General features: G+C 33.1%; 5 protein-coding genes across 7 annotated transcripts; 3 read left to right on the top strand and 2 right to left on the bottom strand.

The window, feature by feature from the left end:
- Positions 1-13,544: 13,544 nt before the first annotated feature.
- Positions 13,545-18,627, top strand: LOC131596191 (26S proteasome non-ATPase regulatory subunit 11 homolog). Its single transcript, XM_058868776.1, has 2 exons — positions 13,545-13,701; positions 17,107-18,627. Exon 2 carries the CDS (start codon positions 17,128-17,130, stop codon positions 18,391-18,393), a length of 1,266 nt encoding a protein of 421 aa, XP_058724759.1. The 5' UTR covers positions 13,545-13,701; positions 17,107-17,127; the 3' UTR covers positions 18,394-18,627.
- Positions 18,628-30,011: 11,384 nt separating this feature from the next.
- LOC131596190 (bZIP transcription factor RISBZ4) lies at positions 30,012-34,570 on the top strand. Its single transcript, XM_058868775.1, has 6 exons — positions 30,012-30,291; positions 32,926-33,055; positions 33,456-33,615; positions 33,693-33,768; positions 33,851-33,976; positions 34,092-34,570. Exons 1-6 carry the CDS (start codon positions 30,055-30,057, stop codon positions 34,380-34,382), a joined length of 1,020 nt encoding a protein of 339 aa, XP_058724758.1. The 5' UTR covers positions 30,012-30,054; the 3' UTR covers positions 34,383-34,570.
- Positions 34,571-35,256: 686 nt separating this feature from the next.
- On the bottom strand, positions 35,257-47,702 carry LOC131596189 (uncharacterized). The gene is made up of 19 exons (XM_058868774.1): positions 47,551-47,702; positions 45,868-45,955; positions 45,561-45,788; positions 45,123-45,209; positions 44,894-44,983; positions 44,681-44,807; positions 44,248-44,348; positions 43,545-43,713; positions 43,242-43,363; positions 41,753-41,881; positions 41,562-41,660; positions 41,407-41,464; positions 41,244-41,319; positions 41,032-41,161; positions 38,743-38,900; positions 37,693-37,765; positions 37,422-37,616; positions 36,609-36,702; positions 35,257-36,460 (listed from the first exon to the last, which is right to left on the bottom strand). Exons 2-19 carry the CDS (start codon positions 45,940-45,942, stop codon positions 35,589-35,591), a joined length of 2,883 nt encoding a protein of 960 aa, XP_058724757.1. The 5' UTR covers positions 45,943-45,955; positions 47,551-47,702; the 3' UTR covers positions 35,257-35,588.
- Positions 47,703-62,200: 14,498 nt separating this feature from the next.
- Positions 62,201-66,355, top strand: LOC131598413 (uncharacterized). Its single transcript, XM_058871018.1, has 8 exons — positions 62,201-62,597; positions 62,680-62,873; positions 62,931-63,177; positions 63,247-63,882; positions 64,490-64,708; positions 64,796-64,885; positions 64,987-65,655; positions 65,778-66,355. Exons 1-8 carry the CDS (start codon positions 62,201-62,203, stop codon positions 66,353-66,355), a joined length of 3,030 nt encoding a protein of 1,009 aa, XP_058727001.1.
- A 770-nt stretch (positions 66,356-67,125) lies between these two features.
- On the bottom strand, positions 67,126-68,206 carry LOC131600431 (elicitor-responsive protein 3-like). Of its 3 annotated transcripts, none has more exons than XM_058872592.1 (5): positions 68,075-68,206; positions 67,909-67,974; positions 67,692-67,818; positions 67,485-67,599; positions 67,126-67,367 (listed from the first exon to the last, which is right to left on the bottom strand). In XM_058872592.1, exons 1-5 carry the CDS (start codon positions 68,139-68,141, stop codon positions 67,353-67,355), a joined length of 390 nt encoding a protein of 129 aa, XP_058728575.1. In that variant the 5' UTR covers positions 68,142-68,206; the 3' UTR covers positions 67,126-67,352. The 3 variants fall into 3 exon arrangements, with proteins under 3 accessions (XP_058728575.1, XP_058728574.1, XP_058728573.1); XM_058872591.1 differs by having other exon boundaries at positions 67,909-67,977; positions 68,075-68,204; XM_058872590.1 differs by having other exon boundaries at positions 68,063-68,175.
- Between the last annotated feature and the right edge of the window lie 3,883 nt (positions 68,207-72,089).

The following is a 72,089-nucleotide window of genomic DNA, read 5'->3' as shown; positions in this document are numbered from 1 at the left end:
TGAGCAGGCCAACTGTGCGCTGATGGCGACAGAAGATGACGGATCAGAATCTACATCAGAATCAGATTCTGAAGAGGTATTTTCTGAACTTACTAGAGATGAGTTAGTTTCCGGTCTAACTGAACTACTGGAACTCAAGTCTCAGATTAGTCTCAAATACAAAAAGCTGAAAAAGCAATTTGAATTTGAAACAAAGAAGCTTGAGTTGAAAAATTCTGAATAAAAAGAAAAACTTTTAAAATTATCCAATAATGTTGGATCTCCTTCTGATTCAGAAAAATCCACTCCTAGTCTAAACCATATTCTGAAAGAATATGATTTAAGTTTCAGGAAGTTCTTATCTAGAAGTATTGGCAGAAGTCAGCTAGCTTCTATGATATATGCTGTGTCTGGAAACAAAAGAGTAGGCATTGGTTTTGAGGGTGAAACCCCATACAAACTTGAACCTGTTGATGAAATGAAAATCACATACAAGCCATTGTATGATCAGTTCAAGTATGGCCACTCCCATGATATTAGGCACACTTCACATGCTCAAAGCTTTCACATAACACACACCAAAAAGCATGTGACACAACCTAGGAAATATCATGAAACTCACATTAAGAATTATCATGCTGTTCCTCCTATTGCTTACAATGCTAAACCCAAGTTCAATCAGAACTTGAGAAAATCTAACAAGAAAGGACCCAAGAAAATGTGGGTACCTAAGGATAAGATTATTCCTATTGCAGATATCCTTGACTGCAAAAAGGACAAAGCACAACATGTCATGGTACCTGGACTCTGGATGCTCGCGACACATGACAGGAAGAAGGTCTATGTTCCAAGACCTGGTGCTTAAGTCTGGAGGAGAAGTCAAGTTCGGAGGAGATCAGAAGGGCAAGATAATTGGCTCTGGAACTATAAAGTCTGGTAACTCTCCTTCCATTTCTAATGTACTTCTTGTAGAAGGATTAACACATAACCTCTTATCTATCAGTCAATTAAGTGACAATGGTTATGATATAATCTTTAATCAAGAGTCTTGCAAGGCTGTAAATCAGAAGGATGGCTCAATCCTATTTACAGGCAAGAGGAAGAACAACATTTATAAGACAGATCTGCAAGATCTTATGAGTCAGAAGGTGACTTGTCTTATGTCTGTTTCTGAAGAGCAGTGGGTCTGGCACAGAAGATTAGGTCATGCTAGTTTGAGAAAGATTTCTCAGATTAACAAACTGAATCTGGTCAGAGGACTCCCTAATCTGAAATTCAAATCAGACGCTCTTTGTGAAGCATGTCAGAAGGGCAAGTTCTCCAAACCTGCATTCAAGTCCAAGAATGTTGTTTCTACCTCAAGGCCATTAGAACTCTTGCACATTGATCTGTTTGGCCCAGTCAAAACAGCATCTGTCAGAGGGAAGAAATATGGATTAGTCATCGTAGATGATTATAGCCGCTGGACATGAGTAAAATTCTTGAAACACAAGGATGAGACTCATTCAGTGTTCTTTGATTTCTGCATTCAGATTCAATCTGAAAAAGAGTGTAAAATCATAAAGGTCAGAAGTGATCATGGTGGTGAATTTGAGAACAGATCCTTTGAAGAGTTCTTCAAAGAAAATGGTATTGCCCATGATTTCTCTTGTCCTAGAACTCCACAGCAAAATGGGGTTGTAGAACGAAAGAATAGGACTCTGCAAGAAATGGCCAGAACCATGATCAATGAAACCAATATGGCTAAGCATTTCTGGGCAGAAGCAATAAACACTGCATGCTATATTCAGAATAGAATCTCTATCAGACCTATTCTAAATAAGACTCCCTATGAATTGTGGAAGAATAGAAAGCCCAACATTTCATATTTCCATCCTTTTGGATGTGTATGCTTTATTCTGAACACTAAAGATCATCTTGGTAAGTTTGATTCCAAAGCACAAAAATGTTTCCTTCTTGGATATTCTGAACTCTCAAAAGGCTACAGAGTATACAATACTGAAACATTGATTGTAGAAGAATCAATCAATATCAGGTTTGATGATAAGCTTGGTTCTGAAAAACCAAAGCAGTTTGATAATTTTGCAGATTGTGATATTGATATATCAGAAGTTGTTGAGCCAAGAAGTAACGCATCAGAAGCAGAGCTTCTCAGAAGCAAAGAATCTGAAGATCAAGTATCAGCTTCTCTGGAGGATCTAAGCATTTCTGAAGAACCATCTGTCAGAAGATCATCCAGACTCATCTCTGGTCATTCAGAAGATGTCATTCTTGGAAAGAAGGATGATCCAATCAGAACAAGAGCATTCCTTAAGAACAATGCAGACTGTCAATTAGGTCTTGTATCTTTGATCGAGCCAACTTCTGTTGATCATGCTCTAGAAGATCCAGACTGGATAATTGCTATGCAAGAAGAACTGAATCAGTTTACAAGGAATGATGTTTGGGATCTTGTTCCTAGACCAGATGGATTCAATATAATCGGCACAAATTGGATCTTCAGAAACAAGCTCAGAATGAGAAGATGAGAAATTATTACGTATGAGTATCCTTTGATATGAAATTTTTTTTAAGAAGTTCTGATAGAAATCAATTAGAAATTGTGATTCAGTTATTACTAACGTTTCAGTGTCTAAGTTGATTCAGAATCTCTATAAAAGCAAAACAGCTGTAACTGGCTATCCAGATGGTAAACACGTGTTCACTATTCCTGGACAAGCGTGCGTGCAGTTGAGGGGACGTCTACTTAGGTAACTGTGCAAATCACGTCTTTTGTCATTATTATCTCTCCTCATGTCACGTAACATTAAATGCTTTTCATCATTTACTCTCTTTCAGTTTTCTTTTTATACTCTTCAAACGTTTCTTTTCCCTCTCATATTTCTCTCTCTCTGCATTCGGTTTCTTTTTCGTCTCTCTCTCTCTTCATATCATAAACCCTAGCAGTTTCCAATATCTGAAAATTCATCATGAATCCATCGTCAAGCTCTGGGAATCAAGACAATGATAGGAAACAAAAGAGAAAGGCATCTGCTGAACCAGAAACCAAACCTAAAAGAGTTAGGATCTCCTATGACCCTCTCAAAGTGTATCAACCCCTTGACGGTTCCCCTCAATCACCCCCCTCTTCAAAGACCTCCACCACCTCTTCCTCCTCATTCATCCTCTCGGAACCACCTTCTTCACCATCTGATATCTCCTCTCCTTCAACCCTTCCATCAGATATCTCTTCATCTCTCTCATACCCTTTTCCCACCAGAACACCTAATCCCTATAGTGTTGTTCTTCCCGACTCAAGGTTCACTGTCAACCCTCCAACCCATACCACTCAAACATATCTGGAGCTTTTACATGCTGATGTAAATGGCTGGTTGGAGATTCTAGGTGCTGCTCACCTTAATCATCTGGATGAGTATGCTACAAACAACCTTTGGAATACCTTTCGTCAGGATTTTCTGGATAAGGCTACAGACGCTCAGAGAAGGATTATGTCTGAAGCTCCTGGTGTTCGTGGTCTCCGGTTGGAAGTTGGTGAGAGCAGCCATCACCATCTCATCAGGAACAGAAATGTTCTTGAAAGAAAGATACCAGCAGATGAGTTGGAAGAAGAAAATCTCTGCAGAGACATCGTGGTGTGGAGACCATGGTTTCCTGTGCTGACTGGAGATTTTCAGTGGCTGTTCAACTGGTTCAGAATGAACCCTTCTGAAAAAGCACCTCACATGGTCTTTCCAGTAGTGGTTTATCGTGCTGAAGTTGCTGGTCCTACTCCTCCAACAAACCTAGCAGCTATTCTTCAAGCATTGGAAGATGGAACTTCTGAGCTGCCTGAACCAGAATATGCTAAGGCTCCTTCTGAGTCAGACTCAGATGAGGAAATGGAAGATGCACAAGCTGAAGATCTTCCAGAAGATCACCCTGCTGAGATTGTTGTCCCTCTGGGCAGAAATACTGGTGCTTCTTCTTCTGGTGAAACCTCAGCTCTGATGGAGACCTTGGAAACTCTTCATCAGAATCAAGCTATGCTGGCTTCTCGTTTGGACGCGCAAGAAGCAGCCAATGCTGAGTTTCGTTCCTTCATGACAAGGCAAGCTACAAGCACTGACGGGATTCATGATGTTCTGGCGCGGATTTTGCGTAGGCTAGGATCTTAGTCTTTTGGTCTTTGTAGTTTCCTTTCCTTGTTGCATCTGTTTTCCTGCATTCCTTTCTTGTAATCCTTTTTAGTTATCAATGAAAAAGTTTCTTTGCTTTTACATTGCAGTGACTCTATTTGTCGTTTTATGCATCTAAATCTTTTGAAATTTTCTTTTTGATGTTATGACAAAAAGGGGGAGAAAGATAAATGATAAATGATTTGATTAATCTATCAGTTGCTGGGTAAAGCTCCCACACATTCACTAACAAGAACTGCAAGTTCTACATGGTTTAAGTGTTTTGCAGGTATAGTGAAGAGAATCTTCAAAGCAAAAAGCAAACACAAGAAGCAAAACCATGGAAACTGAAGCAAGCTGAGTGCTGTCAAGCTTCAAAAATCAGAAGCAAGAAAGAAGAATGAATCAGAAGCACTGGAAATAGAATTTGATCCATATTTGTCTATTTGCTCTAACAAAATTCTATTTGCTCTGATACATATAATGTTATGGCTCTGATACATTATTTGCTCTGATACATTATTTTAGCCTATATGGCTCTGATACATATAATGTGTTCAAACATATATTTTATGTTCTAACTCGTTCATGCTGACTTTTGTCGTTTAGTTTTTGTTCTGTAACATTTCAGGATGTAGAGATGCTCAGATGATGCTCTGGTACATTCAACAATGTTCTGATACAAATCTAGCATGAAGTGATGTTGGTAGAAATTCAAAGCTCTGAAGCTATCCGTGGGAAGCAGAAATCAGAAGCTGCGAATGTTCTAAAGATCCAGAAAACTCAAGTTCTGAAGCTGTCCTGAATGGAAGCAGAAATCAGAAGCTGTGAATGTTCAGAAGATCAAAGAAATTCAAGTTCTGAAGCTGTCCTAGATGGAAGCAGAAATCAGAAGCTGTGAATGTTCAGAAGATCAAAGAAATTCAAGTTCTGAAGCTGTCCTAGATGGAAGCAGGAATCAGAAGCTGTGAGTGTTCTAAGGATCTAAGGAAATTCTAGTTCTGAAGCTGTCCTATGGAAGCAGAAGTCAGAAGCTATGAATTCTCTGAAGACAAGAAGCTTATATGATCGTCTCTACCGAAATAATCAGGGAAGTCTTTTATTAAAAGTTCTTCGAGTATTTATTTCAGGGGGAGATTATTTATCTCAGGGGGAGATTGTTAATCTCAGGGGGAGACATATTCATATGCTTATGCTATAGCTGTGTAATTTGTCTTTTGCCTTCTATTCTTTCTGATCGCAAATTCATATCATTTATATATGTTTTTGTCATCATCAAAAAGGGGGAGATTGTTAGAACAAGATTTGTTCTGATCAATTATCTTTGTTTTGATGATAACAATAATATGAATTTTGCTTAAGATAATATGGTACTCTAATCCAATGCAATTTCCCTTTCAGGAAATATATAAAGAGTACGCATAATTCAGCGCTCAGAAGCTTTGTCTCAAGGGTTCAGCATGCAACATCAGAACATGGTCTGGCAAGACATCAGAAGATGGTCGAAGCAGAATCAGAACATGGGTCTATGGAAGCATCAGAAGAACATGAGATCAGAAGCACTGAAGCTCAGAAGATGGTATCACGCTCAGAAGCACTTCAAGGTCAGAAGATCAGAAGATGCTATGCACCAAGCTGTTTGACTCTGATGATATTCAAACGTTGTATTCACAAACATCAGATCAGAAGGAAGTACAAGTGGCAAGCTACGCTGACTGACAAAAGGAACGTTAAAAGCTATTAAAGGCTACGTCAGTAGACACAGCGTGAACAAGGCTCGAGGTAGTTGACAAAAGCGTATAACATTAAATGCGATGCTGTACGGAACACGCAAAGCATTAAATGCACTCAACGGTCATCTTCTCAACGCCTATAAATATGAAGTTCTGATGAGAAGCAAGGTTAACGATTATGCACCAAAACAACTTATATCAAACTTGCTGAAACGCTGTTCAAATCTAAACTCAGAATCTTCATCTTCATCAAAGCTCACTACATTGCTGTTGTAATATTTTAGTGAGATTAAGCTTAAACGTTAAGAGAAATATCACAGTTGTGATTATAGCTTTTAAGAAGCATTTGTAAACTCTTAGAATTGATTACATTAAGTTGTAAGGAACTAGAGTGATCGTGTTGATCAGAATACTCTAGGAAGTCTTAGGAGTGAACTAAGCAGATTGTAACTAGAGTGATCGTGTTGATCAGTAGACTCTAGAAAAGTCTTAGAGGGTATCTAAGCAGTTGTTCCTGGAGTGATCAGTGTGTGATCAGAAGACTCTGGAAGACTTAGTTGCGGACTAAGTGGAAAACCATTGTAATCCGTGCGATTAGTGGATTAAATCCTCAGTTGAGGTAAATCATCTCTGCGGGGGTGGACTGGAGTAGTTTAGTTAACAACGAACCAGGATAAAAATAACTGTGCAATTTATTTTTATCTGTCAAGTTTTTAAAGCTACAGTTATTCAAACCCCCCCTTTCTAAGTGTTTTTCTATCCTTCAATTCTCAGGTTAGTTTTTCTTCTGACTTTTTCTCTTGTATCCAGTTGCAAAGTTGGTTATTGGATCTGTTATATTCTGTTAAAGGTTAGTTAAAAGATGGTTATAGGTGGTTACAATTCTGTTATAACTGTTGTAGGTTAGTGATTGGTAGTTATGAATTCTGTTTTGGTTGTTATGACAGTTAGGTTTCTGTTGGAATGTTAGTTATGTGGATCTATTAGAGTTTTGTTGGTTAGGAGAAGTTAATTGTGACTCTGCTTTAGGTTAAAGGGTGAGGTTAAAAAGAATTATAAGGTTAGGATAGGTTATAATTCAATTAGAGATGGTCACCTGTTGGAGCTAATGTTAGAGGTTAAGAAAAGCTTCAAAATCTGTTATTGGTTATACACAAGAGTCAAGTATTGTTCTGTCAAACTCAGAAGAAGAATGTGAAGAGATGATCTTGAAAACAAAAGCATCAGCAAGCACTGTGTTAGATTATGAATAGAGATCAATAAATTAAACAATTAATTTCTCCTTTTTGTAGAGTATGTGTTATGCATCCCTGTTTGTATTGAGTCTTTGCTGCCTGAGACCGTTTTCGTTTTGCAGGTCACAAATGAACCATTTCAGAACAAGATCGCAATTGTGTAGCGCGTTGGATGCACGGACACGATTAGGCTTGCTGCAAGTCAGAATTATCACTTGAAGCAGCTGACTGGTTTTGTACAAGTATGGTGCAGGGGCTGGAGGTATATGGTGTTGTGACTAAAATAACATGTTGATGTGTGACTGAAATGGCTGTAAGATGATGGGCAATCTGAACAATAGCAGGGACTTGGAGCTGTTTCATGACATATTTTATGGACAATGGTTTTGATGAGTATGTCTAGAAGACTTGTGAACTTTGGTCTAAATGTGAACATCCTCCTTTTTTAAGTTCTTTTTGATGTAATGTATTGAAATATGTACCCATGAAGCGAACCATATAATTGTATTATATCTGAAAGATTGGTGATGGACTTTGTATGAGAAAGCTTTGATTTACTCTAAAGCAAATTTGGGATTCTTCTCCCTCCATTTTGTATTCTTCAATGTAACTTCATTTCTTGTAATTTGTAGTGGATTCTTGAACTATGCCACGAGCCCTTCTTGGAACTTGAATTCGAAGTGAATTTCCTTTTCACTTGTAACATCTCAAAATTTGCTTTCCTTCTAAGTTTTAGATTTAAATTTCAAACTTTTTCCTTAACTCTTGAAACTTGCATGAGAACCAAAGAGTTAATTTGCAACATAACTAATTGGAGGAATTTTTAGGAATCAGTGAGCGACACCCTAATTGCTTTTAGATTCAAGCAACTTAAGCAAACTCCTTTTGACAAATGAAGGAAGCTCAAGTGAAATCCTTTTGGTGTAGAATAGCTTTGCATGATGATGATAAGAAATCCACAGTGATAATAAAATAAACAATAATCCCCTCGATCCATGCTCATAGATAATTTTAGGGAATCCGACGTGAGTGAAGTAAAAACCTCAATTTCCAAGATTTTTGATCCTAAACCAAAATTTTGAATGGTGAATGCATGAGTTATGTTAATGTCCTAATAGAAAAATGCATATGAATGGGAAGCTCAAGTTAATTAGAAGTGAAATTATATGGGCAAATTTTGGGGTGCAACACCCTTGCCTAAGTCCCCGTTTGGCAGCCAAAACTTCTGAATACTCACCATTAATCTTAAATCTGTAAGTGACAGTTGTAGTGCTTAACATAATCCAATCAATGAATCTTCTAGGCATACCTATTTCATGGAGAATATTCTCAAGAGCATGCCAGTCCACCATATCATAGGCCTTCTGAAGGTCAAGCTGCATCATACAGTTAGGAGCTCCATTCTTCCTTCCATAACCTTTCAACAACTCAGTAGCCAGAAGAATATGATGATGAATCTGTTGCCCTGGAATAAATGCTGCTTGGCTAGTATGGATAACATCTTTCAGCACCTTACCCAATCTGTTAATCAGAATTTTTGATATAATCTTATAAAAGGTAGTGCATCCTGCAATAGGCCTAAATTCTCTAACAGTTTTGGCACTAGCATGTTTAGGTATTAAGGTAACAATAGTGTTGTTAAAAGCTCTAAACAGTTTACCTTGAGTAAAGTATTCCTGGACAGCCTCCACCACATCTCTTTTGACAATGCCCCAGCAATCCTTGAAGAATCTTGCCCCATACCCATCAATGCCTGGAGCCTTCATGTCACCAATACCTCTAAGAGCAACCTCTATTTCATGTTCAGTAACAGGCGCCACCAGTTGTTCCCTTTGGTTATTATTGACTTGCTTGCCTTTCCTTATAGCTTCTATGTCCACACCCTTTAACTCCTTGGCTTTACTACCCATAAGGCTTCTATAGAAACTTATAACTTCTTTGTGTATATCATTCTGCTCAGTGAGGACAGTCCCATCCTCCTTATGCAAAACATCCATACTGCTTTGTTGATACTTGGCCTTAATAGTAGCATAGAAATAAGCAGTGTTGCTATCACCTTTTGCCATCCAATCAACTTTGGATCTTTGCTTCAACATACTTTCCTCCAAATTATTCAGATGAACAACCTGATCAGTGAACTCCTTAACTCTGTTAATGCAAGCACCATCCATTTTATGCTGGCTGAGGTCCAATTGAGCCTTCTCAAGGTTAGCTCTGGCATCCCTCAACTGAGTACTCAGATTAGTGACATTTTTGCTGAATTGAGATAACACAGGCTTTAGTCTTTGCAACTTATTCCATAGAGTAAACATGGCATTACCAGTAATGGGTTGGTTCCAACTTTGCCTAACAATATCCTGAAAGCCAGGCAGATCAATAATGCAATCATAGAATTTAAACCTTCTCACTTTGCTCTGCCTACACTTCTTCAGTTCAAAGCACAGCAATGCATGATCCGACACATTTGGAGGCAGACATTTCAAGATTTTATCATCACTTCTTCAGTTCAACTTATTAGTTAGATATATTATTTTATTATTATTAATAGTGATGGTTTAATATTAATATATTATTATTATTAATAGTGATGGTTTAATATTATTATATTATTATTAATATTATTATTATTTATTTTAATATTATTATTAATTGTGGTATTGAATTGGAGTTGTTGTGAAGAATTAAAATAAAAGTGATAAAAATTCTAAATTTTAATAGGATGCCACATAAGCATTGGGATTCTAATATGATGCCATGTAAGAATTAGGGTTATGGTTGTGTCCTAGGTTGTCATCACGACAACCTTGGATTTATATTAAGTAAATATAACTATAAACTAATTTTTATAATTTCTTTACAATTAATATAATTTAATGGAAAATTACTATTATAACTTTTTTCATTAATTTCTCCTTTAAATAATCATTTAATTCACCGTTTATAAAATTATTCAGTTTCTAAAATTTAATTCTTACATAACTATAAATTAATTTTAATAATTCTGTTACATTTTTATTGGATTTAATGTATATAAACTTCTTTAATTCTTTAACTTTAATTCTTACATTTTATAATTATATTTTCACTCAATATTAATATTATTAACCCAAAAATAATTTAATTTAATGAGTTTTGTGTTATTAACCACTGAAATATATTAGATTAGATGGTATAAAAGATAAGATAGTATACGTAAAAATTTTGACTAACTAAATTTAATGTCTAATGATACAATTCCTAAAAATTATTCTATATAAGAATTCTCCTAAATTATTAAATTATTTAAAGTTTTTTAATTTATGAATAAATAACTAAATCTTAGATTTATAAATAATTTTTATAGAACAAAATCATTAATTAAGTAATTGTGTAATAATTTCAATATGATCTAATTCTAATAATTTATTTGCCCATTAAAAAAAATGAATGATTTTATTAAAATATTATGAATAAATAAGGAATAAATTAATGAAAATAATTGAATTGTATGTGATAATTATTAATGATACAATTAGTGAATTGAATAATGGCAATTTTAAAAATTACTATTGTCATTTTATATTTTTAAAAACAATTGTATTGAACTTCTAACCTAATAATTGTATTAATATCAAATTTTTATAATAATTTTTCTGTTATAATTTTATTAATTTCTCGATGTGAGTATAAATATGTGACTATAGTTTCATATCTTCATTTTTTTTGCTACTCTTCAAATTTGTTTGTTAGTTTTTTATTTTCTATTTCTTACTTTATTCACGTGTATTGATTATTAATTTAATTTTCGTCACAGGCTAAAAGATTATTCATTTGTCAATGGCACCTCATGTAAGTATTTTGATGTTTTTAACTCTAATATTTATATTCATCCAAAAATTTAACATATCAATATTTTGAGGTTTCAAGATTATATTTTGATGTTATACTCAAATATCTATCTTCCAACCTCCATCCACAAATTTAATCTATCATTATTTTTTATATAGATTTATAAATGCAATTTCATATGCACATTCAAGAAACTATCTTTCATTGCACCCAACAAAAGTATGGTTTTTTTCTTGTTATTATATCTCTGGTGTCTAAAATTATATTTTATAATAATTTTTTCTAGAGGCTTCATGCCTTATAGCTATCTTAATAAATTAATATTATTATAATGATAATTTCAGGTCGGTCATATATGTAAGCAAACCTCATAACTATCTTAATAAATTACTACTGTTATAAATATAATTACAGGTCGGTCATATATGAAAGCTGAAGGTATCGACAATATGATTCAATTTCTAATATTGTCGTAAGATTATTCATATAAAATATATTATCTTACACTGCACAGTCATTACATTTTCTCAAAGATTGTATTATATTACCATTAGTATTTAACTTTCAATATTTTTTAGCATATTATATTTATATTATAATTATGTTTCACGTGGAAATTTATATCACTTACTAATAATATCAATTATATTAATTTTAATTTCACATTTAAATATAATTTATTTATTTTATTATAATTTCATACATATTTATCATTTCTATAGTTTTTAATTCTATGTGTAAGAATTTGCATATAAATACCATGTTTTTTTTTTCTTTTGCAGCTTTTACTTTTGAAAATTCATACTATAATTTAAATATAATTCTTAATGTGTTTATTATAATCTACAATACATCTCTATTTTTTATTTTATATATATATATATATATATATATATATATATATATATATAGAATAACCTTAATTATATTATTTATTAAATTGGTATTATATTAATAATTAAAATAACATTAATAATTATATTAATAATAATAATAATATTAAATCACTGCTATAAAAATAATAATATTAAAGTTTAACAATCATAATCATAAAATCTTTATTATTTTTATACTTATATTTTTCAATTAACATGTGTTCTCATAATTTATTTATTTTCAGGAAAATTTTTTTATACATGTTCTAGAACTATAGGTCAACTTAGAGAAAGTTTGTTTAAAAAATAGAGTGCCTACTCACCCATTATGTTTTTTTTTTGGGTAGGAGAACAAAATATACATGTTTTAGAATTAAATTTATAGAAGATTTGTTTAAAAAACATGTGCTTAATCATCCATTTCTACATGTACTTTGACATATAAATATATAAATTAACTGTTATTATTGAATTTGTCATATTTATCATTCGATACTAAATGTTTTTAATGACAATAACATCTCACTAGCTCGAAATTTGTATAATTACGTATACCATTAATAATAGGTGAATTCTAATTTACCCACCTCAAAAAGGTGGGTAAGGTTACCCACAGTGTAAAATGCATTGAAAACATCAAACAATTGTTCTATATATAAATAATTAAATAGATAAAAATTAAATGGTGTCATCTGATTAGTGGAATGTACACTACCCATCTTTTTGTGATGGGTAGAGAAATTGTCCCCTTAATAATATATTTCAGTTTATTTAAATTATTTATTTAACCAATAACTGCGTCGAATATTTTAAGAGCCACTGAAAACATATGAGAATGTTTTATTTTTATGTAACAATTTTATTTTGTAATCAATATTTTAATAATAATAATAAGTCACCAAAACAAAACTATTAAAATAAAATAAATAAATTTGATGCAAAGAATAACATAGTGATACCAAACAACAAAATCATTGAAATAAGGAATTAACGTTGACTTCAATGAGAATTCAATTCAATTCAATTTTTTAATTTATAGTAAATATTTTAATAATAATTATGAAAACTAAAATTAAATAAAAAATAATAATAGAAAATATCTTGATATAGTGATGTAATTGTTATAAATTAACATTAATAATAATAATAATAATAATAATAATAATAATAATAATAATAAAAAAATATTAACTTTTAATAAATATTTTAGTTTTTAATCCTAAAGCCTGGGCATCGCACGGGTCAACGTTCTAGTTGGATTAAAAATTTGGATGACAGTAGAATATTGATTCAGACTAAAAAAAAATTGATAGTCATATAATTACAATCATACATTAAAAGACAGTGAAAAATAATAAAATGTGCTCATTTTAGTGATAGAATTAATACCAAGTGAGTATCAAATATAAAATAGCATTGTGTATATATACATTTTAAAAGATAATGACATTTTGACTTGTTTAAATGGTGATGCCTCATTAAACTATAAATTAAAAATATAATAAAATATATATTAATATCAAGATAAAGTAGATTTAATTAAAGCATGTAATATTATTATAAAATAAAAATATAATCTTAAAATTCGTATAGTTGAAAAGAGAAAAAAAGAATAGCGGAGAGGGTGCTATAAATAACAAAGTGGGTGCAAATATTAAACTTTAAACATAAAGTAAGTTCTTGTCAAAAGAAGGCCTAGGCCCAAAATGATAGATAAGCCCAAAGTAATCGTTCAGTTTCGCACTCCAATATTCTTCTTGTATTGAGCAACAAGTAAACCCAATATTCTTTCTTTCACCTTCTTCTTCTGCATCTTAACACTAAAACCCTTTGGCTCTTCCTCCGTTACGATCGTCCCAAAGCATTCTGGTTCTTCTTCCTCCTCCATTTCATCCAAGTATGTCCTTCTTTATTTTTCAATTTCTCTGTTCCTTGGGGTTTTCTTTTGTTCTATTTTATTTTTATTTTCATCCATCATGAATCTAGGTTTCTTAATTTTGGTGCATATTGCTAGAAATTGTTGTATCTTGATTTTTTAGTTAGCTTATGTGAGTGGTAATTTCAATTTTAAGTTGATTTTGCTTGTAACTGTGATATATGATTAAGTGGAAGTTTTCTGGGATTTGTTTGGTACTTGTATTATGTGGTAAGGAGAGTAGATCAGATAGAAAGAGGTTAAACAACTAGAGGTAGAGGAAAACCTAGAAAGACTATTAGGCTATGTTTGGGAGTTTGGAGGGAAGGGGAGGGTTTTAAAAAATAAGAAGAATTGGGTGAAAAGAATAAAAGGATTTTGAGTAGGAGGGTTTTGGAGGGTTTGGTTTTATTCATAACACCAAAAACCCCATAAAATGGGGGAACTCAAAAATTGTATTGAAGGAGGGTTTTGGAGGGTTTTGAAGGGCTTATATAAATTTTCCAAATATCTTTTAGGTTGTTATACTATTTTGAAAATTAAAAATTTTGTAATGATTATGACTCTTTTATCACTCTAAACAAAATCATTTTTTCAAAAAATGTCAAATATTTCTCTATATTTTTTTAAAAATTCGTTTTCGGAAGCCTTCCCCTCCCCTCCCCTCCAAACTCCCAAACATAGCCTAAGAGAAGTTATTAAGAAAGACCTCGAGATTAACGATTTGAATAGAAGTATGGTCTTTGAAAGAACATTATGCGAAAGTTGATTTATATTGATGACCCCACTTAGTGGGATAAGGCTTGGTTGTTGTTGTTGTAGTAGTAGTAGTTTTTCAACGTCACTAGAGTGCTTGTGGTGGGATTCATATTTCAAATCACCAATTGGTGTGTGCATTGATATTCCAGCTAAGGGCAAGCTGTCCCAGTAGCCCGTTACCTTTATTGTGTGGGCTGGGTTACTCCCCTTAGTCATTCTGGTATAGCTTTTGATTTTTTTCCAGATTTGATTTTACTGTCTCGAATAGATGTATGAAGTATCTCGAATAGATGTATGAGGTGTCTCGAATAGATATATGAAGAGGAATGCTACAGAGTAGGAAGGACTTGTTAATGCTTATATTGTTTGTGTTTTTGTGGTCAAATTTCTCTATGTAAGGAAGGAGAAAACAAAACAATGTTGTGGAAGCTTTCTAGAAACCTAACCAAGTAATGCGGTGATAAGTGGTATGGATGCACACAGTAGGATAAGGGGTTTCCATTGTCTCTTCTGTAATATCTTGTTATCCTAAAGTTTCCCATTCTCTGGTATTCCCTCTGGTTGAAAATTATTGTGTATTGCCTTTTAGAGCTAAGTGATACTTGTGTATTGCCTCACATCAATGCTCTTTGTGTTATCTTTTAGCGAGTCTAATTAACGTTCTTATAATTATGACTATTTTATAACATGATATTGTGTTATATGTAGGTTTCTTTCTAAACATTAACGTGTTTGCTCGGAATAAAAAAGTTTATTTCCTTTTGTTTAAGTTATGTTCCATATTCTATATGTTTGCATCAAATAAATAAACAATATTTAATTATTTGTCCATTTAGAGTAGTAGAACATTCAACATTCTATTTCTTGAAATTTATTGTTGAAGATAATTTTATTTTGGTCAACGATTCATGGCCAGTCACCTTTCTAGTCAAGGATAATCTGTTCTGTCTATGATGTCTGTTCCTTTAGTGTGAACATAAGAGGATATGATTCTTTTAAAAATGTAAGTCCTTCTCATGGCATTGGTGATACACAGATATAGATGAGAGTTTGTATGGTAAAACTTGTGAGGGTGTGTACTTGAACTTAGGTCACCCTATGCTGTGTCTTGTGCCGTTCTCTTTTCTCTCTTGTCAAACTCAAATGAGAAGAACCAAATCTGAATAGTCAACCAGTTATTGACTTTGATGAGTCAGTTTAACCGTTTGAAATCGTATTTTCATTATGTACCACGTATTGATTTGTGACTGTGTCCTAGGTCTCTCTATTTGCATGGTTTAGTATTATTATACATGTAGAATGATGTGAAAACCCCTTTGCGATTTCTATTTCAAATTTATATTAGCGTTCTTTTTATACTTTTATCTCTTGCATAATTAAACCGAAGTAAAATTTGATGGATCTTATGGCTGATAGTTGACTTGACGTTACCTTCTTTTCCCTTGTATATATATTTTACTCCTTTAAGTTTATTTATCTTTTTGCTGTTTTTTCTGTTGTACTTTGTGTGCTTTAATTTGTCTGGTGAAGGTAGTTGAGTTTTAAGATGGACCAGGAAACAAACATTGCTAGTTTAAGTTAGAAGTCAGGGAGGAGGTGAAATCATGTTATTTGGTAGTTGGTAGATTATGTCGATATGTACTAGGCCAAGGTTTTCCAGATATTTTGGGCAATGTTGTCAATGATTACAATTAGTACTTATCTGCTTTAAATTGCTGCAATTGTGAAATTTACATTGTATAAAAAGTTTAGACTTTTCTCAACGTACCCTTCTTACTTCCCAAACCATCCGGTGGGCTGGGGTGGCAGCCTCTTGCACTGTTCCACTCTTTCTAAACTGATATCTGCAGTTATTATCTGCCTTTTGACACTAATATATGCCTTGCTGTGCCGGCATTGTCTGCTTTATGACAGGCCACAATTGGCTTCCTTATGCCACTGACATTTGAAAACATATTTAGTAGTGCTACCATTGGAATAAGGTGGATATTTTAACATGACAGAACCTTACTCATGATGTCTGTGTTAACCTGCCAAATTTTCAATACCTGTATAATTAGAAAGATTATTAAAATCCCTTCAATCCATCAACCTTTTTTTTTTTTCATGCAATCCATTATTTTTCTCTTCGGCAGTAATTCTTTTTACCCTTAAAAAAAATCTAGATTCTAGACCAACACTGGTCCACCATCACATGCACTCTGTTTTCATCTCTCTGCCATTTGTCTGTGTTTTGAGTTCATTGTTTTGTGTCATGACTCATTAGTCGTTAGTACTAGTAGTGTTAGATGTTTTGCATTGACCGTAAGGTTTTGTTTTGGGATCTTATTCTTTCCTCTTTAACTAGTTTTGAAATGTAGTGCAACTTGATATGTTTCTATCCATGTTTCCTATGATCATCTAATGACATTTGACCTGCTTCAGCTCCCCTTACATTATATCTCGTAGATTTTGAAATTCAACATATAACTGTTTAAATAGGTCAAAACATTAGATATATTTTGGGAGACTGGTGGAACAGTTCTAGCAGTGAGATAATATTTTCATTCAACAATCGACAGTAATAATACACAATTTGTTGGCTTTCAGCTTTCTCTCTATTGACAAAATGTTTTTTTTTTTTTGCAGAACTTTGTCTTAGTCGCAGCCATGTCTTCATTTCTTCCTGCCACAACAGACTCCATTGCTCTGGCATTGGAGGCTAAAGACCCATCTGAGGGCATCTCCATTCTTTATCGTGTACTCGGGGATCCTTCTTCTTCACCAGAAGCTCTGCGCATGAAAGAGCAGGCCATAACAAACCTCACCGACCTTCTAAGGCAAGAGAATAGGGCAGAAGATCTGCGCAGCCTTCTCACTCAGTTGAGGCCATTCTTTTCCTTGATTCCCAAGGCAAAGACTGCAAAGATTGTGAGAGGAATAATTGATTCTGTTGCTAAAATACCAGGAACATCTGAGTTACAAATTTTACTCTGCAAAGAAATGGTGCAATGGACTCGCGATGAAAAGCGTACCTTTCTGAGGCAGCGGGTTGAGGCAAGGCTTGCTACTCTTCTGATGGAAACTAAGGAATACTCACAAGCTTTGACTCTCCTTAATGGCTTGGTCAAAGAGGTTAGGAGACTAGATGACAAACTCCTTCTTGTAGACATAGACTTGCTCGAAAGCAAGCTGCACTTTTCCTTAAGAAATCTTCCCAAAGCAAAAGCTGCTCTCACAGCCGCAAGAACTGCTGCAAATGCTATTTATGTTCCACCAGCTCAACAAGGTGCCATAGATTTGCAGAGTGGAATTCTTCATGCTGAAGAGAAGGATTACAAAACTGCATATAGTTATTTCTTTGAAGCTTTTGAGTCTTTCAATGCTCTTGAAGATCCCAAAGCTGTCTTTAGCCTAAAATACATGTTGCTGTGTAAGATCATGGTTAGTCAAGCTGATGATGTGGCTGGAATCATATCTTCTAAAGCAGGCCTGCAATATGTTGGACCTGACTTGGACGCAATGAAAGCTGTTGCAGATGCTCATTCCAAAAGATCCCTGAAATTATTTGAAACTGCTTTACGAGACTTCAAGGCGCAGTTGGAGGAAGATCCAATTGTTCATAGGCACTTGTCATCCTTGTATGACACCCTTTTGGAGCAGAATCTTTGCAGGTTGATTGAACCATTCTCAAGGGTTGAGATTGCACATATTGCTGAACTTATCGAGCTTCCCATTGATCACGTGGAGCGGAAGATGTCGCAGATGATTTTGGACAAGAAGTTCGCCGGGACATTGGATCAGGGTGCTGGATGCCTTGTTATCTTTGATGACCCTAAAACTGATGCTATATACCCTGCAACTTTAGAAACCATTTCTAATGTTGGGAAAGTTGTGGACAGTCTCTTTGCTAGGTCTGCCAAGATTATGACATGAGATCTTTCCTTCGGGTTGTCTCATTTGACATTTGAACTACTGATACTTTTGTTGCTCTTCTCTTAATGATATGAGTAGGAAAGCATTTGCTTAGTTTCTGAATTTGTCAAATTCAAAGATATTTTTAGCTTTTGAATCAGTTGACAGTGATCACTAAACTATTTCATAATGTGTTTTGATATTAGTTCTTGAAATTTACATGTATGCAAGAGTTTGTATCGAGGATGTTTTACAGAGCCTTTTTCTTTCCTAATATGCTCTTTTTTGGAAAATTTATTTTGGAATTCAGTTATGATTGATTTTTAGAATTGGTTTTTTGATAAAAAGAGAGTATAACATTTTTACCAAAATACTTTTATCGTACATTGGTTTATTTATTTTTATTTAAGTATAAAATATAAGATATTAAATTGCAAGTTATGATATGTATTTATTTTTATTTAAGTATAAAATATAAGATATTAAATTGCAAGTAATGAAAGCAATATTAATATTAATTATATCGATAAGTGGAAGGGAAAAAATTATATTGAAAATTGAATGGGCAATATATTTTAAAACAAACTTTTAAAAATAAATAAGTCATTTTAAGACATACTAATAAATATAATTTTAAAGTCGATAAAGATTAATATATTGTATTAAAAGGAATTTAAATTCTATGCACCAATGGTGTAAAATTTTTTAGGGCAACACAATCATCCATGTGTTATTTTAGATGTAGTTTGACGAATACATTTACTCTCTGTCCCAAATTATAAGAGAAATTCACTTTTTAGATTAATTGAATATTTAATGTATCTAGTCTATATATAGATCAGATACATTAATTATTCAATAAATCTAAAAATGAAATTTCTCTTATAATTTGGGACGGAGGGAGTATATACTATTAGTGTACATGAAGTTATATTTTCAGTAAATCAATGACCAAACATTTGCACAATCAAATAAGATTAGAGAATTTTTTACTTCACTCCTTTGGGTTCTTAGGCACCATGTGTGCATTCAAAATTACCTTTGTTTTTGGAGGTGTATTTCCAGACGCATATTTTTTTATTTACCGTTGGTTTGTTCCGTAGGTGCATTACGGAAGCATTTCAGTTACGTATCTTCGAAACCAATTTTGATAAACTCGTGCCAGACTACTCCTTCCTCATTCTTAACTTTTCATCTTCCAACTCTCGAAACTCTCTCGAACCTCAAAAAATAATTTTTCACCAAACTTGCTTTTTTTCACTCGAGTTCGACACCGAGCGAGCATCAACTTCAACGATCAACACTCTCCAAATCATTCAAAGCTCAATATAATTGGTAAGTTTTTGAGTTTACAGAATATTTTCGAGTATTTCTCATAAAAGAGTTAGAATATACTTTTCGGGGTAGAAGTCCTTAGATAGTTTTAGAAACATAGTTTAGAGAAAATATATGTATTATTTGTTGTGTTAAACGGACTATTAGGGCTTAAAAAATTGGTTTTCAAGGGTTCCAAACGCAATTGTCGCGACTGATGAGTTAAGGAAGGTTCCAGAGGTGCATCTACGAAACAAGTTAACGTTAGGATATTTCTGTAGATGCAGCTCCGACGCGTCCCAGATGTTGCGTATGTTGGGTACTTTCGTAGTTGTATCCACGGAAGTGTTCCATATGTACATATCCGGAGTTAAAAAATATTGTTTTTCTTTTGTTTTTATAATTTATTTGTATATAATTCAAATTTATTGGTTATACCTTACATACATTATGGCTGACAGAGAGAACTGATGATACATGGACGGGTTGCACAACATGCATTTATCCGACATGCACAGAGCCAGATAGTGGAAGATGTAGCCAACGCCTCTGTTCCAGCTGTTCTAGTAGAGCCCACAATTGAGGCTACGTCACAACCTAGTGCACAGGCCCCGTCCACTTCCACTTCTTCATCCTGGAGGCGTCGAGATGCTAGTGAGGGTACATCACAGGCCCCGTCCTCCAGCCGACCTCGTCGGGATAGGTCTGTTCCACTTCCTGCAGATGATGTTTCCTGGTGCCACCTACAGAGGGTGATGATCCACTGTAGGAGGATATTGATGAGGATGCGCCTGAGGGTTTCATAGGGGTCCATCTGGTTTGTCATTGCTGACAAGGTACACCGACCATCCTCCTAGACATGTCTAGGATGGAGAGGTAACATTGCTCAGATTAATTCTTTTTTTTAATTGGAAATTTATTATTTGTAACATTGATTGTTACTAACATTGTTTTCATTGGAAATTGATTATTTGTAACATTGTAACATGAGGCATGGTTCCAGAATGTCCTTATTGCCTCTGGTCTGAAGAACGTTTGTGAGATTGGTTACAGCCTGATCCACAACGGGATGTTGATGGCATTTGCGGAGAGATAGCACCCTGAGACGTCATCATTCCATCTCCCACATGGTGAGATCACTATTACACTGGACGACGTCTCATGTCTATTGCATATACCGATCACGGATGCCCTCCTACGTTACGGTAGGATAACGAAGAAAGAAGCGAGAGAGCTTGTGGTTGAGGAGTTTGGGGCCGATCCACAAGAGGCACTTGAGGAGATGGATAAGACCCGCAGTGTTCATGTTAGGTTTTCATTTTTGAAGTAGAGATTTACTGAGGCGCAAGCTGAGGCACGACAGGCAGATGATGATCCAGCTGAGGTTAAAATACACATACAGTGTGTGCTGAGGTGTTTCTTTCTATATTTGATTGATACTCAACTATTTGTGGACACGAGCTCCACGTATACCGATGTCTCTTATCTCACGCACTTTTTGGATCCCACACGGATCTATGAGTACGGCTGGGGGAGGCTACACTGATGTACACCTATTCGAGGCTGCGACAGAGATGCCTATGGAAAACCATGAATGTCGCATGCAGCGGTTCACTATATATGGTAACAATCTTATATCCTTCTACTTTTTTCTCTACTTTTCATTCTATATTCGTGATAATGTTTGATCTGTTGTTTTATTTTCATTTCAGGGGTGGATATTCCAACATTTTTCTATGATATATGGCTGGGGAATGTGGTGGATTACATTGAGGACTGTCCACGTGCTCGTGCCTTCATCCCCCTTAGAGGGAACTAGGCGGCCGACCCTTACAAAGTCTATCTGGATCGCATGGTTGGTGAGGACACCTGTTACCCCGTCTATGCTGCTCACCATGTGACGCGCCCGTGATGACATCTCACTATTCTCTGGATGATTGGTATGCAGTTCGACTGACCCATAGGCAGATAAAAGAGATCTTTGCTGACTATCATAACCACATTGTACTGGAGAAGTCTCGGGAGACCAGAGTGGCGAGAGATTGGAGCTGCGTTGATGGCTATATCATGTGGTTCTTTACTGTCTCACACCCCTTTATGGTGCCCACTACAGAGGGATCACCGCCCATACTAACTCATTAGGAGATATTATAGGATCAGCAGTCTCAGATGGATCACACTCAGAATGTGCTGCCTCATTGTCGTCGAATAGTTAAGATAAGGAAGGTAGACATTGAGACGGGTTTCTTCCCTGAGGGGCCTGGTGTCAGGCGTATGGTGGATGACATGATCGAGGTGGCACATGGGGCACTTGTGTATCTTAAACATCGCGTCAGGACGGGTGAGATAGTAGATGGTAGATGCACGGGAGGAGACAGAGGAAGTGGTAGACGTATAAGAAGCGATAGAGGCAGATGAGAGGATGCAGATATTTTCTGGCACACTCAATAGTGAGTGCGATGATTATTTTGATGATGTTGATGTACTATTTTCTTGAATATGTTTATGACATATGATTATTTGATGATGTATATGTTGATATATTATTTATGTACTATATAAGATTGAGTAAACATATCACTATTTTGATGTACTATAGTTTGAGGCATTATTTTTTTGTACAAAAAAAATTAGAATTAGATAGTGAAATATAGTTGGTTTAAAATATAGCAAAATATTCTGGAGCTACATCTACGGATGTTTCCCTGAACTGAATTAAGTTAAATTTTTCCCAACGTTTACCATGTTTAAGATATTTCCGTAGAAGTAGCTCCGGAGAAAAGAAAATTCTGGACAAAAGAGGTGCTTCCTGATATGTATCTCCGAAAGTAGGGGCATTAATGTGATTGCGTCAGATAACTAATAGTATCAAGGGGTGGATTAAGAAATGGCCTAAAATTAACTTTTTTAATGTCATTTAAAAATTAATACGGTCTAGATCGTATAATTGAAAGATGGATTTGACACATAAAAATTAAGGTCATTGCTTAAGGCACCCTAAAGTTGCTTCCATACCTTCGTAAAAAATAAAAAAATACTTCTAAAATTTGAAAATGTATATTCAGACGTAGAGTTGCTTCCATACCTTCATAGATCGTATAGTGTTCAGTTATGAAATGTTGACCAACATTTATCTCGACAAGAACCGGTTTAACATCATGATTCACCTCATCTGGTTTAACATCAAGCTTCACTTCATATAGTTTAACATTATCCTTCACTACATCCTATTTTACATCGTGTACAACAACTTTAGAAAACATACTAGGGTGCACCATATCTAATAAGAACCAAAATAGGAAAATGCTTAAAAACCAGTAACAAAATATTTCTGATATACACATCCGAAATTATGGTAGGCGAGTTCGGATATGTATATCCGGACAAAGCGCAAATTTTTCCAGCTCAAACACAAGATTAATGCAAGTAATGATGGGTGAAATGAGGAAACTTTATCTTAATTCGCAGCTTATTTTGCTCCCTTTGATGTGATAAAATGTAAAAAAATTGGTTTGGAATCGAAAAGTTGGTTGAAAATATTTTTTTAAGGAAAAATACACTTTTTGGCCCCGTATGTTAACAACGGGGTTCATTTTGGTCCCTTAATTTTAAAAAGTTCCATATTGGTCTCTTAACTCTTCAAAACGTATCATGTTGGTCCTTTTCGTCTATTTGGAGATGAAAAAAATAAAAAATTGATCGCTAAATCAGTCGCTCATATGTTAAAAAGGACTAAAATTGTACCTTTTGAAAATGTAAGGGACCAATATGGAACTTTTTGAAGTTAAGGGACCAAAATGAACCCCGGAGTTAACATGCGGGAGGAAAAGGATATTTTTCCTTTTTTAATGGTTTTTGGCTATGGAAGGAGTTTGGAGTGATAGAGAGATAATCATGCAAGGTGGTCATATATAAAGAATTTTTCGCTGGAGACTTTCGGAGATACATCTTAGAAAAATCATTGAATGGTTAAAAAAATCTTCTGACTGAAACTGTTGCAAATGACTTCGGGGGTATGTTCGGATATGTATTTGCGAATTAACTTTGAGTTTATTAGGAGATACATCTCTGAACTAAATTTTGACAAAAATGGTATTTGGTGCGTTCGGAGATGCATCTCAAAAGACAGAATAAATCCAAGGGTATTTTTGCGTTTTCAGAGATGCGCCCCAATACATAAAGGTGTAATGAGAAATTGTCTAATTATACTAGGAAGCCTTAAAATTATGGGTTGCTCTTTCCACCTTTTCCCCATCAAATTATGAATGTCCCTATAGTCTGAAGATCATCTCCGGACGCACTCTTATAAGTCATTCTCAGACCCTATAAAATCAAAAATTGACGCGGCCGGAGATGCATTTTTAAAGGTACAAAAGGTTTGTGCAAAGATGCATCTTTGTAAACACCATTTATTCAAATGTTAGTGGGTGGTCTGGAGATGCATATCTGAACGCGTTTGTTTCATATCATCGAGCCAGACTTTCCTTTTCCCTCCTTCATTTTCTATAAATGATCAAAACAAAACATTTGAGCTCTCACACATTCAATCATCTCATCCATTCGTCCAAGCTTCTACCATTTGAACCCTTTCTCCTCATTTCTAGCATCTCATACATTCAAATTTCTCCTTCTCATTAATTCGATTTGGTAAGTTTTTCAAAAAAAAAAATCCTTTTATGTTTTGATTTTTAGTTAGTTGTATAAGCCAAATTAGTTGTTTTAGATACATTAGATAATAGTGCAAACGAAATTGGTATCCTACAAGAAATGCATTGAGATATTTTTAGAGGGTTAAGGCTACAATGGCGTTTCTGTCATGGTTGAGAATCACAGATTTGTTCAGAGATACATCTCTGAATTTTTTTGTACTATTTTTGGAAATACATGTCTAAATTATATTCGGGCTAAAATTTGGATGATTTTGTGAATTTTATTTTTACCGAAAAGACACCCCTAAAAATATTAATATTTTGCCAAAATAATAATAAATTAATTATGATATTATTATATATTAAACAAATATCTGTTACAAAAACATATGATTTCATTCAATTAATATAAAATAAAATAATATGAAACAGAATGTGTTTTTATTGATAAGTTTTTTTAAAAAATGAAATAGATTTTTTTAATATATATATATATATATATATATATATATATATATATATATATATATATATATATATATATATATATTATGAAATAAATTTTTTTCACCAATAATAGAACACATGACACATTAGTAAAACTTTAAAAAACACGAGATAAATATTTATTATTAGTAAATATAAAATAATACAAGACATGCATTTATCAATAATACATGTACGCTTATCAAAAAATTAAAAATTAAAAATAATAATACATGTAAAATTAACACAAAATAAACTATTGTCTCTTACATATTTATGGGTGCATCACGATTCAAGATCCTCATTTAACTTTAAAAATTGTAGGAGAGCTAGGTTAATGATAAGCTTAAGCAAGCTATTACTTTAGGTCCAATATATCTCACTCTACAACCTACTAATTTTATGACTTCAATACTAACAAATAGAGTTGGCTTCAATGTTTTTGCTTATGTCAAGCTCAAGCAAACTTTAATCATAGGTGTTAGGCAATTTGGTCATCATCTCCTTTTAGGATACAAAATTTGACTTGTTTTTCTTTGGTTTCTTCACAACTTGTGTTTAACTTTAGGGTCATGCTAACATGTGCTCTAAGGGCACATGTTAAAGATACTATAATTAGAAAAAGTTAAAAGTAATTAAATGCAATAAAGTCATATTTAAAGTTTCGATACATTGAATGCACGCGTTCCAACAAATTATTTCTATAAATATCTCATTAACTTGTGCCCTTAAGGCACATGTTAGCTTTTCCCTTAACTTTATTCATATTTTTGATAAACCTAGCTAATAGAGTTGGTTTCTTCTTAAAATACATGAAGAATGCTCAAAAACAATTATTGTTGCTATCTCTTTCTTGAAATAAATGATTCATTAATGGAGTAAAACACAATAATTTTAAATTTTTTATTATAATATTAAATATTTTTTAAAACTGTTGATTAATAAATATCAATAATTTGTTCATATTAATATAAAAATAAAAATAAATATTACCGTCAAAAATTAAATTATAAATTAATAATTTACATTCATTTAACTCGACTAATATATATAGCATCAATCCTCTAATAAATTTATTATTCAAAAAGGAGAGTAGTAGTTTAAAACGTTTAGTATATTGAGTGATGGTGATAACAAGAAAAAGTTGAAGTTAGAATACACAAATAATAAAAGCTTTCCTCATACTATTGAATTAAAAAAAGCAAAAAAAAAGAAAACATAACCACGTTTGCAACTTTTTACCACTATTTTGTTTTAGGTTTGGTGCTTGTCCCCATCAATCACCATATTATTTTAATAAAAACTTATACATTAAGAAACCAACTTTTAATTGTTGAAACACTAGTTGCCACTCTTTCTTTATGCCATTCATTCCATTGTCTCATAAGCCACATCTAAGATGGAGAGAAAATGCCTTTAATGCTTTTCCAAAAGTAAAGTTTTGAACGGTTTTAAGAGAGTTTGGAATTTGTACTTCCTCTCATTGAGTGGTTCATAAAATAATATTATTTTAGTGTGACAATGCTTTCTTAGAGCATCTCCAATGGTAGGATTTTTCAATGAGTTCTCCAACTAGACATCAATATAATAATTAAATATTGAATCAATTTGCCATGTCATAGTAGAGTTGCATTGCAATGCAACTAGTAAAAAATTGTGGTACCCAATCAAATTACTTTATGAGGTAAAGTTGTGGGACCCATTTGAATTACATCAATAAAATAAATATTAAATAAATTATTTTGAAATGATATGGCTGGTGGGACCCATAAAGAACTCAAAAATGGATTGCACCATTGGAGATGACCTTATATTTGTTGTACCATTCTATGTTGCTTAGCCACTTTGTCACTTTGTTATCAAAACTGTGGTAAATAGGAGTCTTAATGTTGTTGCCACCATTTGTTTTTTTATATAAACAAAACTATTGACATGACATACATATTTTTAAAGTAAACCATAGACAAAAGATGTGCTGTCTTTTTCTTTTTTTTTTTTCTCTTTCTAATGTGACCCAACTTTTGAAATTTTTTATTTACAATTCAAAAAATTTAGTGTACTTGCTTTAGAATTAACCTCAATTTTGATTTTGATTTAAGACTTTTCACAAGGAGAATTTGGATGTGTTACCGAGGTTGTAACTTTTGTGTAGAGCATAACTCCAATTACTATATTGTTTTTATAGTACTTATACAAGGGGGATATGTATGTGTAGCAACCTTAATATTTATATTAAGAATGTATGTTAGAAAATTATTAAGCTTCTCTAGTTGCACCACTTGATTGTTGAAGGTCACATGATTTTAGCTTTTTTTTTCCTCACTATTTATATTTGATCTATTATACCATATTTTTAAAATCAAATTTACGACGGTCAAATATTGTTGGGAGGAAATTGATAAACGCAACAGAATAATTTAACTATACAATATCTCACAAATATTAAATGCAACGATAATCAATAAACTACACAAAATAATATAATATGATTTTAGTGTAGAAAAACCTCTGTTAACTAGGAGTAAAAAATCACGGGATCCGTAGGTGGGATCCGTAGGCCACTTAATATCTCCATTATAATCAACATTAAGTACAAACTAGATTCTCTCTAACACTAGTTAGAGACATACATAAACATCATCAAGATCTACAATCAATCTTGGAATACAACAAGAATCAAGAGAAACAAAACAATCCAAAAACATCAAGAAATTCTCACCTCAAAGATAGACTCGACAGACAGACTAAGAAAGCTGAGAATCCAATTCCCTCCATTCAAAATATACTCTTATGAGTCATGAACACTGTGACAAAATTTCAGGACGACCCGACCGTTGGAATGGAGTTGCGGGATTTTCACTCTTCTTTCTACTTTTTCTTATTGTCTCCCGCATCTAAACCATATTCCTCTTTATTGGATAATAACAAAAGCTTACACACACATGGTGACATGGACCACTAACCCACGTTCATTTGGGTCACTCCAGATAGGAGGGATAGCCCAACAAACTCCCTCGGCCCACTAGTTGGAAGGCAACACCAATCTGGCTTCCGCACGACAAAACTCAAACTTTCCCCTAGGCAACACCTTCATCAACATATTCGAACCATTGTCATCGGTGTGAATCTTCTCAAGCTCCATCAACTAAGAATCTAATGCATCACGAATCCAATGGTAACAAACATTAATATGCTTCGACCTCGAGTGAAAGGAGGAATTCTTTGATAACTGAATGACGCTTTGATTATCACATAATAAGACATACTTACACCAAATTCCATTGCAAATTTCCTCAACTATAGAAACTCTTTTGACGCTTCCACGACGGCTATAAACTTCACTTTAGTATTAGAGTGTGTAATACACTTTTGCAATTTTGATTGCTAAGCCACGACTCCCCCGACGAAAGTCACCATATATCCTGAAGTGGATTTTTGATTATCTAAGATTTCGGCTAGATCTGAATCTGTATACTCAACAACCATAGGCTTCTTGCATCTCAAGGTTAACTTCAAATTTGACGAGCCACGCAAATATCTCATCACCACTCCACGGTCTTCCAATGATATTTTCCCGAATTTGATAGATAACGACTCACCATTCCCCAACAAGAGCAATATCCAGTCTTGTACAAAATATAGCATATATCAAACTACCAACAACTGACGCTTACATAATAATCTTCATACTCAACTTTTCTTCATTCGTAGATGGACATAGTTTATGACTTTTGAACATCGTCTTCTATAGCACCTACATCAATAATATCATTAGAATTTAAAACATTATCAACATTCAAATTCTCATTAGTTAAAGGCTCTATCTTTGAACGAAGAGATAGAGAAGGAAAGGTCGCAAAGCGGCATACTAAGATAAAAATAATCTAACAGGTCGATTTGAAATGGGAATGAAGTTTGAGGGCAGTGGAGCATCTCATAGCATATGTTACTTCTCTTACTTATTATATATGGGATCCTCTTTTTTCCTTTGGGCTAAAATAGTCGTACACACTCTAGTGGTAGAGTCCGAAAATCTTACTTTTTTTAGTGAAAATAGGAATGGAGTAACGAGTCAAGCTTACTGCAAAAACTAAAAACCATCTATAATATTGATATAATATTTTAATTTCTCTTTTTAATTAAAAATATAATAAATATATTTTAGAGATGTTAACAATTTATTTATAATTAATAAATATTCTATTTGTCTTTTCACTCTTATTATCACACAAAAAATGTTCATAATATATTTACAAAAAAAAATTATTAAAAAAGATTTTAATTTAATATTTATTATTATTTTTTTAGGTATATTAGATAATTAATATTAAATATGTTAATACTTCATAAAAATACGAATAAGTAAAAAAGAAATTCTATATATTTTATTAAATAATATTAGATAAATATTAACTTTAAATTCAGATCTCAAGTTATAAGTTATTACATACATCTATTAACTAAGGGCGTGTTTGGTTCAAAGATTCAAAAGAGATTTACAGGAATAAGTTATCTGGAAATAAAAATAAGGAAACTTGATTCTTGGGTATTTTAAAAAATATATATTTGACATATTATTTGAAATTTCTAGAAAAGTTAATAGTTATATTTTTTAATAAAAAATTTGGTCATGCTAACATGTGCCCTTAGGACACATGTTAAGGATACTATAATTATAAAATGTTAAATGTAATTAAATGCAATAAAGTCATATTTAAAGTTTCGATATATTGAATACACGCATTCCGAGAAAATATTTCTATAAATATTCCATTATCTTGTGCCCTTGGGGCACATGTTAGTTTTTCCCTAAAAAATTATATAAAATTTCATGGGAATGAACATTCTCACCTTCTTACGTAAGAATAAAGGCATTGGAATGGTAGAAGTGATTAGAAGTTATTTTATTCCTTGAAATTTTTATTTCTAGAAATAAATTTTTTTTAAACTCTTACCAAACATAGGTATAACCATTTTCAAAAATTATTCGTGGGAATTTAATTGTTAAACTTGAAACAAATATGCCCTAAATTACTTTTTTTTAAAAATATTATATTTAAAAAATGTTTATTTTATTTATAAAAAAAGAAAGAATGTATTTTAATTCAAAAAAAAGTTTTATGTGAAGCCACTGTAAAACGCCACGTATCAAATGATTCGAAACTTTTCCTATTTATACGCACGAAGCACCTTCTCTTAGTCCCTTTTCTTCTTCTTTTCTCTCTCCGGCGCAATGGAACCAAAGTGGGGAACCATCCTAACGCCGTCATCCATTTTCTCCGGCTTCGAAGATCTCAAATGGATCACGGAGTTCGATCACGAACCTTTCACAAAGCGTCCAGTTACAGTCGAAACGGAAACCGATTCAGCGAACGACATCGACGTGAAACCGTTTAAAGTGGATCCGTTCACCGGCGTCGGCGATGTTTGCTCCGGCATCATCGCTGATGCCGCCGATTTTCAAAATCTGGTCAGTGCTCTCTCACTCTCACACACTGTGCACTTATGAATTTGATTAACAGCTTTCTCAGAAAAGCACGTTTGAACGCTTATTGATTGATTTCTTAACGTGATTTTGTTGATTAACCAAACACTTTCAAGCTTGCTAAGAACGCTACTAATGATAAAATTAAAAATAAATTAAAAAATAATTATCATATTAATATTCTTATCATGGTAATAGTTTTAGTTTTGAGTTTTCACTTTGTTATGTGTAATTTTTGTGGTTGTTATTATTAGTTAGTTGTTTTAAAAATGTTACCGCCATATTTAAACTAAACTAACTGTGTAACTGAATAACTAACTGAATAACTGATCTAGTTCATGCAATAGTCAATTTAATTGTGAGATTGAATTATTAAACTAATTCGTGATAAAAGTTAAAGTTATTGAAGATTAATCATCTGAATTCGATCTATGTCGAATATGAAAAAGAAGATAGAAAAATCTTGATCTAATAGTTAATTCGAACATTGATAGTTTCATGATAAAGAATTCATTAACAAAATTTGAAAGTATGAAATTTTGGTTTGTGATGAATGTTTGATTTCAATATGAATGAATAAGTAATGTTGAATAAGATGGAGAACTTTTTTTATGTGAATGGAATTTGGTGTATTTAAAGGGTGAAGGAAAGGAACTTGTGAAGGCCACGTCAGCAGGAATTTTGTTTAGTGATGAAGAAAGTATTGTTAATGTGCATTATATATTCTTTTTGTTATATTTTATATTGTTATTATTGATAAATTATTATGTTGTCTTTTGAACTCGTGGGAACGCACTACTTTATGAGGATCTTCACTTACTTTAATTTTATTTTGTCTTTTACTTTGGGACACAACAATGGACATGTTACTTAATTTGAGAATCTAATTAAGTTTCACTTCTACATGTTCATGACGTGATATTTGGTACTCTTTAGTTTTAAAAAGAAGATTTATATACAAAGTATAAAGTTTGTTATTGGCTTGCAAACTATATATACAATGATTATGTGATTAAAATTATACACATGTCCTTCCAATTCATCAGAGTTATCTTGAAAATCTCTCAAATTAAGCAATAATTGACTACTAAGCTTTGGACACTTCTCTCAAATGAGGAATTCAATAGTAGTAAATTTAGTGGGTGTTTGGATATGTTAGGATAATTAGACATGTGTTTCAAAGAAGCTAAAAATGGGTAGTTTTATAAGTTGTTTTCAAAATGAGATTTCTATTTAGTTGAGGGGATGAAAAGAAAAATAACTTTCTTTTTATGGTTTGGTTAATAGAGTGAAAGTATTAATTTATATTTTACATAATATGTTATTTCCTCTTCAAATCTCTACAATATCATATATGTGAGCTAGAATTAACTAATTGCATTTATTTGTTTACCCTCTTCAATAAAATGAACCCAAAAGGAAAAGAATTAAATAATTCAACCCTTTTATTCAAAAAATATATAACAATAATCTCATTTCTTCATATTTAAAAAAGAAAATCTTCATTCTCTTATTTGCTCAATCAAACACTAAATTTGAAAAATAAAGTGCTTATGCTTCAAATAGAAAAGGAATAAAACAAAGCAACATGGGTCCTTCCTTTTCCCTTTTATAAACAAAACAACTTCTCAAGCATTTTTTTAAAATTCCAATTCATTAAATAAAACACACAAGTCTACTTTATAGTAATTTTTTTCTATCCCATGCATGGTATCTATTAGGTGGTTTGCCAATAGACTCTAAAACTTATGTATCATCTATTTCTACTTTTTACGTGGTGGTCCTAGTATTATTGCCCACAATCTTAGTGGGTCATTGTGAAAGACAAAAGTGGATTGTTTTGTTACTTTCTTATATAGTTTATCTTTTCTATGTTGTTTTTTTTTAGTGGATCTTTTCTATGTTTTGATTTATACCTTTTGCATGAAAAAAAAAGTGTGTAAGTGAAAGAAGTATCATTAAAGAGGCTAACTAAGTGTGCTACATAACTAATTAATGTGTTTGGCTAAGAATGAGATCAATAGAATTATGACTAAATGGGATTTTGATAAAAAGAAAATATACATTTTTAAACTTCACAAATTCAATGGTCTTATGATTTTATTGAACTCACCATCGAAATTCAAACTTATACTCATGGTTACAACTTACTTCTTTCTCTCTAATGATTTACAAGTAAGAGTCAACATTTCACAATAAATAGTTGTTTGTAGTTTAAATTAGTTATCAAGTATTGTTGGCGCAATTTAGGCTAAAGGGAATAGCATTTTCTATCTTGGACTTTCTTTTTTTAAGGTACGCACATTTATGTGAGACACATCATATATTCACTCAAAAATTTAAAGTGATAGCACATTCCTAACCAATGTGAGACTTCCCCATATTACTCACGCTTGTAATTCTTTTTCAACGTCTATAATGTCTAATTTCCATCTCAATAGAAACATAATTATATGAAAATTTGTTTTAATTAATATAATTAATTTAATAAAATTAAAAATATATTTAATATAATATTATTAAATATAGTATCAAAAGTTAATTTTGATTATATTTTATATAGTTAAATTTGCTTATATTTTATTATAAAAAATATTAATTTAGCATTCATAATTGCAGGATACGGTAACTTCATTTTCAACATGTGGTGAACCTACAAATAATACTTTTGTATCCTCCCAAAACCTCACTCCCAAGCATTCTACCATCACTGCAACAATTGATTCTCAATCATCCATTTCTGCTACCGGTAAATACTCTTTGTTAGTGTGTATATATATATATATATATATATATATATATATATATATATATATATATATATATATATATATATATATATATATATATATATATATATATATATATATATATATATATATATATATATATATATATATATATATATAAAGCATGCTGAATATCCTGTTCCTTATGTGTTATGATGCAATGGTTGGGATCTTGTGGATAATGGTAGAACAGTAGTATCAACTTTTTTTCAAATATAAGATAAGATCACCTTCCCCACACGTCCCTACCATTACAAGATATATACGATAACTAACTTACCATTTATAGATTTATAGATAACTTCATTGTATGTCCATATAATTTTCACATAATTCATTTTTGGATTGTATAATGGATAGTTACGAGCCCAGTCTCAGCTAATAAACCAAGCAATAGAGAAAATCAAACCAAAGGAGTAACTACAACAAGTGGTTCCTCACGTGATCCGTCTGATGTAGATGATGAAGCTGGTCCTTGTGAACAAAGCACAAACCCTATTGATATGAAGCGCCTTAGAAGGTACCTCAAACATTCATTTATTTTCTACTCATAGATGGATATTTTCATGCAACTTAACATGATTTTCATGGTTTCAGGCAGGTGTCGAATCGTGATTCTGCGAGAAGGTCTAGAAGAAGAAAACAAGCACATTTGGCGGATCTTGAGGTTCAGGTAATTTAATTAATTGAATTATCCTCTTCATAGTTCTTTTATAACAATTTCCTTTATGAGATTTTGATATATTGTTTCTCAGGTTGAACAACTGAGGCTGGAAAATGCAGGCCTATTTAAACAGCTTACTGATGCCAGTCAACAATTTCGTGATGCTAACACAAATAACCGAGTTTTAAAATCAGATGTTGAAGCTTTGAGGGCTAAGGTATAATTGAATAGAGTGAAAAATTTTCAACCACTAAAGAACAACAATCTTAATACAATTATAAATCATGTATGATGTATTGAGTTACTAATAAAGAATTTTCTGTTCAATTTAGGTGAAGTTAGCAGAGGATATGGTCTCTAGGGGCACTCTCCCCACTTTTAACAACCAGCTTCTCCAAAATCATAATCAATTGAGCACTACTCCACCACAAATCAACACTAATAGTCTCCGCTGCATGGCGCATGTTTCGCCCACCATCACCATCCATGGAAATGATGCTTCATATGGTGTTACTGGACAGAATTCGACTATTGGACTTGGAGACTTTGATATATCTTGCAGTGATTTCAACAATGGAGTCAATAATGATGCTGTGAGCTCTTTGACTAGCATATGGCAGTAACTATTTTTTACTACCACATGTTATTAATTATAGTGTCCAGTTAGAGTATCTAAGTTTGTGTATGTGCTGTTTTATATTATTAGACATGCTTGTTATGTTATAGAAAATAGTCCTATTTTGGATGAAAGACTCTATATATGTATACTTGGTGGTGTATGTATCAAATGGTGTGATTTTCTTTTTGTTTAGTCTTCACGACTTCACCTTGATTGTTTCCTACAATTTAGTTACCAGAAATGAAGTGAGTACAAGAGTCTATTTATGCATGATTAAATCGTGCTGGTAAATGATTTTCATGATTGAAATTTGAAATAATGTTAGGCAGAAATATGTTAGCAAAACTATGTCAATTTGAAATAATGTTAGGCAGAAATATGTTAGCAAAAGGCAACTAGACTTGAAAATAAGTTATGAATGATATAGAGTAACAAGATTACTCTTTCATAACTGCACTCTAAATAGGTAAGCCACATTTTCCATGTGGGTGTTTTGTTTTGTAAGGACTTTTTATGACCCATAAGAGCTTGTCACTTTGGAACAATATAATGTGAAAATTAAAGCATAGTCGGAATCAATCCCAACATCCGCTTCACCTATACTTTAATCTCATGATTTATTTGGACAACTTTGTGAAGACTATCTATGGTCGAAACAAGTGTAAACAACACTCTCTTTTTAACACTATGTTAAAATTTATGTGAATCTCACACAAAACAATGGGATCCACATAAACTTAATCAATAGATAATGTTGAAAAGAAAGTTATTGAGTGAATTGTTAAAACTTGGCCCGATGACAGGATCTAGCAGAGCTGTAATGCCTCAGGAAAAAAATGAGAAAAGGAACACTAGTAGTGGATACAAGCCTGAACTGCTATTTCCAAATTCCAATAATTATTTATGAAAGGCACAATATACAGCATCCATAGATTGTTCATCTTATATTTCACGTGACGATAAAGCCACATGGGTCAAAATTTAAAAATACCCAATGCTGCAGATAAATTAAATCACGGAAAGTTCTAATTTGTGAGCACATAATTACAAACATTATTATGCCAAACAATTTTAGAAGCAAAGCTAAATCTTGAATTGCTTAGTTTCCTGATTACAAGAATAGCCCCAATGCACTCATAAATTATCAAGATGATAAAATGAAAATTTAAGCATAAATACTGTTGGAAAAATGGTAAAAAACCTTCCACCCTTAATTAATCATAGGCCTTCCTGGATTTGCATCTCCTCTTTGGTCAGCTGCATATCTTAAGAAATCGTCTGGCACGGGAATGTTTAACTCTGAACAGACAAGCTGGACAATTTTTCCAGTGACACCTCCAAATGACATTTTGTTCAATGTCACAGCAATAGAAAATCTGTTAGTAACATCACAAAACCCTGTAGACCCACCCATTCCCGAGTGACCAAACGCAATGGTCGATCCATCCTTTGAACTAAACCGCTTAAATCCTAAGCCAAAACCCCCATCTGGCAAAGTTAAGTTCTCATACTCTCCTGTACCCAAGAACTCGTCTATGATCCTAGGATTCCGATAGACCTTACCAGGAATATGGGTTCGTGGATTACTACTTTCCACATTGCTACTACCCACATCATCACCATTGCTACTATCTCTGCTATTGCTTCTTCCTTCTGTAACCTCATATTCTTCTTTGCTTGAGACTTTTTCATAACTTTTATTAATTGCAGGTAAAGTTGCCACCCCCCTTCCAAGACATTTCCGCTTTTTGGGGGATTTCTTAGAAGGTAATTTGGGGATATGTGGATGACTTCCAAGTATTGGCTTAGAAGAAGAAGGATGAGGCGGTGGTATCTTGCCACCATCAGCTAGAGCTGCATAGTAACGTGCAAGTGCCCGGGCAGATAAATGTCCATTAGCCGCTGGTATGATGGCCCGCCGAACATTTAGTGTATTGAAAAGAGGAGGTAAAGTTGTTGCCATTTGCGCAATTTGTTGTGGCTGGAAGGTGGAGGGCAGTTCCGAACGACTACTACTGGTCGCTGTGAACTTGCTTAAATCATCTGTGTCTACAGTTAGAGCTGCAAGACGAGATTCCACTCCTAAAAATATAAGCCATGAAACCAAAGTCAGATATCTTCAACTCCAGTTACTTTGGAATAAATAGAAAATAAAATGATCATATTACAACACTCATCAGATATAAATTTCTTATCATCACTACATAAATAAGTACTCATCAAAACATGCCTGGGGGAATTCCTATATATAGTTCTCCTTCAATCTGGAGAGGACGAACTATTGATTCTTCAAGGATCTCCTGAAATTTCTTTCCAGATGCATGCTGTTTTATCCACATAAATTATCAGAACATGATAGAAAGAAACCCTACGGGTCAGAAAATTTTATTAGCAATTGCTTTTCGCAACTATGTGAAGACTAACTGCAACCATGCAAAAATTCCACTATAAGCACATAAGTCATACACAATCAAGGTCTCTTTTACTAGCCTAGCTTGTGGTAACTTTGTGCAGAATGATAATTTAAAACTAACTGCAACAATATCAAAAATCCTATTTTTATCCAAATAGACACTAATAAAGGTCTATGCTGATTGTGAACACAAGATTGGAGAGACATACGCGTTCAAGGTCCAAACTTAGAGCTCCCAATCAACTGTCATATAGACATATACTTCATTTTGCATCATTACTTACAAGCAAGAAAATAATTTTCAAACTTATCATTTTATTAGTTACTTTTTCTCAGAATTTGGATTGGGCCTAACTCATCCCTACAAACCACCTTGTAGGGTGAGGATTGCACATAAACTCAACACAGGCCATATCTCTTAGCAATGAGGGACTAAATCCACCCCTTCAAAGCCAACACAATGAAGGTATTAGTTACTTCATTGCTCTTTCTTTATTTAACATAATACATGAACAGACATATTTTTATAATAAAACAATCATTCGTTCAGAAATTCAGATGAAACATGAAATTGAAAAATAATGATTACAATTAGAATTAAGTTTTTTATACAAAAGGTATCGCATTTACCTCAATGATTCCACCGCACAACCAGCCAAATGACAAATAATGATACATCTGCACCTTTCCTGGCTCAGTCTGAGGCGCCGAAGTACAAATGCGGTTTAAACATTCATCCCAATCTAACATTAGAAAAGGGTTTTCTTGACTCATGTCTGCCAATGCATTGTGCAAACCAGATGTATGATTAAGCACATGATGAACCTGAAACAGAAGATTAAACCATTATTAAAAATAATAGCTTCAAAACAGTAATCTGGAGGAAATATCAGTATTTGACCTTAATGACTTCTTTCCCAGAAGATCGAAAAGATGGCCAAATATTTGCAACATTCTCTTCAAGGTTTAGTTTTCTGCAAAGATTATAAGCAAGCAGAGTTATTTCACCTTAAATGCATCAGGCATGAAAGTATATGACATCACATAGTTTAAAAACTATTTTTTTTAAACTCTAATGACAAAGAACAAACATGACTCTATCCAAACTAGCACCCATACATTTGTATTGAAAACATTTACAGCAACACAGCATGTAGCCTGAGATTCACTGTTAAACAATTACATACAGTGGTATACCAATCCATGTTATGCAAATAACTCAGCATACAAAAAAGTCAAACAATCTGGAGAAAACTTATTATAAGTTAAATCGCATGAGTAAAATGCTGGCATTAGATTAACTGAAGTCAACATATAACTGTGAAGGAAAAATCAACATATAATACCGAGGAATGTAAATAGGTAGTTCACTATTCTAATCCAATTTTTATTTGAGAAAAAAATTAGATAAACTGGGTGGATGAAATATAATGAACATATGATTCAAGTTTGCCGCTGAACTTTAATGTAAATCAAAACAAGCTCATAAGATCAATGCAAGGGGTTGAAAATCACCCTCAGCTCAACAAATTATAAAGGATGAAAATAATACTGACTTTGTTTATTCTCGGACTATGAGACACTACAAATAAGGAGATAGTTGGTCCCATGCTTTACAATATTAACAATGATGTAATTGGTGGGTACCTAGCTTGGACAGATGAATTAGTTTTGAATTTTCTTATTGATTTTTTTATTCCTGAGGACGCTAATAATCCAAAGTCAATCCAATAAAGTTTCTACTTATTTGTTTTAAATGTGAAGAAGATAACGGGCCCTTATTATTTTTCAAATGTTATATATGTAAAATGATCAATTAATTGAAGTAAAAAAATGAAAACATGAAATATGGGAAGTTAACGGGCCCATCTTTTTCAAATGAAAAACAAGTTACAGCAAAAGTCAAGAGGCAATCAAAGTCAATAGTCATAGATAGCATCTTACAACATACCCATTGTCAACCAGCCAATGTACCATTCCTGCTGTGATACCCTTTGTAACAGAAAACACTGGAAAAAGGCTATCAGGCTTAACTGGACGAGGATCATATTTACCAAGCACTCCAGCAGCAGTGTCAATAATGACCTCTCCATCTTTGTAAGCGCATACCTTTAAAAAATTGAGGCAATTTATTAAAACAATTAAAATATACTTCATTTAGTAGTTGGATATCAAAAGCGTTGGAACCAACATTACATGTGAAAAAAGGGAATACTCAATAACTTTGCTAATTTTCACCCAAATTTGTGAGCTCTGGGGGAAGGGAGGGAAGGATTTTGAGAGGGGGTTATTTTTCTTCATAACACAATCTTTTTAGTTTGGGAAAACTAAAAATTTGTATTGGAGGAGGAATTTGGAGGGCTTAGATAACAACAACAACAACCAAGCTTATCCTACTAAGTGACGTCGGCTATATGAATCAAATTACGCCATAATGTTCTATTGACCATGTTCCTGTGCTATTCGTTAATCTCGAGATCTTTTTTAATAGTCTCTTATAGTTTTTTCTAAGTCTTTCTCTACTTCTAGTTATTTGACTTATCTCCATCTAATCTATTCTTTTTACAACAAAATCTACCAATTTATGTTACAATAATCTAAATATTAAAAATATATTAATAATAAGTATTCCATCATCATTCTACACAAAATCTCTCTCAAAAAAAATTAAAAGATTATCTATTTTTCTCTCTACTTATCTCTGCCGCCCAAAGCCCTTCCCTCTCTTCCCCTTCAAACTCCCAAACAATGTCTAAATACATTCTTGATATACAATCATTATCTAGTCTAGTGTAGATAAGCTAACTGGCCATAAGGAAAGGTACTCCCTCCGTCTCATTGCAATTTGTATGCCTCAAATTATTTGTTATTTTATATCATCAACGAAACATAATTACTTTTTTCCACTAATAATCTTATATTTATTGTATCTCAATCAACATTACAACTATACACTTACTATTAATAAAGATATTTTAAGCATATTTTAGTATAGGAAATGAAACTCACTTTATCATTAAAATCAATCAAACTAATTACTATTTTATTAAGAACTGCATACAACCCAAATAGAACATTTTTTTAGACAAAGAAAGTAATTAATCATTATAAATGCATTAAGTGCATCTGGATGCACATTCTTCTATAATTATACTTAGGCATTTCTATACTTTATTTTGTTATTTTTACTATTTTAATTTGTTTTTATAATTAAGTTTATTTTTGTCTTTATTTGAATTTCGTACTTTATTTTTAGCATAAACAATTAATTGATACCTTTTACTGTGCAGATCATAACTGGAGCTACGAGAATCGGATTGATGTGTTCTGATATGCGTTGGAAAGCTAAGAGAAAAAGCTACAAGTTTTGTGTTGAAACCAAAAGCTGATTCGGAGTGCAAAAGACTCGAATAAATCGATTTAGTTTCAGACTTTAGAAAATAACAAGTTTTGGGCCAGTTTTTATGTTTTCCGACCCGGTTAGGATTAGAACCGGAATTCCTTGGCTCCTTTACCCTAAGACAGCTGCGGTACTGTTCACATATCCTATTCACTATTCACGATATTATTCTTGTGCGGTACAGTTCATGGAGAACTAATCCCAAGGGCAAAATCTGCTAATTACGGGTTCCATCATACTTTGAAGTTATAATAATTTCAATCTAGTTTTTATTCTGTTCAATTTTATTCTGTGAATCTTGCATGCTTAATTCGATTTTCATAGAGTATATTGATTCAATTCGATTGTTGTATGATCCTTAACCATAATCATGTTAGCGTAGCTGTTTCGTTATCGTGTTTGATTAAGTCGTGTTTGCTTAATTCGCGAGAGCTTAAATCCGTTTGCTTAATTCGAATAATAGGAACTTACATCAGATAAAACTAATTGCGCTTGTCAGCGAGTTTTGTAATCGAATAGGAATAAATAATCCGCTTAGGAGATCGGAATTATAATAATCTGTGATAAGTCGGAACCATAATCAATAGATTAGCCATTTTAGCTTATGTCATAATCACTTATTTTTACCGTATTCTTAATCTAACCTAAAACCCCCTATTTCGTTTCTTTACTTGGTCAATTTTGCCAAAAGTACTTGCGATACGACTCAAGTGTCGCTTCCCTTTGCTACATTTTAATTACTCGTTTTTAACCCGTGTGCGACAGCGGATGAGTAAGCAAACCAAAGCAATATTAATTCTCAAGCTTTAGTATACTAAGTTATCAAAAAGCAACACGCACCTGGATTCCAAGTATTTTATCGTTATTTGCCAACTCAATTAAAAGTTGTCTCAGCTTGCCTTCAACACCAGAATGCATTGGTGAATCAAAAACCCATCTATCATTTACCGATGGTCCTCTACTAATAAACCTGGGAAGTTCACCTCAGATCAGCCATAGGTGAAACAAGGAATGAAGAAGACACTAATAATTTAGAAAAAAGAAAAACTCACCCACTCAAAACAGATTCTGCAAATGGCCTCATTATGTCCATATATACTATGTGAACCCCCATGGTGGCAGAAAGCCCTGCATCCAAATCAGGCAAGTAAAATAGGTTGTAGAGAACAAGTAAGCATTACTGCGGCATTATAATTACAGTGTGAGACGACAGACCTCTTAGAAGATTAAGAACCCTTCCAAATATTACAATATCACCAGGAAATGCATCAACCTGAAAAAAAATTAAATAAAATATGACTAACTAACATACTATCAGCTTCATAAATTTGGAATAGAAAAAGATAGTGCAAGTTTGTATCCAAACTCACAGGATTAAAGCGTTTCATTTCTTTTTTGTCAAGGTTCATTTTCTCCTGTATAACCTTCATATTTTTAGTTCTTTGATCCTCTAGAGATTTCAATGATTCCTTAGCATCAGGAAAATACATCAGAATTAGATAAAATTAAACATAAAGAAAGTAAAGAGTGGTATAATTTTAGGAGTTTAAGGAATACTTACAGTAGTTTCTCTTGCTGGTGTTGTTGCACGGAAAAATATAGCTGTCACTTCCATTGCCTGCTCTGGTATGTCCAGACGCAGCTTAAGCCCCATTTCTGAAAAGGCGGACAGAAGGGCCACATGATCCCCCTATGATAAAAAGGCTGACAACTTCAGTCATCATTTAGAAATATCTTTTGGAGCAACAGTTACACAAATTTTACCGATGTCTGATAATCACAATCCTAAAGAAAATTTCATACAGAAGTGAAATAGACAGAGTGAAAAAATTACAACTGTTTGTTCCTAAATCATAGACACACGGCATTTGTTAAATTTCTTCGTTGACTTCCATGAATGTGGCAAAACCACCCAACCAAAAGCTTATTTTGCTATGTGAGGTTAGGAAAATGGCATTTACATCTCTAGTACACAATAGAGCCCAACTTCCTTTAGAAAATAAAGTATAGCTCAACTTAACATCCACCCGTGCAATTTGTGAAAGAACGATTCAAGCACTATGCAAAATTAATCAACAAATTTTCACAGTATTTCTAACACTGATATGCAAGGAAAAATAAATTTAACCAAAAACCTTATCACAATATCACTTAATATGATTTTGAAAATTCTGCCTTAATTGTGGTCTGGCCCTAACTGCCTAATTACAAAATTTGGATTGTCTTCATTGTAGCCTCCAACACTTCCATTGGGTGGGAAGGGGTGGATTTTGTCTCACATTGCCTAGAGACATAGTCTGTGTAATGTTTATAAAGCTTGTGCAACTCCCACCTTACAAACCAGTATATAAGGTTGAGTTAGGCCCAACCTAAATTTCTAAGATGGTATAAGAGCTTCTTCTAGATCTAATGTTGGACTTCCTGCATCGCTCACGGCCACACTTCAAGCCCATTGAGCCCGAGAGTGAGGGGGTGTGCTGGAAATTCTACTTTCATTGGGGTCCACCCCCTAGCTGCCTAATTGCAGCATTTAAGCATCCTTCATTGCATCCTCTAACACTTCATTATGTTGGATGTGAAATAGTAATGTATTTAGTTCCAAATTATCTAGAGATATAGCCTATGTAATGTTTAGAAGGTTTGCGCAGCCCTCACCTTACAAGCTGGTTTGTAAGGTTGAGTTAGGCTCAATTTAAATTTTTAAGATCGTATCAGAGCCTCTTCTAGATCTATTGTTGGGCTACCCGCATCTTACACTATTCAATTTTGTATTGGCACAATATCATAACTGTTATTTTAGGAACCAATGTTCAATTTAAAACCCAACCCTTTAAATTCAGGAAATATACTAGGAACCAATGTTCAATTTAAAACCCAACCCTTTAAATTCAGGAAATATACTAGCTGCTCGTGTAAGAGCCTGAAGAACAACCTTCAAACTCTGAGATGCTATGCTCAAGAAAACAGAAGTTATAACCACCAAACTAACAATGTATATAACTTTGTCAGAATCCATACAATCATGAAAAACCATAAAAGCCAGCACCAACCTCAACAGATGACAAAAACATCTTTGCAAGTGCTTGCTTAATGGTGCTTGAAAGTTTCTTTGTAAGCCCAAAGTCGAGTAAAATGGGACGATGTGGAGATTCCTTGCTCACAAGAAAATTTCCTGTAATTATTCAAGTTAGAGAACATTCCCATGAGTACATGGAATAATTGGAAAATTATTACAGAAAGTTATTATGAAACTTCTGCAATAAATTGAAAAATGTTGTACATGAAAACATTATTGATTCCTGCTCATGCATATACAGGCACAACCATATAACAGAGATAGATAGATAGTATACCTGGATGAGGATCACCGTTGAAAAACCCATCAATATATATTTGGTGGGCATAGGCACGAGTAATCTCTTCAACAATCTTTTGTTTATTCACTCCATGTGCTTGTAGTGATTCTAAATCATTCAACCGAATTCCATCCATGTACTCTAAGACAAGGATCTTTTCAGTAGCCTGTCATTGAAAGCAATCAGATTATATATATACGACAAACTACACAAATGGAAAAATAATGCCAAAGAATAAAAAGGAACTACATTTCATTTTTAAGCACATAAAATATGCTTAACTACATTGCTATGGGACTTTGTAGAGAAATATGTAAGCTTTGCTCACTTCCACTCTCACATAAATATATATGACTAATCAGGTCTGGGTTTGGGATGAATTGTATCATATAATCATTTTATGATATACGGAGGGAAAAAATGTTTAATTACATTGCTATGCGACCTTGTAGAGAAATATATAAACTTAGGTCACTTATAGTCTGACATAAATAAATATGTATGTCGAATCAGGTATGGATTTGAGAATGAATTGCATTATGTCACCATTTTAAGATAACAAGGACTTGTGAAAATCACGAGTATAAAGGATCACTTGTTTCACACATTTTTTCCTGAATACCTTCAGATGGATCAACTATAATGTCACCTTTATGAATAAATAACTCAATCATATTATTTTGTAGAAAAAGAGAGATACCTGAATTACATCTGGGATTAAAACATCCACTCTATTGGGATTTAAATTTCCATCTTGTTGGTTTCTGCAGCCAAGATTTTTTGCTACAGTTCTGGTGTTTTCTACAGAAAAGGAAGACTTGGTAAGAGAGACAAGGAGAAAAATTAAAGGAGAAGATATCCCCCGCCACAAAAGAACAAATACACAACTCTTCAAAATGAAACAATTGTTAATAAATAGTCCATTAATTTTTCAACGTCAGTCAAAAGAAGCCCTTAAGAAACTCTGATAAACACCGAAGCCGTAGAATTCACAAAGACATTTTTGAACTTGACATAACTAGGTAAAGAAAAAGTCTTGAAAATCCAAGCAATTAGTTCCAACAACATACCAGTTATCTTAGGCACAAATTTGGCTTTACAACATCAAAATTTAGAAAAGACCAGAAAATTACCTGCTTCAAGATTGAAGTCAAGCTCTTTAGGAGCTTCTTTGCACCATTCATCAATCATAGGATTGAAGTTATACTGTGGCTCTGCCCATGCAATCCAGTCAGTAATTGCCTTTGCATTTTTTAAGTCCTGAAAAACAATGTAGGTCAAAAAGTTATTTGAAAGCCTCCAGTGACCTTATTATCCATATATCCCAAAGGACAGACAAGCAAAACCTCTAGTATGACTGTTTTGATGCCATCATGTTGAACTTTAACAACCACTTCCTGTCCATTGAGCAGAGTTGCACGGTGGACTTGCGCTATCTGCTTAAAATGTGCAGCTTAGATTCGAATGAACCACCAAACTCGAGGGGGGGGGGGGGGGGGGGGGGAATTAATTGTAAAGATTATTAATTAAGTTAAAAAATATCCTCTAGCAGCAAAAAAATCTTCAGGATCTTACTGATGCTGTTGCCAAGGGTTCATTGACAAAATCCGTAAATAGCTCATCCATCGATTTGCCCAACTCTTTCTGTATCGTACCATAGACCTTCAAATACAAAATACATTGAGAAATCTGGTATTGATTGCAACTCAAGAAAAATTGTAAATTCTCATGTAGGTTAGCAGATGATATCCCTTATTCTTGTTCTTTATTCTTGTTCATAGATTGTGAATTTCATTTTCAAAAGAGGAAGTGTGAATTTAGTGAAGAGTAAAATAAGCTATGAAATCTTATATTAGTCATGTAAAAGACAAAACAAAACATCTAATGCTAGAAAATATTTGGGTTTTTTTTTAAACCTTATCATGTAAATCATCTCCCTAAAGCATTCTTTCCTTTCACAGTTTCACTACATAATAATAATAGTACTTTTTAAGTCGAAATTTTTTAGAAGACCTCTTCCAATGGTCGAGGAGGAAGGGAGTCCTGTAACTGCTTCAAATTATTGATATAAGCTGCAGGAAGAACATCTGCTCGTGTTGACATATATTGCCCAAGTTTCACCCACAAGCCTTCCATCTCTATTATCAATTTTAGAATTCGTTTAGCATTCCTCTCATGAGCCTTCTCCCACAGTGCGGTTTGTTTAGATTTGCTAACCCATTTCTCTCGTTGTTGTACACCCTACAGACAAAAAAAAAGATAATAAGAAGTTTAAAAGACTTATTAATAAAATAAAATCCGAGCAACAAACAAAGCTCACCTTATAATCTAGGTATACTACTACGGCCATTGTAAATACTCGAATACGTCTTCTGTAAAGGTTTCCCAACCCCATTATGGCAGGCACGCTACAACATTAAATGAAGGTTACAGTTAATATAAGACCAAAGATATAGATAAGGCAGAGTGGATACTTTAACATATATATTTCCACCAAATCAAGAACCAGGACAATATCAGATATTAGAAAAGCACCAAGAAAGAAGAATCAAACAATTCAGTTTAAAAAATGCATTATATGGCATCATTACAAACACCATTATAAATGAAGTTCAGTGAGTTATTTAATGGAGAAAAGAATTCAACTAAAATACAGAAAGTGTAGTACTAATAAGCATATTACACAAAACAACTGAGATTCTTAAATATCTCAATATAAACAACATCCATAATACTATGTTATACTACATTTCCATCCCAAACTACCATAATCACTGAACACATCCTAATGGTTGGAAGTCAATGTCATGAAACATATACTGTTCCTAACACTATACTAGAAGTATCCCACATGAAAAACAGGCAGAGAAAAAAGTGGACAAACCTGGCTTTTGAAATTAAAATGTATGAAGTCACCCGTAAACATAATGAGATACTAATTTAGATTAATCATCCGTCTCAGAATACAGAACTAGAAAATAATTAATTAACTCATCCATAATAACTCAGTGACATGCTTAGCTGGGCATTACTTATGTGTCTAAAAGACATGTTGAGAGGTATTTACTGAACGGGAAAATTCATGAATCACTGACTCAAACCTTAATCCATGGTTCTATTTTCAGCTAGTCATACTACTAGTAACCACAAACAAACACTTGTGTAATGTATTTCAAGAAGGATTTAGCTCCTCTATTGTGAGTAGTTAGAAAATATTTAGCCTCTATTCTGTTCTGCAAACAATAGCTGATAGATGAGAAGCTAGCGTATAACCAATGACTGATAAACTATCAGATTGCTTATAGCAGATAAGCTAACCAATTGAATTTGTAGTATTGGGTTAAATTAATACTTGAACTAACTATAAATAAGAAAAAACAAAAAATAATCTGTTTATTTGATTTTTAAATTTTTTTTCAATTAAGATAACAGACATAAAATCGATAGAAAAAACTATATAAGTTACTAAAATTAACTTATAAAAAACTATAAACTGGTAAAAATAAGTTATAAGCTCCTGATTTTCTCAAGAAAAAAACTCATGATAAAAACAACTGTTACCTAACAGAATTTTTTAAAATATGAGCTTATAAAAAAAAAATATTGCCAAACAGGGCCTTAGTCGCCATAGCATAAAACAACTACGAAAACGAAAAATTCACATCCCTTACAAGCACAGTGATGATGATGATGATGATGATGATAAATATGCATTAATCCTTGAAATACAAGCCAAAACCGATATTCAAAACGTGTAGTAAAAATCAAGAGAGCATTTCTCGTAAACGATGATGAAATTTACAGTAAAACTAAATCAAAATTGAATTCATGAACACGATGAATCAAATTCAATAGATAAAAAACCGGTAAGGTACAATCGCAGAGAAGAAAATTTATCAGTTGAGATTATAATCGAAACGGAAAAATGAGATGCGAATTGTTCGAAATTGAAATTATGATAATCGGAAACAACAACCGGAGAAGAGTGGCGTGGCGGTGTTACCTTGAGGTTTGGAAGGATCAGTAACTGCTTGGAGGAGAGAGAGAGTGTGTGGGTTCTGAAAAATATGCTGAACTGAAATAAGAGTCTCTCTCTTTACTTTATTGTAAATCTCTTCAACAATGAATTTAACTGATGATACTATTCTGTTTGGGTTTTTCCAAAAATATGAATAATAATAAAAGATATTGTAATAAAGAAAATATGGTCAAAAGTGACGAATAAAAAGTGTCATTTTATGAATATTTATATCAGAAAAGAAAATAGATATATTTTTCAATAATGAATTAACAATATGGTATTTTTATTAAAGAAATTATGAATACATGTAAAAAATTTAAACAATCTGTATTTAAGGAAAAGTAGAAAATGGAAAAGATCTTATAATGAAAACTAGTAAGAGACCCGAACTCAATGTAATGTTGCAAGTTAAATGCATCCCTTTACTGCAAATTGATGTTTTAGTGTATAAATTTAGTGTTTATGTTTATAGTATTTCTGTTAAATGCAGCTGCCATTTATTTTGATTTGTTGTGAATTAAACAGATACATTACATCTGAATGTGTCTTATGAAGAACATCGTTAAACATTTAGGGACAGTTGCGAAGTTCAAGTATAATGGTTAATGGTTAAAGACAATGTTAGTATATATTTGGTTTTTTATAACAATATGACCTGATATATGGTATGAAATAAATACCTATTTTACTGTATGTATAAATTTTACACTCTAATTTAATACAGGCCCAATTAAAGTAAAGATTTTAACAGACAATGTATAATTATACATTGTAGGACTTTAGAATTTTTTTGTTTTTATTTTATTTTATTTTTTTTATATTATAGAACTTGATATAATTGTTGGCAAAATTTTAACATTATAAATTATAGGATTTTTTAACAATATTTTTTATATATAAATTTGATATTATAGGACTATTTTTTATTTAAACGTAGATAGAGGGTTTATATTATTAAAAAAGATAACAAAATATTGGCAAAATTTTTGGCAAAATTTTTTATTATAGAACTTGATATAATTGTTGGCAAAATTTTAACATTATAAATTATAGGATTTTTTAACAATATTTTTTATATATAAATTTGATATTATAGGACTATTTTTTATTTAAACGTAGATAGAGGGTTTATATTTTAAAAAAAGATAACAAAATATTGTTGTGAAAAAAATGTGAAAAATTTTAAAAGCTGGATTTTGTAATATTAATTATAATTGTTATGTGCCAAAAAGATATCAAGTGTTAAATTATGTTTTGGGCCAAAGACTAAATATGGGAGAATGTAAAAAGAAATTGATTTAAGAAGTTATATATATGTATATATATATATATATATATATATATATATATATATATATATATATATATACATATATATATATATATATATATATATATATATATATATATATATATATATATACATATATATATATACATATATATATATATATATATATATATATATATATATATATATATATAGAATTTTTTGTCAGATTAATTTTAATTAAAAAGTATATATATGACCCGTGTAAATTAGAAAATTTGATTTAATTAATATATTAATAGAATTTCTGTTTTTTTTTAAATGAAACATGAGGCCAATCCAAAAAAAAAAACGTTTAACTTGTCTTATATATCGACTTTATATTATAAGAATTTTATTCTAATATAAAATAAATATATGAGGAATATAAAATATAATAATTTTAAATTGTATTATAATTTATTTTTGATGGCATTGTTATCACGAATCACAATTGAATTTGAAAGGGAAGTATGTTTATAGGATATTTCTTAATGGCCGAAATACCTTTGGAAGCTTGATTTGAAGTAGTAAGAGAATTACATATATAATCTTGCAGGTAAGAGGGATGATGTCTCATTCTTGAAGAGGTTCAAGGAGTTTGAGGTTCATGAGCATCGGTTGCTAGAGTCGAATGTGGGTTTGTGTATACAAGCTGGTCATCAATGATGTTAGGCTGGTTGTTAATGATGTTAGGTTGGTCATCAGGGATGTTAGGTAGATTATTTGTGTTAGTGCATGGAGATTGGTCATGCAATGATGGTCTAGGAGTGTGAAATGTACCATCATGGGGATATGTGTTAGGTTGGTGTATGGGAATTTCAGGTGATGTGGATATGGCTTGATCAATGGAGTTTTTATCAGGTTTGGATGGGAAATATGACCATGAAGTTTGGAAAGTTTGATTGGTAGATTTGTATGGTAAGATATACTCATGAAAAATGTCATTTCTAGAGACAAAGATCTCATTGGTACGAAATTCAAGTAAGGTGTAACATTTCATACCGGGTTTATATCCTAGGAATATAGATTTCCTATCTCGAGGATCTAGCTTAGTTCTATGAGCTTGGAGTGTAGATGCACATCATACGGATCCAAAGACTTTGAAGGTGTCTAAGTCATGTATTTTGTTATGAAGGATTTGGTAAGGTGATTTATCATGGAGAATATGTGTTGGTATTCTATTGATGATAAAGGTTGCAAATTGAAGGGCATAGGACCAATGTTCTTGGTAGTTTTGACTGATATAGAATAGCTCTTCCTACATTCAATAAGTGCTGGTGTTTTATTTCTACTCGACCATTTTGTTGAGGATTTTCAACATAGAACCTGCGATGCATAATGTCTTTAGATGCATAAAATTGGTGTAACATGAACTCAGACCCATTATCTAACCTGACAATTTTGGGTGTGATGTGGAATTGGTTTTGGATCATGGTTATGAAATTTTGAACATGTATGGATACCTCAGATTTGGATTTTAACAAAACTATCCAAACAAATTGTGTGTGGTCATTAAGAATGGTTAGAAAATATTTATGATTGTGTATGGATGGTAGAGACAAGGGTCCCCAAATATCAAAGTGTAAAAGCTCAAATTTGTTAGAAGTAATAGAGTAACTTGAATGATAAGGCAACTTTCTTTGCTTTTCCAAATGACAAATATCACATGTAGCATTATTATCAAAATCAAATTAAGAGTACATGTTAGACATTTGAGCTATTCTCTTAGAACATACATGTCTTAACCTAAAGTGCCACAAGGTTGACTTGGGAATTACAATATTTTGGACATGAAGTGGAGGAAAAGTAGTACTGGTATGACATAAATTGATTTTTATTGAGGAATTGAGTTTGTGAGAAGCTTGGTGAAAGGGACTGGAATCTTCGGAATGAGTGTCTATTACTTACAAGATATACAATTCATTATCTTTGCTACCCAAACAAATCGTCCTCATTATATTCATTTCCTGTAATATATATTGATCTATAGAAAATTTGGCAGAGCATTTCAAGTTAAAACACAGTTTTGAAATTAAAATGATATTTAATTTGAAGTTTAGTGCATATAGTACATGGTTAAATCCACCCTATTGTAGTAAGTACAAACCATAGGAGCACTTTTGGTTTTGTAAAATCCACCCTTATGCTTGTAATCAGATCTTTGAGCAACATTTACAGAAATAGAGGCATCATCAACTGGTGTAAGGTTCTTGTGGTGACTCTCTTCTTGAACCACAAGAGAGTAAATGTGATTCATGGATGGCATAGATCCATGATCAAGACTTGAGTTCTAACAGCAGAAAAATTATCATTATAAAGGCTTGTTCCTCACCACTACGCCTTTGGAAATTTTGTTTATGTATTGTTAATGAGCTTTACAACTCATCAATAGAAAGGCATCAATGTCCATTGACTCTTCAATATAACACGTAATTTAATTAAACCTCTTAGTTAAAAAGCGTAGTATCTTTTCCACCACTTTAACATCTAACATCTCATCTTCGTAAGTATGTATTTTGCAAAAAAACTATCATGACCCTGGAAAAGTATTATGTTACTCATTCACCAGTCTTCATCTTAAGAGTTTCAAATTTTTACTAAGAGCTTGAAGATGAGACCTTTTGACCATTGCATTTCATTCAAACTTTTTCTTCATAGCATTTCATATCTATTTAGAAGTATTCTTCTTTAGGATGGTCTTAAGCACAATTTTATCGATTGTCTGCAAGAGGTAATTCTTTGTTTTGAGATCCTCACCTCATCGTTCTTTTATTATGCTTCTGTCTATATTGCTCCACTTGTTGGCTCAACATATCCAAACTCAATCAATTCTTAATACCCTTTAGATTTTAGGAAATTTTCCATTAGCAGACATCAATGATCGTATGACCATCAAAACATGAAATTGAGGGTTGAATGAAGCTCCTTTTTGTAGTTATTTTCTGTGCAATTGTAAAATTGACCAAGTAGTCACTTGGATACAATAGAAGAATCATTAGAAGGATATTTACTTATATGGTAGCTCTTGATCTAATGTAGATACACGCTAATGATCCATCAATTTCATAATTTTTTTTCTTCATAATCTTTCATAATTACGATTATTAATCTATAAGGCACCTTGAAGTGACTTCTTAGATTACATTTTGTTCGGTAAAAATTAGAGAACTAAATACTAAGCTAGTTTATAATACATTTTGATTAGTTAGTCTATAGTAAATAAACTAAATAATTGAATTTGTTATATTTGAAAAAAATTAGTGATTAAACAATTTTATAAATAATGTAATGCTTTGAAAAAATATCTATATTTACTTAAGCGACGAACAACAAATATCCATAAAAAAGATATTTTTTATAGATAAGATGGTAATTTAAATTTTAAAATATATATTTAACTTTTTTTAATTACACTAATTTTATTATTTATATTATAAAAAAGTAGTGATGCACTGAGAGTATAAATTAAACAATAACGATCATAAATTTCGCTACATCACACTTTTATTTTAAAATTCTTTTAATAACATAGTAGACTATTAGTTTTTATTAGATGACAGTGTAAAATTATTTTATATTGTCAGTACATATCTATTAATCTCATATTAAAATCTGAGAAAATTCACTTAGAGAAGAATGAGATTTATAAATTTGAGAGGATAACTTTAATTAATTTTTTTTCTCATTTTCAAATTAAATCTGAAATATTTGTTTGTGTCACATAGTAATTTGTCATTTTATTCTATATTTCGTATTACTACTACTAGTAAAGCATTAAGTATACTTTGACCAAAAAAACTAATTATTTTCCTACTAATATTAATAATTGATGTTTTTTTTTTTTTTTTGATATTATTAATAATTGATGTTAACATACTATGACGTTTGGACATACGACTAGAAGTCTTCTAAAATAATTTGTAATCACTAATAAATGTTGAAGCGAATTTTCTTCAATCTTGAACGTTGAAATGACAACGTAGGAAATGTCGTCGATTTGAATATTGGCTTTTCGTTTCTTGGCAGCGGGGTAATTGTAATGTGTACCATACCTTGTGGAAGGTGGAAAATAGTTGCCTTTTTCGATCGTAGATTTGGACTGCAAGCAAAGTACAAACGCGTTAATCACTTTACACATGTCATGTGTTTGGTCATCCACGTCGATCCATTGTTTTTCGTATGTTATTTTTCTCTTCTTCGGTAACTTCTCTTGTTCATTTTCATCTGCTTGTGAAAACACTTGTTATGCTTTGCTTGACTCATTAGGCAGTGTCAATGACATATTGAATTACATGGCGAGATATATAAATTAGAGAGTGTTTTGTTATAAACGACGGAATAGGGTTTGTTGTGGTGAACTTTAGCTTTCTTATAAACAACGGAATTGTGTTTGTTGTGGTGAATTTTAGCTTTCGGTCTTATAGAGGGAGAATTGATTTGCAAAGATAATATTTTAACAGATGAGTTAGTAAGAAAATGAGAAGTTATATTATAGTGAGTATGAATTTGAATGTTTGAAAATGACGTGTTTTTCTTCTTAAATAGTGGAAACAGTTTGAAACATGACAAATAGAGTAAGATGTCGTTTGCGAGTGACCGTTCGATTGATCTAGATGATTAGTAGTGCTCTTGAGGGTGGAATTACTTGTTTAAGGAAGAATAGAGGTCTACCTACTTTTCGCACGTGTTACATTCACTTTATCATTGGGCCTTTAGGGAGAACAGAGGTCTAATTGCTTTGCAGAATGGGGTTTGTCATGTATACTCTAGCCCGACTATTATTTAACGCTTCAAAATTAAACGGATCCAGGCTTGAATCGTGAAAGAAAAACTTTATTTATATTATTTCAAGCACTCTCGAATGTATTAGAGTTTTGATGCAGAAATACCTAGGATAATTTGTTAGATCTTGTGTTGGGGGTCATCTGCAAAACATGATCAAGTAGAAGATGGAAACGGTACGATGAAAGTTGTACAAAATATATTCCAAAGCGTGTGTTTACACTAAGGTTTAGGTTCGATTCGCCCCCACCAATTTAGGTAATTGGATGCAAATGGGTTAACCGGCGAATCCCCTTCAGGATACTTTGAAAACCTTAACATGAATCACACATTCACATTAAGAATATCGACCAACGATATTTTACTGAATAAAGTTTCCTCATTTATTCTCGTGCACTAGAAAAATAAAGAAATGACTTAGATATGATATTTGGCTCGGGAAATACATTATTTTTGTATCCTTTTGGATTTTGGAAATTAACTCTATTTATAGAGAAAGTCATGCCACTTGGTGAAGGGAAATAACCCTTTGAAAGAGTTTGTTCATGAATGGTTATATTGCTTCAATTGTAAAGCATTACGCCTTTTCTCCAAAAGGTCTTTTTTAACCATTGTAACTTTCCAAATATAGTTTGGAAATTCTCTAACATAATTAAGCTTTTTCGAGTTTGCACAAAACATATGAAAAACTCGAATGCAGTGAAGAGTGTCTGGAATTTATTCTAGAGGATTTTTTTCGTTTTTGTGTTGTGAATTTCTGAATCTGAAATCATGTTTTTATATGTCACATTGGTATTGTTTCACAAGGTTGTGACCCTTGGTGAAACAATTTCTTTTTACCAAAAACTATAATGTTTGGCCTACTGCATGTTATACCAAGAGTTTCATGGTTTAATTCTACAACACTTCATGAAGATTTGCCATTTTTCGAGTTCAAAATTCAAATCACAAGCACCGACCAAAATAGGAGCAACGGTAATAGGCAGGTTGTCGGCCGCTAGAGCCGCCTCATTAACGCCGCAAATAGCTCGATTGCTCCGATGTGTCGTGCCTAAGTGCTTAAGTGCCTACAAGCCGCCACTGGCGCCTCTATGCCCGCGCCCTTGAACCTGGTCTCGGAGCTGGTGCCGCCGGTGGAAACACCGGCGAGTGGTGGTATGGATGATACAAGTGGCATAATGTTTAAGACCACCACATTTGTCTATATGACACTTTATCCTCTTTTATTCTTTTGTTGATTTAATGATATTAACTCTTTATAAATGCTTTCAATGTGGCTGAATCTTTTAATGTGGGACTATATCTCATGCATTTAATAAAATTTACTCACTTTCACCTTTTTGTTATTTTGGCATACTTTTGTAATTCATCTTTATAAATTACAACAACTCCTACTTGTTCTAATAATGACAAATCCAATTCCATAATATAGAAAGCAAAAGAGTGTTAATACAGTTAGGTATATTTCGATTTGAACTTAACCTTAGTAAAGACTACGCAAAGCCTAATCGGAATGTTAGGTAGCCATGCTTTGAACCGTTATCCCATGTGATCAGACCGGTGTTACTATACACATATTCTTTAAAGGTTCTTCGCCTACATATCTCGCCTACCACTATTTATGGCCATGTGCTTTTCCTGTTTTTCGTGAATTTTTCACGGGAGAAACTCCAACTCTCACTTTAAGACGACACCATCTCTAAATTCATATAGGTGAAGTTTCATTTGTATCTATTTCTTGAGATACATATCCTCGATATAGAATTTCATTAAGAGTTTCTTGAAAACTCAACCCTCAATATGTAATAGTCAACATTGTCACATAATGTTTCACAAACATGCAAATCAACTACTTGTTGTTACCCATTGAATATTAGGTTAAGATGTGTTAACTTTAGATTGGATTGCTATCGTTGTCGGAACCCTTATTCCAGGAGTTTTAATCCCATACCTCTCGAGATAGTCTTTACTAAATCTCTGGCCAGCGTTTTAGTAAATGGATCAGCCAAATTATAGCTTATTTGTGTGTGTGTGTGTGTGTGTGTGTGTATATATATATATATATATATATATATATATATATATATATATATATATATATATATATATATATATATATATGAAATGATCCCATCCTTGATCAGTTTTCTCGCGAGGGAGTGTCTAAGACCTATATGTCTAGACTTTCCTTGTATACTTTATTGAATGCTCTGGCTAGGGTGACTTGACTATCACAATGTATCAACACTTTTGAAACATTATTTTTAGCTAACAGAACCTCCAACAGAAGGTCCCTCAACCATTCTGCTTCTTGTCCAGCGGACGCAAGAGCCATAAATTCTGATTCCATGGTTGAGAGAGTAATGCATGTTTGTTTTTTGCTCTTCCAAGAAATTACACCTCCAACTAATGTAAATATCCACCTCGTTGTAGATTTATAATCTCTAACACTCGATATCCAACTTGCGTCGGTATATCTTTATAGTATGGCAGGAAACCTATAAAAGCCAAATTTTGTTGTCTTTAACAAATAACCGAAAATCCTAGTTATGGCCTACCAATGTTCATCATTTGTACTGCTAGTAAATCTACTCATCTTACTAACTACAAATGCTATGTCTGGTCTGGTTCATTGCATTAAGTACATTAGACATCCAATTGCACTTGCATATTCCAATTGTGCCACAGTTCTCCCATTATTCCTTTTAAAGTTTGACACTATGATCGAATGGACTGTTTACTTCCCTAAAGTCTAGGTGTTTGAACTTTTCCAGCATTTTTACAATATAATGTGTTTGATTAAGTTTATAACCCCCACTATTTCGTTTTACTTTGATCCCGAATATAATGTCATCTAGTCCAAGACCTTTTATCTTGAATGTGGAAGTTAGAAATCTCTTTGTTTCTAATATTCCATTAATTTCATTGCTAATAATCAACATATCATCAACATATAGGCATAGAAATATTACAATGTTTCCACGCACCTTTGTGTACAAGCATTTGTCACATGAATTTGGAATAAACCCATTTTAAAGTATGGCGGAGTCAAGTTTTTAAAGCCATTGTTTTGGTGCCTATTTTAAACCGTATAAGGATTTAACAAGTTTGCATACCTTTTATTCATTTGTAGGAAGCACGCAGCCTTTTGGTTGCTCCATATAGATTTTCTTATCGAGATCACCATTTAGAAATGATGGTTTAACATCCATTTGATGAACAATAAGGTTATTCAAGGAAGCTAGTGCAAACAATATTCTAATGGTCTTAGTTTTTGATACTACTGCATATGTGTCAAAGTAATCGACACATTCCTTTTGTCTAAACCCGTTTTCTACTAATCTAGCCTTGTAGGTGTTTAATGTACCATTACTGTGGTACTTTTTTCTAAACTCCCATTTGCATCCAATGGGTCTTGATCTCTTTAAAAGATCAACTAGTTCTCAAGTGTGGTTTGACATAATTGAATTCATTCTGTCTTGGATAACATCCTTCCAAAAAGAAGCGTCCCTAGAATCCCCTGCTTCTTTATATGTTTTAGGATCATCCTCTACTTGAAGAATAATGGGAATTTTATGAACATCAATCTTGTTATTTCCTTCAACTAGATAAACGAAAATGATTTGAGAATCAATTTCATCTGGTCCTAGATTCTTAGTTTTCTTGGCCCTTTTGCGTCTTCTAAGTTCGGGCTGTGTTTCAACAATACGCATAGAATCTTTGTCACAAGATTCTTTAATTGCGGGATTCTCAGGTTCCTTATCCTTTGTGATAAGATTTTCGAAGAATTCCACATCTCGGAATTCGACAATTACATTTGACTCTAAATTTAAAAGTCTATATGCTTTGTTGTTATTGTTGCTGTTGTTGTTGATGAGGAAGATTTAGAACTTGCCAAAAAATTTGATGTTTTGCAGATTAAAACAAAAAAATAGGTCATTTTTTTATAGACAGAATTTTACCCCTCGGTTGTTGTTAAAAACCAAGGTAAAAAGTAGTGCAATTTTGAAAATCCAAAAAATGCAGTTGCTGGGGATCGAACCCATGACCAGTGCCACTTTATCCCTCAGTTTTTGAATAATCGAGGGAAAAAGTGGCAAGTTTTCATGCCGTCATTCGTTATCTCTCCCGTGTAACCGAGATTTTATCCCTTTCGCGTCCGAGGTGAAATGAGGTTATTTGTAGTAGTGCTAAAATATCTCAACAAAAACAACATTATTGCTACATGCATGGTGGAGATGTTTTACGTACCAAAAACGCGATGAAGAAGTAAAAAAATGAGATTTGTTTGAGTTTCGTGTTTCCTTCTTGCAAGTTTCGCCCGAGTTCTCTACTTTGAGTTTCCTTCCTTCTTTCCTTGCTTTGTTTGAATTAGAGAAGATAGGGTAGAAGTCTGAACCTCATTTGTGAAGGAAATGGTGTTTACAAGTATGATTAATTGAACAAATAGTGTTTTTCGAGTTCAATTTAGTGAAAAATGGTGCTTCGGTTTGTTAAGGGAAAATGGTGTTTTTAGGGAATGATGAATTTCACTAGGGCTCCATGGTATTTGTTAATGTAAAATAAAAAAAAGCTATAGTTAGGGGTGGCAAAACGGGTCCGGCCCGTTGGGAATACCGATTTTGCTCGCACTTTTCTGCGGGACTGGTCAAAATTTTATATTCTTAGGTCTAAAAGGTGCAAAGCCCACTGACATTTCCCGTCCGGCCCTCAATTTTTTGTGAGACGAGTCAAGATTTTAGACCTGCACCCTTAACTATGTCCACCTTATCCGTCCCATTTTTTGCAAGCTTTTTTAGGACAAACATAAACACAAAACATAAACACAGCGGATATGCCCGTTTGCACCCCTAACTATAGCCCTATTTTGAAGAAGTAAAAAATGCATTATTTTCTCTCTCGGTTGGACCTCCCAACTAGGAAAAATCATGTTTATTTTTAACTTAAAATTAAAAAAAACAATGTGCCATTTATTTAATTGAGTCCTGATCGGTACTATTTTCCCCATCGATTACATATCAAACCGAGGGAAATTATATATTATTTTTAATTTAAAAATAAAATAAGAAGAAGGCGCCAATTTTATTATAAATAGAAAACACAATTTTGTTTTGTGCTAACAGTTAAAACCATTTCAATGTCACATATCATTTTTTTGGTGGGGAGTTTCAATTTAGATAAAATTTTGGCTTAATTAGTCCCAAAGTCCTTTAATTTAATTTTAGATTTCACTTTAGTACCTTATCTAATAAACGTTACATTTTAGTCCCTTAAAAATGGTTCCGTTAGTCAAATTGGTCCTCGCCGTTAAATTTTCTGAAAAAATGTTAACTTCGCCTACGTGGCTTGACAGCAATGCATTTACTAATAAGCTGAGTCAACATTTATATTAAAAAATTATTATTTTATTTAAACCAGTGAGGTCTTGTTTTCGGAGGTTAAAAACCCCCGCAAATTGTAAGTAATACGTAAAAAAAAATTATAGTACCACATTACTCTCACATTACAAATATGAACAAAATAAAACTAAACAATCCAATCTTCATCTTCAATTCTTGTCTACATAGGTCCGAACATACATCAAAACTAAATTGAAAACAGACACAAGTTGCTTGAGAGTGTACTTTGTCTTCTCAAGCTCTGCAGAAGGGCTTAACCAACCAATATTGTTCTAAAGAACCTGTACAAATCACAAACAGAGTTAACAAAAATGTAATTAGAAATCAAATCTGTCTTCAAAAAGTTGTAAAGTAATATTGTATATTAAATTTATCATAAAACAACTATATTAAAGATAACAATACAAGATCAAAACATATACCTAGGAAATGACTTTGTCCTCTTCAACCACTTAAACCATATAAAAATCAGCATACACTGAAATATAGGGAAATTTCTGAAACTCATCCATCAAGAAAACCTTAACAAAAAAAAATAATGGGCAAACAAAAAATTGATTCAACTAGAACAACAAGAAATCATTCTAAACTAAAAAATCCAAACCCAAATCACATTAACACACAGAATTAGTGAGTAATTAAACACATACACGAACAAGTTTATATACATTACCGGGTTAGAAATTTATTTAGGCGAAGACAAAGCAGAACTGATTCTATCAACACCACTGTCCTCAAGCTTCCCACATAAAAAAAAACACAAATTAACAAATAAAAATCCACAATTTCTCCACTAACACAACAAAAACACAAATACACAAAATCAGAAAACCCCCATTTGAGAAGCCTTAACACACTGATATTTCTCAGGACATTTTGGAATTAGGGTTTTCTCAAAAAAATCAGGGAAACCTATATCAAATTTGAGAGTCTCTCAATGTTGTCGTTTTCGTGAACACTGTGAATATTTTGTGCGGCTTCGGTTAAATGGAAACAAGGAGCTTTTACCAATAGGAGAAAGTTTTGGCGGTGAGAAAACTGGTGGAGGAACATTTGGAAACTGGTGTCTAGATCCCCTTGAGAAACTTGTTGTTGTTGTTGCAAAATTGACAGAAGAGAAAAAAAAAAGATGAAGATGCTAAAAAGACATTGAGCAAGAGAGAAAATGAGATGGAGAGGATAAAGTGGTGGCGGCTAGGGTTTGGTTTGGAGAAGAAAGGGATAAAGTTATTTTATATATTATTATAAAAATAAAATGTAAATAAAATATGTAATATAATAGTTCTGTAATATAATAGTTCCATGTCATCTAATAAATGCCCAGCTGGAGTGCCACGCATGCAAAAACTAACGGAAGTTTATAAAATTTAACGAACAGGATCAAAATAGCTAACGGAAACTCACTTAAGGGATTTAAAACTAACGTTTATCAAATAAGGGACTCAACTGAAACCACAAATTAAGTTAAGGGACCAAATGATGTATTAAGCCTAAAATTTTATTCAATTTTAATTTAAAGATAAATAAAAGGGAGAACACAAAATTTTAAAGGTTTCACTTCAACGGTCTGCAAACACCAGAGGACATGAACCGGCATGTTATGCACGAAAATCCGGCAGTATCACATTCCACACGTATTCCAGAACAGAGAACAGAACCAACTTGTCCTATATTTACACCTACGGTCAATATGGATTTTGATAGCGACTCCGACGATGATAGCGACTATGACCCCTTTGCAAGTAAGTGTAATACTTTATTCCAGCAATAATAACAACTCATGGTTTAAGTTTTTTGTAACCCTTTCTGCCTTGAAGCCAACTGTGCGATGCACTCATTCTAATTGGTGTACATTTACTGTGGATTAACATAACAACATATGAATCCGAAGATGAGTTCTGTTCAGACTCGGAAAGAGATGGAGCACCATTACAATTCATGCGAATGCTGCAAGAAATTCCGAGGGTATGCAGTTTTTGATTTATTTTTCTTCAGTCAACAAACTTGTCATAGGCTGCATGATTATTTTCTACTCAATGATTGATTCTTTTGTTTCTTCTGTAGAATACTACGACATCGGAGACCCTCTTATCGAATGTCGTTATTGTAAAGCAATGATGTGGTATCAAGAGAGGATGCACAAGAGTTCCCATTCCGCTAACCCGAAGTTTATGCTGTGTTGTGGGAACGGGAAAGTTGAACTACCAATGCTTAGACAACCTCCAGAAATACTTGCAAAGCTATTGTTTGATCACGAGAACATTGTTAGCCGGAAATTTCAACAACACATCCGTGTTTACAACATGATGTTTGCATTTACTTCACCTGGAGCAAAGTTGGACAATCGTTTTAACGATGGACGTGGGCCACCAACACTAAGGATACAAGGTCAATGCTGTCATCGAATCGGAAGTTTGTTGCCTGCTCAAGGTCAAAAACCGAAGTTTGCTCAATTATATATTTATGACACGGAGAATGAAGTTGAAAACCGAATGCATGGACTAAGGTTATTGCCCCTTACACTGTTATGTGACTGTTATTAATATGTTGTCATTGCCTTTTTTTGTGATATCTAATCATGTGCATTCATTTGTATTAATTTTTATGTTATCTCATGTGAAGGAACAAAGAAAACTTTGATCCAGTGGTTATCAATCAGTTATCCAATATGCTGTATGAATTCAATCCTCATGCTAAGAGTTTTCAGATGGCAAAGCAATGGTTGAATAATGGGGAAGCTCCAAACTTGAAGCTGCGACTCATTTCTAACAGATCCACTGATGGGAGAGTGTATAATCAACCAACTGTATCTGAGGTTGCAGCCTTGGTTGTCGGTGATATTGACACAGCTGAAATGAGGGATATCATAATGCAAACAAAGGGAGGACGACTTCAAAGAATCAACGAACTGCATGCAGCTTATATGGCTTACCAGTATCCTTTGATATTTCCTTATGGTGAGGATGGTTATAGACCTGATGTAGCACATAAAGACTTGCCTTTCAAAGAAAATAGCATAAGAAATAGGCTCACAATACGCGAATGGCTTGCATTTTGCATTCAAACGAGGTTAACCGAAGCTAAGACTCTGCTATCTTCTAGAAGGTTGTTTCAGCAATTCCTGGTCGATGGTTACACAATGTTGGAGTCCGAGAAACTAGAATGGCTACGCAAAAACCAACCTAAGCTTCGGGTTACCAAGTACAACTCTTTAGAGAAAGAGGGCGATCAGAGTCAACTTCCAGGTGTAAGCATAGGTAAGCGAGTTGTTTTGCCTTCGTCCTTTGTCGGTGGTCGTAGGTTTATGGATCAATTATACTATGATGGGATGGCTATATGCAGTAAAGTTGGGTTTCCTGATTTGTTTATTACTTTTACCTGTAACCCCAATTGGCCTGAGATTCAAAGAGTCCTTGGACCTCTACACCTGAAACCTCAAGATCGACCTGATGTCATTTCAAGAATTTTCAAAATCAAGTTTGACCAATTGCTTTCGGATCTAACCAAAAAGGGTGTTCTTGGCAAAGTGCTTGCTTGTGAGTTATTTTTTCCTTTCTGTTCAAATTTTGTAGTACAACTAACATTGTTCCTAATTCTGTTTTGCTCTTCCAATGCTAGATATGTACACCATTGAGTTCCAAAAGAGAGGATTGCCCCATGCCCATATATTGATCTTTTTGCATCCTTCAAACAAATATCCAGGACCCGAAGACATTGACAAGATCATAAGTGCTGAAGTGCCCGATCCGGAGACACACCCTCGGTTGTACAATTTGGTGAAGGCTCACATGGTTCATGGTCCCTGTGGTTTGGCAAATGTCAAGTCTTCTTGCATGAGAGATAACAAATGCACTAAATTTTACCCAAAGAAGTTTCAGTCTACCATTATAGTGGACCAAGAAGGCTATCCGGTTTATAGGAGAAGAAACAACGGACACACAATTGAAAAACACGGCATAATTTTTCATAGTGGTCATGTAGTTCCTCACAATCCAAGTTTGTTGTTGAAATACCAAGCCCACATCAACATGGAATGGTGCAACCAAAGTACTTCTATAAAATACCTTTTCAAATATATAAACAAAGGTTCGGATCGAATTTCTGCAATCATACAAGGTCAGGACAAGAACAACGTTGACGAGATCAAACAATATTTGGATTGCAGATACATCTCCCCAAGTGAAGCATGTTGGAGGATCTTCTCTTATTCTATACATGGCAGGAAGCCAGCCGTGGAGAGATTGTTTTTTCATATGGAAGGTGAAAACTCCGTGTACTACAAAGACTACGAGCAGGTTGGTGATGTTTTACTAAAACCAAGTGTAACCGAGTCTATGTTTACAGCATGGTTCGAGGCAAACAAAACTTATGAAGAAGCAAGATCACTAACTTATGGTGACTTCGTTTCTAAATTTGTTTATCATAAAAGAAGTCGGAGTTGGAAACCAAGGAAACGAGGGTATACAATTGGTCGACTCATTTGGGTTCCTCAAAGCACTGGTGAATTGTTTTATTTAAGGATGATGCTCACTGTCAAAAAAGGTCCTTTATGCTATCAAGACATCAAGAAAGTTGATGGTAAACAACTTAAAAATTTTCGTGACGCATGTTTTGCAATGGGATTTCTACAAGATGATCGAGAATTTATCGAGGCAATAAAAGAGGCACATCTATGGGGTTCAGGTCCATTTTTACGCAAGTTATTTGTGATGATGTTGTTGTCATCATCCATGAATAGACCCGAACATGTCTGGAGGAAGACTTGGATGTATTTATCGGATGGCATTCTTTATGAGTGTCGGTTATTGGCAAGAGATCCAGGTATTTTATCTTATTTGCAAAATTTGGTATTCTTTATTTAAATATTCTACAACATGTCGTACTTCTCATCCTTGCTGCATAAAACATGGATATTAATGCTTAATGCTTGAATATCATATATTGTTTGAATGCTACGAAACTACAATGGAATTTTCATCCATCTTCTAAATGTGCTGAAAGAAACGAATCTAAGCACCATGGTTAGTTTTATTCGTTGCTGAACAATGTAGTATTGGGTCACATATTATTGACATCATAGACCTTTCATTAGTGAGTGAGGTTTAAAATTGTCATCATCTGTGCTGAACACTGTCGTATGGTTCACACACTACTGCCTTCATCTATGTTACAATTGAGTTTGAGGTTTCATAGCCACTGTTATACTTGGCGTGCACATGGTAATTGTGTAGTCAGCTTCTGTTTAGGAAGAGCGGGGAAGTACCATTAGTTATTCATGAAGAACCTATATCCAAAATTCATTTTTTCTTTTTTATTATGCATGCTGTTATAATAAAATGCATTTTCTCTCATTAATAACATTCATTTATTATTAATAGAATAATAAATGGTTACATATTTACATTGTTTTTTCGCTTTAATAACACAGGTCTTACAATGAGCGATGCCGAGCTAAAAGACCGGACTCTAATGGAAATTGAAACACTCTTGCAAAATAATAATCGAAGCCTGAAAGATTTCAAGACAATGCCATATCCAAAAGATTATGTCATCTCCTTTACAGGAAATAGGCTACTCTATGATGAATGCCAATATGATGTTGTTGCTCAACAACAAATTTATGAAAATTTATACTCTTCTCTTACAGGTAATATCAATCTATACTTGCAACCGCGTAAAATATCTGAGTTGTTTCTTTTGTTTAACAATCTCTTGGCTTACCATTTATACACAGATGAGCAAAGAAGCATTTTTGAGGAAATCATGAATGCTGTAGAAAAGCAACAGGGCGGGGTATTTTTTTTATATGGATATGGTGGGACTGGTAAGACCTTTATGTGGAACACCTTATCAGCAGCAGTTAGGTCTAAAAAAAAATAGTCTTGCCCGTTGCTTCAAGTGGAATTGCAAGTTTGTTGTTACCAGGTGGAAGAACAGCTCATTCTAGATTTAAGATTCCTGTCCCTACCTTAGAAACTTCTATTTGCAACATTGAAAAAAAGGATCATTTTGCTGAGCTTCTCAAGATGACGGATCTAATCATATGGGATGAGGCTCCTATGGCTAACAAGTTTTGCTTTGAATCTCTGGACAAATCCTTAAAGGATATTATGAGTGGACCCACAAAGCCATCTGAAAAAGTGTTTGGAGGTAAGGTTGTTGTCTTTGGTGGTGACTTCAGACAAATTCTCCCTGTTATACCAAGAGGTACAAGATATGATATTATCCATGCCACTATCAATGCTTCTTATATTTGGGATCATTGTAGAGTATTGAGGCTTACAAAGAACATGCGCTTGCAAACTGGTCCACCTGATTCTACAGCTGATGACATAAGGAGCTTTTCTGAGTGGATTTTAAATATTGGAGATGGGACCATGTGTGAGCCAAATGACGGTTATGCTGATATTTGTATTCCTGATGAGTTCTTAATTTCTAACTTTTCTGATCCAATTAAGGCAATTGTTGAAGATACATACCCTGATCTCATTCATAACTATCTTGATTCCAATTATCTACAAAGTCGTGCGATATTGACTTCAACAATTGAAGTTGTTGATGATATAAATCAATATATCACAAACCTTCTTCCAGGTATTAAAATTGCACTAAGTACCATTGATGCATGTCAATACTATATACCTTCTGATATATAAATGTTGAACTTTTTTTACAGGAATTAAAAACTAAATATACGTCTTTTTTGATTGTTGTAGGAGAAGAGAAAGAATACTTTAGTAGTGATTCTATTGATAAATCTGATGCAACCACCTTTGATGCCTATGAGCATGTGACACCCGAGTTCCTTAATGCTCTTAAGACTTCAGGATTGCCTAACCATTCAATCAAGTTGAAAGTTGGGGCCACTATTATGTTGATGCGCAACCTAGATCAGTCTGAAGGATTGTGCAATGGTACAAGGCTTACTGTAACAAGACTTGTTGCTCATGTCATAGAAGCTAAGATCATCTCTGGAAAAAATATTGGTAACCTCTTTTATATTCCTAGAATGTCTTTGTCCCCGTCACAGTCCCCATGGCCATTTAAATTGGTGAGACGCCAATTTCCAATAATTGTTTCCTTTGCCATGACTATTAACAAGTCTCAAGGTCAATCACTTGACCATGTTGGATTATATTTGCCAAAAGAGGTTTTTAGCCATGGCCAATTATATGTGGCTATTTCAAGAGTCAAATCCAAAAAGGGATTAAGGATTCTTATTCATGACAAAGACAAAGTACCTATGATCTCTACCACCAATGTTGTATTCAAGGAAGTCTTCCATAACATTTGAAAGGTGTGAATTGGCCCTTAAATCTTATCTTGTCATTAACAATAGTAATTGACCACTTTGAATTTACAAATGGTATGGATCATAATTTTTTCCCTGGTTTTTTGCTATTTCAGGATGATTTCATTCACTTCATTGAGGAATATGTCCGATACATTATGATCTTCTTCACAAACCTTTTGGACAATTATTTTTTTGGTTTCGGTGTAACCCTTTGTAACATGTTTTGTATTGTACTATTTATTTATAAACAGATCTTTTGATTCATACATTAAAACTCATTCATTTGTATAACACTTAACTATACTAATGATATATCATTTTGTCCGTTGATTTCTTGGTGTTGTACACAGCATCAATAGAAAATTACCCGTGCGACAACACGGGTCTCTGACTAGTTATAAATAGAAAACACAATTTTGTTTTGTGCTAACAGTTAAAACCATTTCAATGTCACATATATTTTTTTGGTGGGGAGTTTCAATTTAGATAAAATTTTATTCAATTTTAATTTAAAGATAAATAAAAGGGAGAACACAAAATTTTAAAGGTTTCACTTCAAACTTCAAACCTATATATCGCGAAGTAAAAGATTGGTTAGAAAATCTAATTTTTATTATAATGTCAAATTGTATTTTTTTTTAAAATAGTTACTCAAAACCAACTCAAATTATATATAATTTTATATTTGAATTAAATGAATTTTTATTTCAAAACTGATTTAAGCATAATAATTAAAGACAGAAATATCTTAATTCAACTTAAACATACTATAGTAAACTTAAACTGAAATTCAAAAAGCTTATTTTCCAAACATAATATCCATGGTAATTATTCCAAAGAAATCTCTAGCCCAATTCAAGAAATGTTGGTACAACTACCAATTATTATTTTAATGTTGGTATAACTACCAATTATTATTCCCTCACTCACTTAGATCCCCTCATAATCTTTCACTAGTTCTCTCCATCCACCAATCTGACTTTGCTCCTACCAAACCTCAGTAAAACCCACCCTGCAACCAAATTTTCAAAAGAATTAATTAGCTTCAACAATTTAAACTGTTCATAGATGAATTGAATATTATAGCTGTTTAATAATTTTATTAATTAAACTTCATAAAAAAAATTACCTCTGGATGAAAAGTGAGAGCCAAACGAACTTCTCCACGGTAATTCTGATTTTTCACAACATTATAAGAAGTTTCTGGCACACTATATTCCTCAAGAACTGGTCCCAAATTAATTCTGCACAAAACATTAAATTTTAAAAATAAATAAATAAATAAATAAAAATATTTTTTTTATAAAAAATAAAAGAAAAGAAAAGAGTAACTTACATTGTTTCACCAAGAAAATCATCTCTGGTAAATTTATCTTTATCCATAAGCCTCAAATTAAGTTCAGCAACATTGTCAGCAACAGTGAAAAGAAAGCTTTCATTCCAACGAGGATTAGATCCTGCATCTATTAATTAATTTTAATTAATTCCCTAATAACAATTAACAACATTTTAATCATATATTCAGAATATATAAAACAAATATTCAAACTTACTTTTGGCTACACTGCTTATGTGCTCCTGAGCTTTATAAGTCAGAATCACATAGGGATCCATTTTCTCTGCTTCAAAAAAATTATATACATAATATATAAAATAAACTTTGACAAACGAAAAAAAAAAAATTCATATTCATGCATCTATACTTACTGAAATACTTACTGAAAAAATCAGTGTCATGAAGGCCTTTTGCTCCAATGAGAATCACTTCTAGAGTTCCACGAGGCATCTTTTGATTACAAATTTACAATCTTCTCTTAAAAATCTAAATGACTAATTGATGAATCCAAAAACTCTCACAAGCAATTTATATAGTGTGATAAAAATAAAAGAGTAGTCTCTAGTCGTTTTATTATTAATGTTATAATTGTTGAAAAAATATATTTTAAAAAAAAATCTTAGTACTGAATTAATACTTTTTGAATAAAAAATTATAATTAACTTTATTTTAATACTTTTTTTAGCTTTTAATATACTTTTTCAACTAATTCATTATAATACTAATTTATTATTATTATTATTGATTTTGTGTTTAAATTAATTGAAAATACATCAATCTTTAATAATAAATAAATTTGGTCAAATTGATGTTATTATTTTTTCTTTTTTTATTCATTTTTCTTCTTAATTTGCAGATTTTATTAGATACTCCTTTTTTTAAATTAAAAAGAAAAGAAAAAAGAAAAGTTTATTAAATACTCCTTAATTTATAATATGATACAAATAATGAGATGAATGGAACATATCATATAAATTAAAAAAAATAGTTGAAATATTAATTTTATTGACTTTTGTGTTATTTTACATGTTTATTTTTAGAAAAAGAAAACTATTTATTGTTTGTGTTTTTTACTCGTCAACAATACATAAAGATCGGCATAATCTATAGGTTCAATCTAATCAAGACAGTTTTGTCATCGACCCACCGTGAACATTCATCTTCGAGGCGCCACACAAAAACACATATACCTTCCATTAAAATCATTGAAATATTAACGAAATTAAGTCCAATGTTTTGATCTCAACAATTGATATAGTAGTGGAGTTAGGTCCGTCCCGCAAAAACTCGTAAAAAATAGAACGGAACGGCCGAACGGGGTGGACATAGTTGACGGTGCAAGTCTTGTCATGTATCGCAAAAAATTCAGGACATGGCAGATCCGCGGGCACTGCACTTTTTAAGTTTAAAAATGCAAAAATTTATATTAATATCTGCGGCCACAAAAATCTGAAGAAAAAAAAAACGAGACGGTCACATTAGAGAGTGCGAGTCTAAATTTTTGGTCCTTCCCGCAAAAAGTACGGACAAAATGAACATGCTCAACTCGCTGGATCCGTTTTTCCCTCCCTATTAGAATGGTTACAATGACACGTTTTTTTTTAATTTTAAATTTAAGTTGTAAAATTCGAATTCAACCATTGAGAATGCGCTATAAAACCAAGTTTCTACCGAGCCAACTTTTATTATTAAACTATTTGTGTGGAAATAATGTATATACATATAACCTAATACATGAAATTGGATATAATACATATTTTTTTAAAAATAATTATATTTTAGAGTAACCATGACCACATCTGTCTTAACATGACTTTGTCACTATATTCAATAATACTTGCGCTCAACACCAAACAGGCCAGAGACCATTATAGTCGTCCATCCAATATAAGTATAATTCTCAATCACACATGTGTACAATTCAACTCCTACTTGCAAAGTTTCATCTCAATCTCACATTCATTTGATGGTCGGAGTGGTAACTTTTTTAGATACTTTATCCGATTACTAGAAAATCGTTACCACTATGCCATACGCATATTCACGATGGTTATCCTCAATCTATGATCAATTCTATGTTCTAGTACAAAATAATGACGTTATCTATGAGAATTGTATTTTGGTTCTCTATATTTTCCACTTGATTTTCTCAAATTTCTTTAGTTTACAGCCACAACCATTTTTCCATTACCACTTCAAGCAACTGTAACTACCTTTTCCACTCTTTCATGGCCATTTGGAAACTTGTTCATACTTAAAACACTACCATCGATCATCGCTCAGCTGCTCAAACTATTCAAGACAACGCTTCATCTAATTCTTTCCCCACATAACCAAATCCCTCTACCACACATCTCACTTCCTCCATCGCACCCTCACCTTCCTCCACCTCACATTTCAGTTCCATTACCTCTTTGTCATCTCAAAATAACTTAGCGCACCAAATGTGAATGAGTTTTTGTTGAATATTTCAATCTATTGTAGTAGAAAAATGCGAGGCTTCTCCAAGTTGAATAAAACCAAGAGAAGATCCCAAGTGAGGTTGTAACATAGTTAAAGGTTTTGCAAAACGGCCATTTCGAATATATCCCAGATAGTACTATCACTAAAGCTGATTTACATTCTTCAAGAGCTTAAGTGTTCTCAAGGAGGCATTGACCTCCTCACAGTGACAATAATTCACCTCCATGTGTTTCTAGTAGCATACATAATAGTCACACATCACTTAAATATTGTTGTCCAAGGAGACTTCTTTCTCCACATCAACCGCTAATGAGGTACAATTAGGGCACTTATGAATAGTCATTCATTTGTTAGCGCAACTATCGGGGGAGGGTCGAGCGAGGAGCATTCTTAATTTCCGGGACATTTCACTTGAGCAACACACCTTTGTGGGAGACACACCACTTCTCCACCTAAAACCTTAAGGTAATAGGTCAGTGGGTTCTCCCACTTATATATGCTCAAGTCACCACATGGATATCCAATGTGGGACTATTATCCATACTCACACTTGTATTTATTCTTAACACTCCCCCTCAAGTGTGAGTCTACAATGCCCCCCCTCCATGTGGAAACCCCTCTTCCACATACACTTGTATCCATTGACTCTTCAACTACATGTATCCGTTGATTCTCTTTAACTACATGTATCCGTTGACTCTCTTCAACTACAAGTAAGCCGGTCCCTTTCTCGAACCAAAGGCTCTGATACCATTTGTTAGCGCAACAATCGGGGGAGGGTCTAGTTCGGGAGCATTGTTAATTTCTGGGACATTCCACTTGAGCAACACACCTTTGTGGGAGACACACCACTTCTCCACCTAAAACCTTATTAAGGTAATAGGTGAGTGGGTTCTTCCACTTATATATGCTCAAGTCACCACATGCATTTTCAATGTGGGAATATTATCCACACTCAGACTTGTATTTATTCTTAACATCATCCATCATCGAAAAAACCTATTCACAAAACAAATCACTAAATGACACATTCATAAGTATTTGGAAAAGTCCAAAAAATTGGAAACTTATGATAGCACTGGAGACCCATGGCGAACATGTCGAGCATGTGGACACCATGTTAGACTATCTCAAGCCTGATGAGCATTGAATTTCAAGCTTTTTATTCTCACCCAGAGGGGAGTTATCATGACCTGATTCAAAGACCTGAAATAAAAAATCATTAGTTCTTGGAGAACATTGTGTGATGAGTTCACATCTTATTTCACAAAATGCAAATGCCAAGCAAATATAATGTCAGTTCTAAGCACCAATCTACAAAAGAATAAGGAGAGTTTGCAAGAGTACATTGATAGATTCACCAAGGAATAAATGTAAGTTAGACAAGGTGACAATAAATTAAAACTTTGGATCTTTGAGAAATGCTTGGGGCCAAGTTACATGTTCAGGAAGAAGTTGGTATTTGAGGAACCACTAAGTATGAGCGATCTACTCGCTTAGGCTCAACCATACATCAATTATAAAGAGAAGTTGTCGTTGGAAGAGACCGAGAAGAACAAGTCGTCTAGAAAACCTGAGATAATAAGTGTCATGAAGGGAGGGTCAAAGAGAGGATCAAAGGACCCTAGTCTCGACTCTTAGAGTATATCTTGTTAAACACGTCCATGGACTGAATCCTGTAAGAGTGTGCCAATACATAGTTAAAATAAGCAAGCTAAAATATCCCTACACCATAAAGGAGCCTGCACGCACTAACAAAATGAAGTACTGCATGTTTGAAAAATGCCACGAGTATGAGACCACTGAGTGAATCCACTGTAAGATAGTAATAGAAAATTTGATAAAGAAAGGAGGACGTTGTTGATACACCAAGGAAGATACCCAAAGAGAGGACACCAAGGGAAACGAATATTCTCCTTGGAAAGTTGTCTAGAG

The sequence above is a fragment of the Vicia villosa genome, linkage group LG4 (genome assembly GCF_029867415.1).
Source record: "Vicia villosa cultivar HV-30 ecotype Madison, WI linkage group LG4, Vvil1.0, whole genome shotgun sequence".
Classification (NCBI taxonomy): domain Eukaryota; kingdom Viridiplantae; phylum Streptophyta; class Magnoliopsida; order Fabales; family Fabaceae; genus Vicia; species Vicia villosa.
The sequence above is the reverse complement of the archived record's forward strand: the minus strand, read 5'-3'. Positions and strand labels throughout refer to the sequence as shown.

Excerpts from the sequence above, each read along its gene's own strand:
- LOC131596189 (XM_058868774.1), bottom strand. The coding sequence starts at position 45,942 with ATGGGGTTGGGAAACCTTTACAGAAGACGTATTCGAGTATTTACAATG. Across the intron at positions 44,349-44,680 it reads TGACTTCAATCTTGAAGCAG|AAAACACCAGAACTGTAGCA; the intron begins GTAATTTTCTGG and ends CCTTTTCTGTAG. Across the intron at positions 41,320-41,406 it reads GGTTCTTAATCTTCTAAGAG|GGCTTTCTGCCACCATGGGG; the intron begins GTCTGTCGTCTC and ends ATTTGGATGCAG.
- LOC131596190 (XM_058868775.1), top strand. The coding sequence starts at position 30,055 with ATGGAACCAAAGTGGGGAACCATCCTAACGCCGTCATCCATTTTCTCC. Across the intron at positions 30,292-32,925 it reads CCGCCGATTTTCAAAATCTG|GATACGGTAACTTCATTTTC; the intron begins GTCAGTGCTCTC and ends TCATAATTGCAG. Across the intron at positions 33,769-33,850 it reads TGGCGGATCTTGAGGTTCAG|GTTGAACAACTGAGGCTGGA; the intron begins GTAATTTAATTA and ends ATTGTTTCTCAG.
- LOC131600431 (XM_058872590.1), bottom strand. The coding sequence starts at position 68,141 with ATGCCTCGTGGAACTCTAGAAGTGATTCTCATTGGAGCAAAAGGCCTT. Across the intron at positions 67,975-68,062 it reads TTTTTTCAGTAAGTATTTCA|AGAAAATGGATCCCTATGTG; the intron begins GTAAGTATAGAT and ends TTTTTGAAGCAG. Across the intron at positions 67,600-67,691 it reads GATTTTCTTGGTGAAACAAT|AATTAATTTGGGACCAGTTC; the intron begins GTAAGTTACTCT and ends TGTTTTGTGCAG.
- LOC131598413 (XM_058871018.1), top strand. The coding sequence starts at position 62,201 with ATGTTGGAGTCCGAGAAACTAGAATGGCTACGCAAAAACCAACCTAAG. Across the intron at positions 63,178-63,246 it reads AATTTCTGCAATCATACAAG|CATGTTGGAGGATCTTCTCT; the intron begins GTCAGGACAAGA and ends CCCCAAGTGAAG. Across the intron at positions 64,886-64,986 it reads ATATGGATATGGTGGGACTG|GTGGAAGAACAGCTCATTCT; the intron begins GTAAGACCTTTA and ends TGTTGTTACCAG.
- LOC131596191 (XM_058868776.1), top strand. The coding sequence starts at position 17,128 with ATGTCTTCATTTCTTCCTGCCACAACAGACTCCATTGCTCTGGCATTG.